The 72,089-nt window shown below is 47.8% G+C and overlaps 1 protein-coding gene across 1 annotated transcript; it reads left to right on the top strand.

Annotated features, from left to right (window-relative positions):
• The first annotated feature begins 43,743 nt into the window (after window positions 1-43,743).
• LOC132814200 (perforin-1-like) lies at window positions 43,744-64,922 on the top strand. Its single transcript, XM_060823415.1, has 2 exons — window positions 43,744-43,907; window positions 62,952-64,922. The coding sequence occupies exon 2, from the start codon at window positions 62,982-62,984 to the stop codon at window positions 64,704-64,706; it is 1,725 nt and encodes a 574-aa protein (XP_060679398.1). The 5' UTR covers window positions 43,744-43,907; window positions 62,952-62,981; the 3' UTR covers window positions 64,707-64,922.
• The last annotated feature ends 7,167 nt before the right edge of the window (window positions 64,923-72,089 follow it).

Here is a 72,089-nt window from a genome sequence, read left to right as displayed (position 1 = left end):
ATCTGTACACTGACTGGTATCTTTCAGTCCCCCCTCTCTCTCTCTCAGGGATATATCTGTACACTGACTGGTGTCTCTCAGTCTCCTTTCTCTCTTTCTCAGTCAGGTAACACTGCCTGATGCCTCTCAGTGACCCCTATCCCTCTATCAGGGAGATATCTGTATTCCGAATGGTGTCTCTCAGTGCCCCCTCTCTATCAGGGTGATATATGTATACTGACTGGTGTCTCTCATTCCCGCCCCCCCCCCCCCCCCCCCCCAGGGAAATATCTGTACACTGTCTGGTGTCTCTCAGTCCCCTCTCTCTGTCTCTCTCAAGAAGATATCTATGCACTGACTGGTATTTCTCTGTTCATTTCTCTCTCTATCTATCACTCTCTCTCTTTTTATCTATTTCATCTACCTATCTTTCTCTCTCCCTCTCTCTCAGGCAGAAAACTGAACCCTGACTGATGTCTCTCAATTCTCTCTCAGGGAGACATCTCTACACCGACTGGTGTGACCCAGGCCCTCCTCTCTCTCTCTCTCTCTCTCTCTCTCTCTCTCTCTCAGTGATATATCTGTACACCGCCTACTGTCTCTCCTTGCCCTCTCTCTCTGTCAGGGACATATCAGAACACTTGACTGGTGCCTCACAGTCAGTTAGATATATGTGCACTGACCGGTGTCTATCAGTCATCTCTGCATCTCCGACGAAGATATTTGCACACTCTTTTGGAACTTTCAGTGCGCTCTCACTCTATCATTGAGATGCCTACACACTGACTGATGTCTCTCAGTCACCTCCGCCCCCCTCCCTCACACACAGACACACTTAGATATCTGGACAGTGACTGGTGTCACTCAGTCCCCGATCTCTCTCTCTCAGGGAGAAATCTGATCACTGACTGGTGTCTCTCTCCCTTTCTCTCTCTCACTGACCTATATGAACAGTGACTGGTGTTTCTCAGTCCCTCTCCCTCTCTGTATCAGGGAGATATCTGTGCACTGACGGGTGTCTCTCTCTCTCTCTCTCTCTCTCCCTCTCTCTCTCTCTCTCTCTCTCTCTCTCTCTCAGGGAGATAACTGTTCACTGACTGGTGCCACTCAGTTCTCTCTCTCTTTCGCTTTCTTTTCCTCTCTCTCACTTTCTTTTCCACGCTCTCTCTCTCTCTCTCTCACTGAGATATATGTACACTGTCTGGTGTTACTCAGTCTCTCTCTCTCTTTCTCTCTCTAGGAGATATCTGTTCACTGGCTAGTGTCACTGAGTCCCCTCTCTCTCTCAGGGCGATATCTGTACACTGACTGGTGTGTTTCAGTCCACTCTCTCTATCCCTCTGGGAAATATTTGTGCGCAGATTGGTGTCTCTTATTCCTCTTCATCGCTATCTCTCAAACAGAGGTCCGTGCATTGACTGGTGTCTCTCAGGTCCCTCTCTCTCACTCTCTCAGGGAGATATCTGTACACTGACTGGTGTCTCTCAGTCCCCCCACTCTCTGCCTCCGGGAGATAACTCAACACTGACTGGTGTCTCTCAGTCCCCTCTCTCTCTGTCTCTAGGAGATATCTGTACACTGACTTGTGTTTCTCAGTACCCACCTCTCTCAGGCACTTATCTGTAAACTAACTGGTATCTCTCAGTCCACTCAATCACTCACTCAGGAAGAATGGTTACACTGAGTGGTATTTTTCAGTTCTCTTTCCCTCTCTCAGGGAGTACTTTTCTGCACTGACTGGTGTCAACCATTCCCCCAATCAATCTCTCTCTCTCTCTCTCTCTCTCTCTCTCTCTGTCTCTCTCTCTGTCTCTCTCTCTTTCTCTCTCTGGAAGATATGTGTTATCTGACTGGTATCTCTCAGATCGCCTCTCTCTCAAGGAAATATGTGTACATTGATTGGTGTCTCTGAGTTTCCTGTCTCTCTTGCAGGGAAATATCTTCACACTGACTGGTGTCACTCAGTCTCCTCTCTCTCTCTCTCTCTCTCTCAGGGAGATATCTGTACACTGACAAATCTCTCTCTGTCTCCTACCTCTCTCTGTCTGTGATGCAGATATCTGTAAAATGGCTGCTGTCTGTCAGTCCTCCATCTCTCAAAGAGTTATCTGAACACTAATTAGTGTCTCTCTGTCCCCTCTCTCTGTCTCTCTAGGGAGATATCTAAGATATCTATACACTGATGGGTGTTTCCCATTGCCTTCTTTCTCCCTAAGTGAGATAACTGAAGACTGAGTGCTGTCTCTCAGTGCCCTCTCTCTCACATGGAGACATCGCTACATTGATTGGTGTGACGTAGTCGCTCCTCTATATCCCAGGAAAATATCTTATACTGACTGCTGACTCTCATTCCCTCTCTCGCTCTCAGGGGAAATACCTGAACATTGACTGGTGTCTCTAAGTCCCCTCAGTCTCTCATAGAGATTTATGTGCACTCGCTGGTGCCGATCAGACACCTCTACTTCTTCCTCACCACCACCCCCCTCTCTGTCTGGGAGATATCTGCACATTGACGATGGCACAGTGTTTGGCACTGCTGCCTCACAGTGCCTGAAACCCGGGTTCAATTCCCGCCTCAGGCGACTGAGTTTGTACGTTCTCCCCATGTGTCTGTGTGGAGTTTCCTCCGGGTGCTCCAGTTTCCTCCCACAATCCAAAGATGTGCAGGTTAGGTGAATTGGCCATGCTAAATTGCCCGTAGTGTTAGGTAAGGGGTAAATTTAGGGGTATGGGTGGGTTGCGCTTCGGCGGGTCGGTGTGGACTTTTTGGGCCGAAGGGCCAGTTTCCACACTGTAATCTAATCTACTCTCTCTCTCTCTCTCTCTCTCTCTCTGGGAGGTATCTCAGCCCTGACTTGTATCTCTTAGTTCCCTCGATCATAGTCAGTTAGATATATGTACACGTACTGGCGTCTATCAGTCATCTCTGTATCTCTCAGTGAGATATTTGCACTTGGATCTTTCATTCCACTCTCTCCATCTCAACGAGATCTGTACACTTACTCGTGCCTCTCAGTCCCCTCTCTCTCTCTCATATGTACACTGACAGGCGTTTCTCAGTCTCCTCTCTCACAGGGAGATATCTGTACACTGACTGGTGTCTCTCAGTCCCCTCTCTCTCTCAGGGAGATATCTGTACACTGACTGGTGTCTCTCAGTCTCCTCTCTCTCTCTCTCTCTCTCAGGGAGATATCTGTACACTGACTGGTGTCTCTCATTCCCCTCTCTCTGTCTCTGGCAGATATCTGTACATTGACTTGTGTTTCTCAGTACCCACCTCTCTCAGGCACTTATCTGCACACTAACTGTTGTCTCTCAGTCCGCTCAATCACTCAGGGAGAAATCTGTACACTGACTGGTATCTCTCAGTCCCCTCTCTCTCTCTCTCAGGGAGATATCTGTACACTGACTGGTATCTCTCAGTCCCCTCTCTCTCTCTCTCTCTCAGGGAGATATCTGTACACTGACTGGTAACTCTCAGTCCCTTCTCTCTCTCTCAGGGAGATATCTGTACACTGACTGGTATCTTTCAGTCCCCCCTCTCTCTCTGAGGGAGATATCTGTACACTGACTGGTGTCTCTCAGTCTTCTCTCTCTCTCTCTCTCTCTCTCTCTCTCTTTCTCTCAGGAAGATATCTGTCCAATGACTGGTGTCTTTCAGACTGCACTCTCACTGTCTCATGGACATATCTGGACACTAACTGGTGTCTCTGAGACCTCTCTCTCTCTCTCTCTCTCTCTCTCTCTCCATCTCTATCTCTGTCAGGCAGACATCTGTACAATGACTGGTGTCACTCAGTCTCCTTTCTCTCTTTCTCAGTCAGGTAACACTGCCTGATGCCTCTCAGTAACCCCTCTCCCTCTATCAGGGAGATATCTGTACACCGAATGGTGTCTCTCAGTGCCCCCTCTCTCGCAGGGAGATATCTGTACACTGACTGGTGTCTCTCAGACCTCTCTCTCTCTCTCACAGGGAGGTATCTGTACACTGACTGGTGTCTCTCAGTCCCCTCTCTCTCTCAGGGATATATCTGTACACTGACTGGTGTCTCTCAGTCCCCTCTCTCTCTCTCTCAGGGATATATCTGTACACTGACTGGTGTCTCTCAGTCCTCTCTCTCTCTCTCTCTCTCTCAGGAAGATATCTGTCCAATGACTGGTGTCTTTCAGACTGCACTCTCACTGTCTCATGGACATATCTGGACACTAACTGGTGTCTCCGAGACCTCTCTCTCTTTCCATCTCTATCTCTGTCAGGCAGACATCTGTACAATGACTGTTGTCACTCAGTCTCCTTTCTCTCTTTCTCAGTCAGGTAACACTGCCTGATGCCTCTCAGTGACCGCTCTCCCTCTATCAGGAGATATCTGTACACCGAATGGTGTCTCTCAGTGCCCCCTCTCTCTCAGGGAGATATCTGTACACTGACTGGTGTCTCTCAGTCCACCCTCTCTCTCTCTCGCAGGGAGATATCTGTACACTGACTGCTGTCTCTCAGTCCCCTCTCTCTCTCAGGGAGATATCTGTACACTGACTGGTATCTTTCAGTCCCCCCTCTCTCTCTCAGGGATATATCTGTACACTGACTGGTGTCTCTCAGTCTCCTTTCTCTCTTTCTCAGTCAGGTAACACTGCCTGATGCCTCTCAGTGACCCCTCTCCCTCTATCAGGGAGATATCTGTACACCGAATGGTGTCTCTCAGTGCCCCCTCTCTATCAGGGTGATATATGTATACTGACTGGTGTCTCTCTCATTCCCCCCCCCCCTCTCTCAGGGAGATATCTGTACACTGACTGGTGTCTCTCAGTCCCCTCTCTCTCTCAGGGAGATATCTGTACACTGACTGGTGTCTCTCAGTCCCCTCTCTCTGTCTCTCTCAAGAAGATATCTATGCACTGACTGGTTTGTCTCTGTTCATTTCTCACTCTATCTATCACTCTCTCTCCTTCTATCTATTTCATCTATCTATCTTTCTCTCTCCCTCTCTCTCAGGCAGAAAACTGAACCCTGACTGATGTCTCTCAATTCTCTCTCAGGGAGACATCTCTACACCGACTGGTGTGACCCAGGCCCTCCTCTCTCTCTCTCTCTCTCTCTCTCTCTCTCTCAGTGATATATCTGTACACCGTCTACTGTCTCTCCTTGCCCTCTCTCTCTGTCAGGGACATATCAGAACACTTGACTGGTGTCTCTCAGTCAGTTAGATATATGTGCACTGACCGGTGTCTATCAGTCATCTCTGCATCTCCGACAAAGATATTTGCACACTCTTTTGGAACTTTCAGTCCGCTCTCGCTCTATCATTGAGATGCCTACACACTGACTGATGTCTCTCAGCCACCCCCGCCCCCCTCCCTCACACACAGACACACTTAGATATCTGGACAGTGACTGGTGTCACTCAGTCCCCGATCTCTCTCTCTCAGGGAGAAATCTGATCACTGACTGGTGTCTCTCTCCCTTTCTCTCTCTCACTGACCTATATGAACAGTGACTGGTGTTTCTCAGTCCCTCTCCCTCTCTGTATCAGGGAGATATCTGTGCACTGACTGGTGTCTCTCTCTCTCTCTCTCTCTCTCTCCCTCTCTCTCTCTCTCTCTCTCAGGGAGATAACTGTTCACCAACTGGTGCCACTCAGTTCTCTCTCTCTTTCGCTTTCTTTTCCTCTCTCTCACTTTCTCTTCCGCGCTCTCTCTCTCTCTCACTGGGATATATGTACACTGTCTGGTGTTACTCAGTCTCTCTCTCTCTTTCTCTCTCTAGGAGATATCTGTTCACTGGCTAGTGTCACTGAGTCTCCTCACTCTCTCAGGGTGATTTCTGTACACTGACTGCTGTCTTTCAGTCCACTCTCTCTATCCCTCTGGGAAATATTTGTGCGCAGATTGGTGTCTCTTATTCCTCTTCATCGCTATCTCTCAAACAGAGGTCCGTGCACTGACTGGCGTCACTCAGTTACCTCTGTTTCCATCTCTGGAGATTTCTGCACACTGACTGGTGTCTCTCAGCCCCCTCCCCCTCTCTCAGGGAGATACCTTCACACTGACTGGTGTCTCTCGGTCCCCCCTCTCTCTGTCTCCGGGAGATAACTGTACACTGACTGGTGTTTCTCAGTCACCTCTCTCTCTCTCTCGCTCTCTCTCAGGAGATATCTGCACATTGACTGGTATCGCTCAGACACCTCTCTTTCAGGGAGATATCTGTACACTGACTGGTGTCTCTCAGTCCCCTCTCTCTCAGGGAAATATCTGTACACTGACTGGTGTCTCTCAGCCCCCTCCCCCTCTCTCAGGGAGATACCTTCACACTGACTGATGTCTCTCGGTCCCCTCTCTCGCTGTCTCCAGGAGATAACTGTACACTGACTGGTGTCTCTCAGTCTCCTCTCTCTCTCAGGGAGATATCTGTACACTGACTGGTGTCTCTCAGTCTCCTCTCTCTCTCAGGGAGATATCTGTACACTGACTGGCGTCTCTCAGTCCCCTCTCTCTCTCAGGGAGATATCTGTACACTGACTGGTGTCTCTCAGTGCCACCTCTCTCTCTCTCTCAGGGAGATATCTGTACACTGACTGGTGTCTCTCAGTCCCCTCTCTCTCTCAGGGAGATATCTGTACACTGACTGGTGTCTCTCAGTCCACCCTCTCTCTCTCTCTTTCAGGGAGATATCTGTACACTGACTGGTGTCTCTCAGTCCCCTCTCTCTCAGGGAAATATCTGTACACTGACTGGTGTCTCTCAGCCCCCTCCCCCTCTCTCAGGGAGATACCTTCACACTGACTGATGTCTCTCAGTCCCCCCTCTCTCTGCCTCCGGGAGATAACTGTACACTGACTGGTGTCTCTCATTCCCCCCCCCCCCCCCCACCCCCCTCTCTCAGGGAGATATCTGTACACTGACTGGTGTCTCTCAGTCCCCTCTCTCTCTCAGCGAGATATCTGTACACTGACTGGTGTCTCTCAGTCTCCTCTCTCTCAGGGAGATATCTGTACACTGACTGGTGTCTCTCAGCCCCCTCCCCCTCTCTCAGGGCGATACCTTCACACTGACTGATGTCTCTCAGTCCCCCCTCTCTCTGTCTCCGGGAGATAACTGTACACTGACTGGTGTCTCTCATTCCCCCCCCCCCCTCTCTCAGGGAGATATCTGTACACTGACTGGTGTCTCTCAGTCCCCTCTCTCTCTCAGGGAGATACCTTCACACTGACTGATGTCTCTCGGTCCCCTCTCTCTCTGTCTCCGGGAGATAACTGTACACTGACTGGTGTCTCTCAGTCTCCTCTCTCTCAGGGAGATATCTGTACACTGACTGGTGTCTCTCAGTCCCCTCTCTCTCTCAGGGAGATATCTGTACACTGACTGGTGTCTCTCAGTCTCCTCTCTCTCTCAGGGAGATATCTGTACACTGACTGGCGTCTCTCAGTCCCCTCTCTCTCTCAGGGAGATATCTGTACACTGACTGGTGTCTCTCAGTCCCCTCTCTCTCTCAGGGAGATATCTGTACACTGACTGGTGTCTCTCAGTCTCCTCTCTCTCAGGGAGATATCTGTACACTGACTGGTGTCTCTCAGTCCCCTCTCTCTCTCAGGGAGATATCTGTACACTGACTGGTGTCTCTCAGTCTCCTCTCTCTCTCAGGGAGATATCTGTACACTGACTGGCGTCTCTCAGTCCCCTCTCTCTCTCAGGGAGATATCTGTACACAGACTGGTGTCTCTCAGTCCCCTCTCTCTCTCAGGGAGATATCTGTACACTGACTGGTGTCTCTCAGTCCCCTCTCTCTCTCAGGGAGATATCTGTACACTGACTGGTGTCTCTCAGTCCCCTCTCTCTCTCAGGGAGATATCTGTACACTGACTGGTGTCTCTCAGTCCACCCTCTCTCTCTCTCTCTCTCAGGGAGATATCTGTACACTGACTGGTGTCTCTCAGCCCCCTCCCCCTCTCTCAGGGAGATACCTTCACACTGACTGATGTCTCTCAGTCCCCCCTCTCTCTGCCTCCGGGAGATATCTGTACACTGACTGGTGTCTCTCAGTCCCCTCTCTCTCTCAGGGAGATATCTGTACACTGACTGGTGTCTCTCAGTCCCCTCTCTCTCTCAGGGAGATATCTGTACACTGACTGGTGTCTCTCAGTCCACCCTCTCTCTCTCTCTCTCAGGGAGATATCTGTACACTGACTGGTGTCTCTCAGTCCACCCTCTCTCTCTCTCTCTCAGGGAGATATCTGTACACTGACTGGTGCCTCTCAGCCCCCTCCCCCTCTCTCAGGGAGATACCTTCACACTGACTGATGTCTCTCAGTCCCCCCTCTCTCTCTCTCAGGGAGATATCTGTACACTGACTGGTGTCTCTCAGTCCCCTCTCTCTCTGTCTCTAGGAGATATCTGTACACTGACTGGTGTCTCTCAGTCCACCCTCTCTCTCTCTCTCTCAGGGAGATATCTGTACTCTGACTGGTGTCTCTCAGTCCACCCTCTCTCTCTCTCTCTCAGGGAGATATCTGTACACTGACTGGTGCCTCTCAGCCCCCTCCCCCTCTCTCAGGGAGATACCTTCACACTGACTGATGTCTCTCAGTCCCCCCTCTCTCTCTCTCAGGGAGATATCTGTACACTGACTGGTGTCTCTCAGTCCCCTCTCTCTCTGTCTCTAGGAGATATCTGTAAACTAACTGGTATCTCTCAGTCCACTCAATCACTCACTCAGGAAGAATGGTTACACTGAGTGGTATTTTTCAGTCATCTTTCCCTCCCTCAGGGAGTACTTTTCTGCACTGACTGGTGTCAACCATTCCCCCAATCAATCTCTCTCTCTCTCTCTCTCTCTCTCTCTCTCTCTGGAAGATATGTGTTATCTGACTGGTATCTCTCAGATCGCCTCTCTCTCTCAAGGAAATATGTGTACGTTGATTGGTGTCTCTGAGTTTCCTGTCTCTCTCGCAGGGAAATATCTTCACACTGACTGGTGTCACTCAGTCTCCTCTCTCTCTTTCTCAGTCAGATTACTCGACACTGATTGCTGTCTCTCATTCACCTTCTCTCTCTCTCAGGGAGATATCTGTACACTGACTGGTGTCTCTCTGACCCCTCTCTCTCTCAGGGAGATATCTGTACACTGACTGGTGTCACTCAGTCCCCTCTGTCTCTCTCAGGAAGATATCTGTACACTGACTGGTGTCTGTCAGTTCCCTCTCTCTGTCTCTAAGGGAGATATCTTACACTGACTGTTTTCTCTCAGTTCCCCCCCACCCGCCTCTCTCTCTCTCTCTCTGGGAGGTATCTAAGCCCTGACTTGTGTCTCTCAGTCTCCTCGATCACATACAGGGAGATATCTGTACACTGACTGGTGTCACTCAGTCCTCTCTCACTCTCTCAAGAATATATCTGATCGCTGACTGGTACCATTTAGTCCACCCTCTCTCTCTATCTCAGGGAGATATCTGCAAACTAACTGGTGTCTTTCAGTCCCCTTGTCTCTCTCAGGGAGATATCTGTACACTGACTGGTGTCTCTCAGTCACCTCCCTCTCTCTCAGGGAGATATCTGCACACTAACTGGTGTCACTTAGTTTACCATATCCCTCTGGAAGGGATGTATCTGTTCACTGACTGGCGTCACTCAGTGCCCTGTCTCTCAGGTAGATATCTGAACACTGGAAGGTGTCTCTCTGTCCCCCCTCTCTCTCTGTCAGGGAAATACCTCTGCACTGACTTGTGTCTCTCATTCCCTTCAATCACTGTCAGGGAGATATCTGTACATTGACTGGTGTCTATCAGTCCTGTCTCCATCTCTCAGGGAGATATCTGCACACTGACAGGCATCTGTCAGTCCATTCCCTCTCTCAGAGAGTTATCTAGACACTGACATTTGTCTCTCAGTCCCCTCTATCTCCCTCAAAGAGTTATCTGTACACTGACTTGTGTCTTTCAGTCCCCTCGATCACTGTCAGGGTGATATTTGTACACTGACTGGTGTGTATCAGTTCTGACTCCATCTCTCAGGGAGATATCTTTACACTGACCGGGGTCTCTCAGTCTCCTCTCACTCAGGGAGATATCTGTACACTGGCTGGTGTCTCTCAGTCCCCTCTCACTCAGGGAGATATCTTTACACTGACCAGGGTCTCTCAGTCTCCTCTCTCTCTCTCTCGGGGAGATATCTGTACACTGACTGGTGTCTCTCAGTCCCCTCTCTCTCTCTCAGGGAGATATCTGTACACTGACAGGTGTCTCTCAGTCCCCCCTCTCTCTCAGGGAGATATCTGTACACTGACTGGTGTCTCTCAGTCCCCTCTCTCTCTCGGGGACATATCTGTACACTTACTGGTGTCTCTGATTCCTGTCTCTCTCTCTTACTCTGTCAGATAACACTACACATAATCCTGTCTCTTAGTGAACTCTTACCTCTCTCTCTCTGTTAGATATTTGAACTATGGCAGCTGTTCTCTGTCCCCTTTCTCTGTCAGCTAGATATCTCTGCACTGACTTGTGTCTCTCAGTCCTGTCGATCACTGTCAGGGAGATAGTTTCCTGATGAAGGGCTTATGCTCGAAACGTCGAATTCTCTATTCCTGAGATGCTGCCTGGCCTGCTGTGCTTTGACCAGCAACACATTTGCAGCTGTGATCTCCAGCATCTGCAGACCTCATTTTTTACAGGGAGATAGCTGTTGACTGACTGGTGTCCATCAGTTCCTCCCCCACCCCCCACCCTACCCCCAATTCTCTCTCTCTCAGGGAGATATCTGTACGCTGACTGGTGACTCTCAGTCCCTTCTCTCTCTCTATCATGGAGATATCAGCACAGTGACTGGTGTCTATCAGTTCCTCCCTTCTCTCTCAGGAAGTTATCTGAGCGCTGACTGATGTCTCTCAGTTCCCTGTTTCTCTCTCTCAGGAAGATACCAGTACACGTATTGATGTCTATCAGAACCATCTTTCTCTTTCTCAGGATGATATATTTGCACAGACTGTTGTCTCCCAGTCACCTACTCTCTCTCTCTCTCTCTCTCTCTCTCTCTCTCTCTCTCAGGGAGATATCTGTACACTGACTGGTGTCTCTCAGACCTCTCTCTCTCTCTCTCTCACAGGGAGGTATCTGTACACTGACTGGTGTCTCTCAGTCCCTTCTCTCTGTCTCTCTCAAGAAGATATCTATGCACTGACTGGTATTTCTCTGTTCATTTCTCTCTCTATCTATCACTCTCTCTCTTTCTATCTATTTCATCTATCTATCTTTCTCTCTCCCTCTCTCTCAGGCAGAAAACTGAACCCTGACTGATGTCTCTCAATTCTCTCTCTCTCTCAGGGAGACATCTCTACACCGACTGGTGTGACCCAGGCCCTCCTCTCTCTCTCTCTCTCTCTCTCTCTCTCTCTCTGGAAGATATGTGTTATCTGACTCAGATCGCCTTTCTCTCTTTCAGGGAAATATGTGTACGTTGATTGGTGTCTCTGAGTTTCTTGTCTCTCTCGCAGGGAAATACCTTCACACTGACTGGTGTCTCTCAGTCCCCTATCTCTCTCAGGGAGATATCCGTACACTGACTGCTGTCTCTCATTCACCTTCTCTCTCTCTCAGGGAGATATCTGCACACTGACAGGCATCTGTCAGTCCATTCCCTCTCTCAGAGAGAGGTCTGGACACTGACGTTTGTCTCTCAGTCCCCTCTCTCTCCCTCAAAGAGTTATCTGTACACTGACTGTTGTCTCTCAATCCCCCCTCTCTCTCTCTCTCTCTCTCTCTCTCTCTCAGGGAGATATCTGTACACTGACTGCTGTCTCTCATTCACCTTCTCTCTCTCTCAGGGAGATATCTGTACACTGACTGGTGTCTGTCAGTTCCCTCTCTCTGTCTCTAAGGGAGATATCTGTACACTGACTGTTTTCTCTCAGTTCCCCCACCCCGTCTCTCTCTCTCTCTCTCTCTGGGAGGTATCTCAGCCCTGACTTGTGTTTCTCAGTCTCCTCGGTCACATACAGTTAGATATCTGTACACTGACTGGTGTCACTCAGTCCTCTCTCACTCCCTCAAGAATATATCTGATCGCTGACTGGTACCATTTAGTCCACTCTCTCTCTCTATCTCAGGGAGATATCTGCAAACTAACTGGTGTCTCTCAGTCCCCTTGTCTCTCTCAGGTAGATATCTGTGCACTGACTGGTGTCTCTCAGTCACCTCTCTCTCTCTCAGGGAGATATCTGTACACTGACTGGTGTCTTCGAGTAAAAAATGAGGTCTGCAGATGCTGGAGATCACAGCTGCAAATGTGTTGCTGGTCAAAGCACAGCAGGCCAGGCAGCATCTCAGGAATAGAGAATTCGACGTTTCGAGCATAAGCCCTTCATCAGGAATAAGAGAGAGAGAGCCAAGCAGGCTAAGATAAAAGGTAGGGAGGAGGGACTAGGGGGAGGGGCGATGGAGATGTGATAGGTGGAAGGAGGTCAAGGTGAGGGTGATAGGCCAGAGTGGGGTGGGGGCGGAGAGGTCAGGAAGAGGATTGCAGGTTAGGAGGGCGGTGCTGAGTTGAGGGAACCGACTGAGACAAGGTGGGGGGAGGGGAAATGAGGAAACTGGAGAAATCTGAGTCCATCCCTTGTGGTTGGAGGGTTCCCAGGCGGAAGATGAGGCGCTCCTCCTCCAGCCGTCGTGTAGTTGTGTTCTGCCGGTGGAGGAGTCCAAAGACCTGCATGTCCTCGGTGGAGTGGGAGGGAGAGTATCCCCCCACCAACCCAACCTCCACTCCCGGCACCTTCCCCTGCAACCGCAGGAAATGTAAAACTTGCGCCCACACCTCCACACTCACTTCCCTCCAAGGCCCCAAGGGATCCTTCCATATCCGCCACAAGTTCACCTGTACCTCCACACACATCATCTATTACATCCGCTGCACCCGATGTGGCCTCCTCTATATTGGGGAGACAGGCCGCTTACTTGCGGAACGCTTCAGAGAACACCTCCGGGCCGCCCGAACCAACCAACCCAATCACCCCGTGGCTCAACACTTTAACTCTCCCTCCCACTCCACCGAGGACATGCAGGTCCTTGGACTCCTCCACCGGCAGAATCCTGTCTCTTAGTGAACTCTTACCTCTCTCTCTCTGTTAGATATTTGTACTATGGCAGCTGTTCTCTGTCCCCTTTCTCTGTCAGGGAGATATCTCTGCACTGACTTGTGTCTCTCAGTCCTGTCGATTACTGTCAGGGAGATAGCTGTTGACTGACTGGTGTCCATCAGTTCCTCCCCCCCCCGACCCCAACCCACACCCCAAACCCAACCCCCAATTCTCTCTCTCTCTCAGGGAGATATACTGTCTGCATCTCTCGGGGAGATATCTGCACACTGACTGGGATCTTTCAGTCGATTCTGTCTCTCTCAGAGAGTTATCTGTACGCTGACTGGTGACTCTCAGTCCCTTCTCTCTCTCTATCATGGAGATATCAGCACAGTGACTGGTGTCTATCAGTTCCTCCCTTGTCTCTCAGGAAGTTATCTGAGCGCTGACTGATATCTCTCAGTTCCCTGTTTCTCTCTCTCAGGAAGATACCAGTACATGTATTGATGTCTATCAGAACCATCTCTCTCTTTCTCAGGTTGCTATATTTGCACAGACTTTTGTCTCCCAGTCACCTATTCTCTCTCTCTCTCTCTCTCGCTCTCTCTCTCTCTCTCTGTGTCAGCAAGGTATCTATACACTGACTGGGGCCACTCACGACACCCCCTCCCCTCCCCTCTGTCTGGGAGAGTTAAAAGCAATCGATCGATCTGTATGGAATATTCCCAGTGTCCCTCTTCCCCCAACCATCTGTGGGAGTGAATTCTCAGACTGACCACCCTCTGAGTGAAGAAATGTCTCCTTATTTCAGTCCAACCTCATCTCCTGAGACTACGTCCACCCCAGGGCCTTGGCTCGCCATTAAAACAGGGGACACGTACTCCCTGCGTCCAATCTGGCCCATCCATTACAATCATGTCCATTTGAATCAGGTCCCCCCCGTCTCATCCTGCTGACCAGCCCCAGGTGAACCAACCCCTCCCCATGGGACCATCCCGTGTCTGCGTGGGTTTCCTCCGGGTGGTCCGGTTTCCTCCCACAGTCCAAAGATGTGCGGGTCAGGTGTATTGGCCAGGCTATATTGCCTGTAGTGTTAGGTAAGGGGTAAATGTAGGGGTATGGGTGGGTGGCGGGTCGGTGTGGACTTGTTGGGCCGAAGGGCCTGTTTCCACACTGTAAGTAATCTAAAAAGTAATCTTGTCCTGGTACCAGCCTGGTCAATCCCTGCTGGACGCTGTCTGTGGGATTGAGATCCTCTCTCAAGTAGGGATATCAAAACCTCACACACTACTCCAGGAATAGTCTCACCAAGGCCCTGCGTTGCGATAATTAGATATTCCAGTTTCTGAACTCAAGTTCGCTTCCAATGAGGAAACACCAGTCACGGTATTGATATTTCCCACAGAGAGAGAGAGAGAGAGACAGAGAGAGAGAGAGAGAGGATTGAGACACATCGGTCACTGTATAGATATCTCCTCGAGAGAGACAGGGTCGAGGGGGAACTGCCTGAGCTCCTTAGGGTGGGGGAACAGAACATTTGACACAGGCAATTCATGCTGACACCAGATTCCCAACGTAACCCTGTCACACCAGCCCCTACTTGGCACTTATCCCCCCAAGCTTGCATATTCAAGCACTTTTATTTAGCTGCTCTAAATACAACCACATCCGCCACTTCCTGCAGACGTTGAGCTCACACACGGACCTACAAACAAAACGCCTGAACTTATTTTTAAATCTTTATCCACTCAACTCTAAACTATACCCGTACAAATCAACGTACGGGAATCTCCCTGACAAAAGGGGTTGGGGGGGTGGGGGGGGATTGAGCGACTCCAGTCAGTGTACAGATATCTCCCTGAGAGGCAGGGGACAGAGAGACACCAGTCAGTGTCCAGATATATCTCTGAGAGGGAGAGAGGGGACTGAGAGACATCAGTCAATGTAGAGATATCTCCCTGAGAGAGAGAGAGAGGGGATTGGGAGACACCAGTCAGTGTACAGATATCTTCGTGAGAGAGACGGGACTGAGAGACACCAGTTAGGGAACAGATATATCCCTGAGAGAGAGAGGGGGGACTGAGAGACACCAGTCAGTGTACAGATATCTTCCTGAGAGGCAGAGAGAGAGAGAGAGAGAGAGAGACAGAAACAGAGGACTGCAATAAGTCAGTCAGTGTACATATATCTCTCTGAGAGGGAGAGAGGGGCACTGAGAGACGCGAGTCAGTGTACAGATATTTACCTGAGAGAGAGGGTCTGAGAGACAGAAGTCAGTGGACAGATATCTCCCAGAGAGAGAGAGGGGACTGAGAGTCACCAGTCAGTGTACAGATATCTTCCTGAGAGAGAGAGGGGACTGAGAGACACCAGTCAGTGTACAGATATCTTCCTGAGAGAGAGAGGGGACTGAGAGACACCAGTCAGTGTACAGATATCTCCCTGAGAGAGGGGGGACAGAGAGACACCAGTCAGTGTACAAATATCTCCCTGAGAGAGAGAGGGGACTGAGAGTCACCAGTCAATGGACAGATATCTCCCTGAGAGAGAGGGGACTGAGAGTCACCAGTCAGTGTACAGATATCTCCCTGAGAGAGAGGGGACTGAGAGACACCAGTCAGTGTACAGATATCTCCCTGAGAGAGAGGGGACTGAGAGATATCAGTCAGTGTACAAATATCTCCCTGAGAGAGAGGGGACTGAGAGGCACCAGTCAGTGTACAGATATCTCCCTGACAGAGAGAGGAGGGACTGAGAGACACCAGTCAGTGTACAGATGTCTCCCTGAGAGAGAGGGGACAAGAGACACGAGTTAGGGCACAGATATATCCCTGAGAGAGAGGGGGGACTGAGAGACATCAGTCACTGTACAGACATCTCCCTGAGAGAGAGAGAGAGAGAGAGAGGGGACTGAGATACACCAGTTAGGGTAAGATAAATATCCCTGTGAGAGAGAGAAAGGGGACTGAGAGACACCATTCAGTGTACAGATTTCTCCCTGAGAGAGAGAGAGGTGGGGGAGACTGAGAGACACCAATCAGTGGACAGATATCTCCCTGAGAGGCAGAGAGAGAGAGAGAGAGAGAGAGACAGAAACAGAGGACTGCAATAAGTCAGTCAGTGTACATATATCTCTCTGAGAGGGAGAGAGGGGCACTGAGAGACGCGAGTCAGTGTACAGATATTTACCTGAGAGAGAGGGTCTGAGAGACAGAAGTCAGTGGACAGATATCTCCCTGTGAGAGAGAGGGGACTGAGAGACAGCAGTCAATGGACAGATATCTCCCAGAGAGAGAGAGGGGACTGAGAGTCACCAGTCAGTGTACAGATATCTTCCTGAGAGAGAGAGGGGACTGAGAGACACCAGTCAGTGTACAGATATCTTCCTGAGAGAGAGAGGGGACTGAGAGACACCAGTCAGTGTACAGATATCTCCCTGAGAGAGAGGGGACAGAGAGACACCAGTCAGTGTACAAATATCTCCCTGAGAGAGAGAGGGGACTGAGAGTCACCAGTCAATGGACAGATATCTCCCTGAGAGAGAGGGGACTGAGAGTCACCAGTCAGTGTACAGATATCTTCCTGAGAGAGAGAGGGGACTGAGAGACACCAGTCAGTGTACAGATATCTCCCTGAGAGAGAGGGGACTGAGAGACACCAGTCAGTGTACAGATATCTCCCTGAGAGAGAGGGGACTGAGAGACACCAGTCAGTGTACAAATATCTCCCTGAGAGAGAAGGGACTGAGAGACACCAGTTAGGGTACAGATATATCCCTGAGAGAGAGAGAGAGAGGGGGGACTGTGAGACGCCAGTTAGGGTACAGATTTATCCCTGAGAGAGAGAGAGACGACTGAAAGATACCAGTCAGTGTACAGATATCTCCCTGACAGAGAGAGGAGGGACTGAGAGACACCAGTCAGTGTACAGATGTCTCCCTGAGAGAGAGGGGACAAGAGACACGAGTTAGGGCACAGATATATCCCTGAGAGAGAGGGGGGACTGAGAGACATCAGTCACTGTACAGACATCTCCCTGAGAGAGAGAGAGAGAGAGAGAGGGGACTGAGATACACCAGTTAGGGTAAGATAAATATCCCTGTGAGAGAGAGAAAGGAGACTGAGAGACACCATTCAGTGTACAGATTTCTCCCTGAGAGGCAGAGAGAGAGAGGGAGAGAGACAGAAACAGAGGACTGCAATAAGTCAGTCAGTGTACATATATCTCTCTGAGAGGGAGAGAGGGGCACTGAGAGACGCGAGTCAGTGTACAGATATTTACCTGAGAGAGAGGGTCTGAGAGACAGAAGTCAGTGGACAGATATCTCCCTGTGAGAGAGAGGGGACTGAGAGACAGCAGTCAATGGACAGATATCTCCCAGAGAGAGAGAGGGGACTGAGAGTCACCAGTCAGTGTACAGATATCTTCCTGAGAGAGAGAGGGGACTGAGAGACACCAGTCAGTGTACAGATATCTTCCTGAGAGAGAGAGGGGACTGAGAGACACCAGTCAGTGTACAGATATCTTCCTGAGAGAGAGAGGGGACTGAGAGACACCAGTCAGTATACAGATATCTCCCTGAGAGAGAGAGAGAGGGGGGCTGAGAGACACCAGTCAGAGTACAGATATCTCCCTGACAGAGAGAGAGAGAGAGGGGATTGAGAAACACCAGTAAGTGTACAGATATCTCCGTGAGAGAGAGGGGACTGAGAGTCACCAGTTAGGGTACAGATTTATCCCTGAGAGAGAGAGAGAGGGGGGACTGAGAGACACCATTCAGTGTACAGATTTCTCCCTGAGAGAGAGAGGTGGGGGAGACTGAGAGACACCAATCAGTGGACAGATATCTCCCTGAGAGGCAGAGAGAGAGAGAGAGAGAGAGAGACAGAAACAGAGGACTGCAATAAGTCAGTCAGTGTACATATATCTCTCTGAGAGGGAGAGAGGGGCACTGAGAGACGCGAGTCAGTGTACAGATATTTACCTGAGAGAGAGGGTCTGAGAGACAGAAGTCAGTGGACAGATATCTCCCTGTGAGAGAGAGGGGACTGAGAGACAGCAGTCAATGGACAGATATCTCCCAGAGAGAGAGAGGGGACTGAGAGTCACCAGTCAGTGTACAGATATCTTCCTGAGAGAGAGAGGGGACTGAGAGACACCAGTCAGTGTACAGATATCTTCCTGAGAGAGAGAGGGGACTGAGAGACACCAGTCAGTGTACAGATATCTCCCTGAGAGAGAGGGGACAGAGAGACACCAGTCAGTGTACAAATATCTCCCTGAGAGAGAGAGGGGACTGAGAGTCACCAGTCAATGGACAGATATCTCCCTGAGAGAGAGGGGACTGAGAGTCACCAGTCAGTGTACAGATATCATCCTGAGAGAGAGAGGGGACTGAGAGACACCAGTCAGTGTACAGATATCTCCCTGAGAGAGAGGGGACTGAGAGACACCAGTCAGTGTACAGATATCTCCCTGAGAGAGAGGGGACTGAGAGACACCAGTCAGTGTACAAATATCTCCCTGAGAGAGAAGGGACTGAGAGACACCAGTTAGGGTACAGATATATCCCTGAGAGAGAGAGAGAGAGGGGGGACTGTGAGACGCCAGTTAGGGTACAGATTTATCCCTGAGAGAGAGAGAGACGACTGAAAGATACCAGTCAGTGTACAGATATCTCCCTGACAGAGAGAGGAGGGACTGAGAGACACCAGTCAGTGTACAGATGTCTCCCTGAGAGAGAGGGGACAAGAGACACGAGTTAGGGCACAGATATATCCCTGAGAGAGAGGGGGGACTGAGAGACATCAGTCACTGTACAGACATCTCCCTGAGAGAGAGAGAGAGAGAGAGAGGGGACTGAGATACACCAGTTAGGGTAAGATAAATATCCCTGTGAGAGAGAGAAAGGAGACTGAGAGACACCATTCAGTGTACAGATTTCTCCCTGAGAGGCAGAGAGAGAGAGAGAGAGAGACAGAAACAGAGGACTGCAATAAGTCAGTCAGTGTACATATATCTCTCTGAGAGGGAGAGAGGGGCACTGAGAGACGCGAGTCAGTGTACAGATATTTACCTGAGAGAGAGGGTCTGAGAGACAGAAGTCAGTGGACAGATATCTCCCTGTGAGAGAGAGGGGACTGAGAGACAGCAGTCAATGGACAGATATCTCCCAGAGAGAGAGAGGGGACTGAGAGTCACCAGTCAGTGTACAGATATCTTCCTGAGAGAGAGAGGGGACTGAGAGACACCAGTCAGTGTACAGATATCTTCCTGAGAGAGAGAGGGGACTGAGAGACACCAGTCAGTGTACAGATATCTTCCTGAGAGAGAGAGGGGACTGAGAGACACCAGTCAGTATACAGATATCTCCCTGAGAGAGAGAGAGAGAGGGGGGCTGAGAGACACCAGTCAGAGTACAGATATCTCCCTGACAGAGAGAGAGAGAGAGGGGATTGAGAAACACCAGTCAGTGTACAGATATCTCCGTGAGAGAGAGGGGACTGAGAGTCACCAGTTAGGGTACAGATTTATCCCTGAGAGAGAGAGAGAGGGGGGACTGAGAGACACCAGTTAGGGTAAGATAAATATCCCTGTGAGAGAGAGAAAGGGGACTGAGAGACACCATTCAGTGTACAGATTTCTCCCTGAGAGAGAGAGGTGGGGGAGACTGAGAGACACCAATCAGTGGACAGATATCTCCCTGAGAGGCAGAGAGAGAGAGAGAGAGAGAGAGAGAGACAGAAACAGAGGACTGCAATAAGTCAGTCAGTGTACATATATCTCTCTGAGAGGGAGAGAGGGGCACTGAGAGACGCGAGTCAGTGTACAGATATTTACCTGAGAGAGAGGGTCTGAGAGACAGAAGTCAGTGGACAGATATCTCCCTGTGAGAGAGAGGGGACTGAGAGACAGAAGTCAGTGGACAGATATCTCCCTGTGAGAGAGAGGGGACTGAGAGTCACCAGTCAGTGTACAGATATCTTCCTGAGAGAGAGAGGGGACTGAGAGACACCAGTCAGTGTACAGATATCTTCCTGAGAGAGAGAGGGGACTGAGAGACACCAGTCAGTGTACAGATATCTCCCTGAGAGAGAGGGGACAGAGAGACACCAGTCAGTGTACAAATATCTCCCTGAGAGAGAGAGGGGACTGAGAGTCACCAGTCAATGGACAGATATCTCCCTGAGAGAGAGGGGACTGAGAGTCACCAGTCAGTGTACAGATATCTTCCTGAGAGAGAGAGGGGACTGAGAGACACCAGTCAGTGTACAGATATCTCCCTGAGAGAGAGGGGACTGAGAGACACCAGTCAGTGTACAGATATCTCCCTGAGAGAGAGGGGACTGAGAGACACCAGTCAGTGTACAAATATCTCCCTGAGAGAGAGGGGACTGAGAGACACCAGTTAGGGTACAGATATATCCCTGAGAGAGAGAGAGAGGGGGGACTGTGAGACGCCAGTTAGGGTACAGATTTATCCCTGAGAGAGAGAGAGACGACTGAAAGATACCAGTCAGTGTACAGATATCTCCCTGACAGAGAGAGGAGGGACTGAGAGACACCAGTCAGTGTACAGATGTCTCCCTGAGAGAGAGGGGACAAGAGACACGAGTTAGGGCACAGATATATCCCTGAGAGAGAGGGGGGACTGAGAGACATCAGTCACTGTACAGACATCTCCCTGAGAGAGAGAGAGAGAGAGAGAGAGGGGACTGAGATACACCAGTTAGGGTAAGATAAATATCCCTGTGAGAGAGAGAAAGGGGACTGAGAGACACCATTCAGTGTACAGATTTCTCCCTGAGAGAGAGAAGTGGGGGAGACTGAGAGACACCAATCAGTGGACAGATATCTCCCTGAGAGTGAGGGGACTGAGAGACACCAGTCAGTATACAGATATCTCCCTGAGAGAGAGAGAGAGAGGGGGGCTGAGAGACACCAGTCAGAGTACAGATATCACCCTGAGAGAGAGAGAGAGAGAGGGGATTGAGAAACACCAGTCAGTGTACAGATATCTCCGTGAGAGAGAGGGGACTGAGAGTCACCAGTTAGGGTACAGATTTATCCCTGAGAGAGAGAGAGAGGGGGGACTGAGAGACGCCAGTTAGGGTACAGATTTATCCCTGAGAGAGAGGGGACATGAGACACGAGTTAGGGTACAGATATATCCCTGATAGACAGGGGGGACTGAGGGACATCAGTCACTGTACAGATATCTCCCTGAGAGAGAGAGAGAGAGGGGACTGAGAGACACCAGTCAGTGTACAGATATCTCCCTGAGGGGGGTCTGAGAGACACCAGTCTGTGTAACAGATATCATCCTGAGAGAGAGAGGGGATTGAGAGCCTCAGATCAGTGAACAGGTATCTCCCTGAGCGAGTGAGGGGAATGAGAGACTCCAGTCATTGTACAGATATCTCCCTAAGAGAGAGAAAGAGGGGACAGAGAGACACCACTCAGTGTACAGACGTCACTCTAAGAGAGAGAGGCAGGACTAAGAGACACCAGTCTGTGTACAGATATCTCGCTGCGAGAGAGGGGACTGAGAGACACCAGTCAGTGGACATATATCTCCCTGAGAGACAGGGGACAGAGAGACACCAGTCGGTGTACTGATATCTCCCTGAGAGAAAGGGGACTGAGAGACACCTGTCAGTGTACAGATATCTCTCTGAGAGAAGACGGGGGACTGAGAGACACCAGTCAGTATACAGATATCTCCCTGAGAGAGAGAGAGGGGGGACTGAGAGACACCAGTCAGAGTACAGATATCACCCTGAGAGAGAGAGAGAGAGAGAGAGGGGATTGAGAAACACCAGTCAGTGTACAGATATCTCTGTGAGAGAGAGGGGACTGAGAGTCACCAGTTAGGGTACAGATTTATCCCTGAGAGAGAGAGAGAGAGAGAGGGGGGACTGAGAGATGCCAGTTAGGGTACAGATTTATCCCTGAGAGAGAGGGACATGAGACACGAGTTAGGGTACAGATATCTCCCTGAGAGACGGGGGGACTGAGAGACATCAGTCACTCTACAGACATCTCCCTGAGAGAGAGAGAGAGGGGACTGAGATACACCAGTTAGGGTAAGATATATATCCCTGTGAGAGAGAGAAAGGTGACTGAGAGACACCAGTCAGTGTACAGATATCTCCCTGAGAGAGAGAGGGGATTGAGAGCCTCAGGTCAGTGAACAGGTATCTCCCTGAGCGAGTGAGGGGAATGAGAGACTCCAGTCATTGTACAGATATCTCCCTAAGAGAGAGAAAGAGGGGACAGAGAGACACCACTCAGTGTACAGACGTCACTCTAAGAGAGAGAGAGGCAGGACTAAGAGACACCAGTCTGTGTACAGATATCTCGCTGCGAGAGAGGGGACTGAGAGACACCAGTCAGTGGACAGATATCTCCCTGAGAGAAAGGGGACTGAGAAACACCTGTCAGTGTACAGATATCTCTCTGAGAGAAGACGGGGGACTGAGAGACACCAGTCAGTGTCCAGATATATCTGTGAGAGGGAGAGAGGGGACTGAGAAACACCAGTTAATGTAGAGATATCTCCCTGAGAGAGAGATAGAGAGAGAGGGGACTGAGAGACACCAGTCAGTGTGCAGATATCACCCTGAGAGGGAGAGAGAGAGGGGATTGGGAGACACCATCAGTGTACAGATATCTCCGTGAGAGAGAGGGGACTGAGAGACACCAGTCAGTGTACAGATAACTCCCTGAAAGAGAGGGGACTGAGAGACACCAGTCAGTGTACAGATATCTCCCTGAGAGGGAGAGAGAGAGAGAGATAGAGAGAAAGAGAGAGAGAGAGAGAGAGGACTGCAATACATCAGTCAGTGTACATATATCCCTCTGAGAGGGAGAGAGAGGAGGCACTGAGCGACGCTAGTCAGTGTACAGATATCTCCCTGTGAGAGAGAGGGGACTGAGAGACACCAGTCAGTGTACAAATATCTCCCTGAGAGAGAGGGGACTGAGAGGCACCAGTCAGTGTACAGATATCTCCCTGACAGAGAGAGGAGGGACTGAGAGACACCAGTCAGTGTACAGATGTCTCCCTGAGAGAGAGGGGACAAGAGACACGAGTTAGGGCACAGATATATCCCTGAGAGAGAGGGGGGACTGAGAGACATCAGTCACTGTACAGACATCTCCCTGAGAGAGAGAGAGAGAGAGAGAGGGGACTGAGATACACCAGTTAGGGTAAGATAAATATCCCTGTGAGAGAGAGAAAGGGGACTGAGAGACACCATTCAGTGTACAGATTTCTCCCTGAGAGAGAGAGGTGGGGGAGACTGAGAGACACCAATCAGTGGACAGATATCTCCCTGAGAGGCAGAGAGAGAGAGAGAGAGAGAGAGACAGAAACAGAGGACTGCAATAAGTCAGTCAGTGTACATATATCTCTCTGAGAGGGAGAGAGGGGCACTGAGAGACGCGAGTCAGTGTACAGATATTTACCTGAGAGAGAGGGTCTGAGAGACAGAAGTCAGTGGACAGATATCTCCCTGTGAGAGAGAGGGGACTGAGAGACAGCAGTCAATGGACAGATATCTCCCAGAGAGAGAGAGGGGACTGAGAGTCACCAGTCAGTGTACAGATATCTTCCTGAGAGAGAGAGGGGACTGAGAGACACCAGTCAGTGTACAGATATCTTCCTGAGAGAGAGAGGGGACTGAGAGACACCAGTCAGTGTACAGATATCTCCCTGAGAGAGAGGGGACAGAGAGACACCAGTCAGTGTACAAATATCTCCCTGAGAGAGAGAGGGGACTGAGAGTCACCAGTCAATGGACAGATATCTCCCTGAGAGAGAGGGGACTGAGAGTCACCAGTCAGTGTACAGATATCTTCCTGAGAGAGAGAGGGGACTGAGAGACACCAGTCAGTGTACAGATATCTCCCTGAGAGAGAGGGGACTGAGAGACACCAGTCAGTGTACAGATATCTCCCTGAGAGAGAGGGGACTGAGAGACACCAGTCAGTGTACAAATATCTCCCTGAGAGAGAAGGGACTGAGAGACACCAGTTAGGGTACAGATATATCCCTGAGAGAGAGAGAGAGAGGGGGGACTGTGAGACGCCAGTTAGGGTACAGATTTATCCCTGAGAGAGAGAGAGACGACTGAAAGATACCAGTCAGTGTACAGATATCTCCCTGACAGAGAGAGGAGGGACTGAGAGACACCAGTCAGTGTACAGATGTCTCCCTGAGAGAGAGGGGACAAGAGACACGAGTTAGGGCACAGATATATCCCTGAGAGAGAGGGGGGACTGAGAGACATCAGTCACTGTACAGACATCTCCCTGAGAGAGAGAGAGAGAGAGAGAGGGGACTGAGATACACCAGTTAGGGTAAGATAAATATCCCTGTGAGAGAGAGAAAGGAGACTGAGAGACACCATTCAGTGTACAGATTTCTCCCTGAGAGGCAGAGAGAGAGAGAGAGAGAGACAGAAACAGAGGACTGCAATAAGTCAGTCAGTGTACATATATCTCTCTGAGAGGGAGAGAGGGGCACTGAGAGACGCGAGTCAGTGTACAGATATTTACCTGAGAGAGAGGGTCTGAGAGACAGAAGTCAGTGGACAGATATCTCCCTGTGAGAGAGAGGGGACTGAGAGACAGCAGTCAATGGACAGATATCTCCCAGAGAGAGAGAGGGGACTGAGAGTCACCAGTCAGTGTACAGATATCTTCCTGAGAGAGAGAGGGGACTGAGAGACACCAGTCAGTGTACAGATATCTTCCTGAGAGAGAGAGGGGACTGAGAGACACCAGTCAGTGTACAGATATCTTCCTGAGAGAGAGAGGGGACTGAGAGACACCAGTCAGTGTACAGATATCTTCCTGAGAGAGAGAGGGGACTGAGAGACACCAGTCAGTATACAGATATCTCCCTGAGAGAGAGAGAGAGAGGGGGGCTGAGAGACACCAGTCAGAGTACAGATATCTCCCTGACAGAGAGAGAGAGAGAGGGGATTGAGAAACACCAGTCAGTGTACAGATATCTCCGTGAGAGAGAGGGGACTGAGAGTCACCAGTTAGGGTACAGATTTATCCCTGAGAGAGAGAGAGAGGGGGGACTGAGAGACACCAGTTAGGGTAAGATAAATATCCCTGTGAGAGAGAGAAAGGGGACTGAGAGACACCATTCAGTGTACAGATTTGTCCCTGAGAGAGAGAGGTGGGGGAGACTGAGAGACACCAATCAGTGGACAGATATCTCCCTGAGAGGCAGAGAGAGAGAGAGAGAGAGAGAGAGAGACAGAAACAGAGGACTGCAATAAGTCAGTCAGTGTACATATATCTCTCTGAGAGGGAGAGAGGGGCACTGAGAGACGCGAGTCAGTGTACAGATATTTACCTGAGAGAGAGGGTCTGAGAGACAGAAGTCAGTGGACAGATATCTCCCTGTGAGAGAGAGGGGACTGAGAGACAGAAGTCAGTGGACAGATATCTCCCTGTGAGAGAGAGGGGACTGAGAGTCACCAGTCAGTGTACAGATATCTTCCTGAGAGAGAGAGGGGACTGAGAGACACCAGTCAGTGTACAGATATCTTCCTGAGAGAGAGAGGGGACTGAGAGACACCAGTCAGTGTACAGATATCTCCCTGAGAGAGAGGGGACAGAGAGACACCAGTCAGTGTACAAATATCTCCCTGAGAGAGAGAGGGGACTGAGAGTCACCAGTCAATGGACAGATATCTCCCTGAGAGAGAGGGGACTGAGAGTCACCAGTCAGTGTACAGATATCTTCCTGAGAGAGAGAGGGGACTGAGAGACACCAGTCAGTGTACAGATATCTCCCTGAGAGAGAGGGGACTGAGAGACACCAGTCAGTGGACAGATATCTCCCTGAGAGGCAGAGAGAGAGAGAGAGAGAGAGAGACAGAAACAGAGGACTGCAATAAGTCAGTCAGTGTACATATATCTCTCTGAGAGGGAGAGAGGGGCACTGAGAGACGCGAGTCAGTGTACAGATATTTACCTGAGAGAGAGGGTCTGAGAGACAGAAGTCAGTGGACAGATATCTCCCTGTGAGAGAGAGGGGACTGAGAGACAGCAGTCAATGGACAGATATCTCCCAGAGAGAGAGAGGGGACTGAGAGTCACCAGTCAGTGTACAGATATCTTCCTGAGAGAGAGAGGGGACTGAGAGACACCAGTCAGTGTACAGATATCTTCCTGAGAGAGAGAGGGGACTGAGAGACACCAGTCAGTGTACAGATATCTCCCTGAGAGAGAGGGGACAGAGAGACACCAGTCAGTGTACAAATATCTCCCTGAGAGAGAGAGGGGACTGAGAGTCACCAGTCAATGGACAGATATCTCCCTGAGAGAGAGGGGACTGAGAGTCACCAGTCAGTGTACAGATATCTTCCTGAGAGAGAGAGGGGACTGAGAGACACCAGTCAGTGTACAGATATCTCCCTGAGAGAGAGGGGACTGAGAGACACCAGTCAGTGTACAGATATCTCCCTGAGAGAGAGGGGACTGAGAGACACCAGTCAGTGTACAAATATCTCCCTGAGAGAGAAGGGACTGAGAGACACCAGTTAGGGTACAGATATATCCCTGAGAGAGAGAGAGAGAGGGGGGACTGTGAGACGCCAGTTAGGGTACAGATTTATCCCTGAGAGAGAGAGAGACGACTGAAAGATACCAGTCAGTGTACAGATATCTCCCTGACAGAGAGAGGAGGGACTGAGAGACACCAGTCAGTGTACAGATGTCTCCCTGAGAGAGAGGGGACAAGAGACACGAGTTAGGGCACAGATATATCCCTGAGAGAGAGGGGGGACTGAGAGACATCAGTCACTGTACAGACATCTCCCTGAGAGAGAGAGAGAGAGAGAGAGGGGACTGAGATACACCAGTTAGGGTAAGATAAATATCCCTGTGAGAGAGAGAAAGGAGACTGAGAGACACCATTCAGTGTACAGATTTCTCCCTGAGAGGCAGAGAGAGAGAGAGAGAGAGACAGAAACAGAGGACTGCAATAAGTCAGTCAGTGTACATATATCTCTCTGAGAGGGAGAGAGGGGCACTGAGAGACGCGAGTCAGTGTACAGATATTTACCTGAGAGAGAGGGTCTGAGAGACAGAAGTCAGTGGACAGATATCTCCCTGTGAGAGAGAGGGGACTGAGAGACAGCAGTCAATGGACAGATATCTCCCAGAGAGAGAGAGGGGACTGAGAGTCACCAGTCAGTGTACAGATATCTTCCTGAGAGAGAGAGGGGACTGAGAGACACCAGTCAGTGTACAGATATCTTCCTGAGAGAGAGAGGGGACTGAGAGACACCAGTCAGTGTACAGATATCTTCCTGAGAGAGAGAGGGGACTGAGAGACACCAGTCAGTGTACAGATATCTTCCTGAGAGAGAGAGGGGACTGAGAGACACCAGTCAGTATACAGATATCTCCCTGAGAGAGAGAGAGAGAGGGGGGCTGAGAGACACCAGTCAGAGTACAGATATCTCCCTGACAGAGAGAGAGAGAGAGGGGATTGAGAAACACCAGTCAGTGTACAGATATCTCCGTGAGAGAGAGGGGACTGAGAGTCACCAGTTAGGGTACAGATTTATCCCTGAGAGAGAGAGAGAGGGGGACTGAGAGACACCAGTTAGGGTAAGATAAATATCCCTGTGAGAGAGAGAAAGGGGACTGAGAGACACCATTCAGTGTACAGATTTCTCCCTGAGAGAGAGAGGTGGGGGAGACTGAGAGACACCAATCAGTGGACAGATATCTCCCTGAGAGGCAGAGAGAGAGAGAGAGAGAGAGAGAGAGACAGAAACAGAGGACTGCAATAAGTCAGTCAGTGTACATATATCTCTCTGAGAGGGAGAGAGGGGCACTGAGAGACGCGAGTCAGTGTACAGATATTTACCTGAGAGAGAGGGTCTGAGAGACAGAAGTCAGTGGACAGATATCTCCCTGTGAGAGAGAGGGGACTGAGAGACAGAAGTCAGTGGACAGATATCTCCCTGTGAGAGAGAGGGGACTGAGAGTCACCAGTCAGTGTACAGATATCTTCCTGAGAGAGAGAGGGGACTGAGAGACACCAGTCAGTGTACAGATATCTTCCTGAGAGAGAGAGGGGACTGAGAGACACCAGTCAGTGTACAGATATCTCCCTGAGAGAGAGGGGACAGAGAGACACCAGTCAGTGTACAAATATCTCCCTGAGAGAGAGAGGGGACTGAGAGTCACCAGTCAATGGACAGATATCTCCCTGAGAGAGAGGGGACTGAGAGTCACCAGTCAGTGTACAGATATCTTCCTGAGAGAGAGAGGGGACTGAGAGACACCAGTCAGTGTACAGATATCTCCCTGAGAGAGAGGGGACTGAGAGACACCAGTCAGTGTACAGATATCTCCCTGAGAGAGAGGGGACTGAGAGACACCAGTCAGTGTACAAATATCTCCCTGAGAGAGAGGGGACTGAGAGACACCAGTTAGGGTACAGATATATCCCTGAGAGAGAGAGAGAGGGGGGACTGTGAGACGCCAGTTAGGGTACAGATTTATCCCTGAGAGAGAGAGAGACGACTGAAAGATACCAGTCAGTGTACAGATATCTCCCTGACAGAGAGAGGAGGGACTGAGAGACACCAGTCAGTGTACAGATGTCTCCCTGAGAGAGAGGGGACAAGAGACACGAGTTAGGGCACAGATATATCCCTGAGAGAGAGGGGGGACTGAGAGACATCAGTCACTGTACAGACATCTCCCTGAGAGAGAGAGAGAGAGAGAGAGAGAGGGGACTGAGATACACCAGTTAGGGTAAGATAAATATCCCTGTGAGAGAGAGAAAGGGGACTGAGAGACACCATTCAGTGTACAGATTTCTCCCTGAGAGAGAGAAGTGGGGGAGACTGAGAGACACCAATCAGTGGACAGATATCTCCCTGAGAGTGAGGGGACTGAGAGACACCAGTCAGTATACAGATATCTCCCTGAGAGAGAGAGAGAGAGGGGGGCTGAGAGACACCAGTCAGAGTACAGATATCACCCTGAGAGAGAGAGAGAGAGAGGGGATTGAGAAACACCAGTCAGTGTACAGATATCTCCGTGAGAGAGAGGGGACTGAGAGTCACCAGTTAGGGTACAGATTTATCCCTGAGAGAGAGAGAGAGGGGGGACTGAGAGACGCCAGTTAGGGTACAGATTTATCCCTGAGAGAGAGGGGACATGAGACACGAGTTAGGGTACAGATATATCCCTGATAGACAGGGGGGACTGAGGGACATCAGTCACTGTACAGATATCTCCCTGAGAGAGAGAGAGAGAGGGGACTGAGAGACACCAGTCAGTGTACAGATATCTCCCTGAGGGGGGTCTGAGAGACACCAGTCTGTGTAACAGATATCATCCTGAGAGAGAGAGGGGATTGAGAGCCTCAGATCAGTGAACAGGTATCTCCCTGAGCGAGTGAGGGGAATGAGAGACTCCAGTCATTGTACAGATATCTCCCTAAGAGAGAGAAAGAGGGGACAGAGAGACACCACTCAGTGTACAGACGTCACTCTAAGAGAGAGAGGCAGGACTAAGAGACACCAGTCTGTGTACAGATATCTCGCTGCGAGAGAGGGGACTGAGAGACACCAGTCAGTGGACATATATCTCCCTGAGAGACAGGGGACAGAGAGACACCAGTCGGTGTACTGATATCTCCCTGAGAGAAAGGGGACTGAGAGACACCTGTCAGTGTACAGATATCTCTCTGAGAGAAGACGGGGGACTGAGAGACACCAGTCAGTGTCCAGATATCTCCCAGAGAGAGAGAGGGGGGACTGAGAGACACCAGTCAGTGTGCAGATGTCTCTCTAAGAGAAGACGAGGGACCGAGAGACACCAGTCAGTGTCCAGATATATCTCTGAGAGGGAAAGAGTGGACTGAGAGACACCAGTCAGTGTCCAGATATCTCCATGAGAGAGAGAGAGCGGGGACTGAGAGACACCAGTCAGTGTACAGATATCTCCCTGAGAGTAAGGGGACTGAGAGACACCAGTCAGTATACAGATATCTCCCTGAGAGAGAGAGAGGGGGGACTGAGAGACACCAGTCAGAGTACAGATATCACCCTGAGAGAGAGAGAGAGAGAGAGGGGATTGAGAAACACCAGTCAGTGTACAGATATCTCTGTGAGAGAGAGGGGACTGAGAGTCACCAGTTAGGGTACAGATTTATCCCTGAGAGAGAGAGAGAGAGAGAGGGGGGACTGAGAGATGCCAGTTAGGGTACAGATTTATCCCTGAGAGAGAGGGACATGAGACACGAGTTAGGGTACAGATATCTCCCTGAGAGACGGGGGGACTGAGAGACATCAGTCACTCTACAGACATCTCCCTGAGAGAGAGAGAGAGGGGACTGAGATACACCAGTTAGGGTAAGATATATATCCCTGTGAGAGAGAGAAAGGTGACTGAGAGACACCAGTCAGTGTACAGATATCTCCCTGAGAGAGAGAGGGGATTGAGAGCCTCAGGTCAGTGAACAGGTATCTCCCTGAGCGAGTGAGGGGAATGAGAGACTCCAGTCATTGTACAGATATCTCCCTAAGAGAGAGAAAGAGGGGACAGAGAGACACCACTCAGTGTACAGACGTCACTCTAAGAGAGAGAGAGGCAGGACTAAGAGACACCAGTCTGTGTACAGATATCTCGCTGCGAGAGAGGGGACTGAGAGACACCAGTCAGTGGACAGATATCTCCCTGAGAGAAAGGGGACTGAGAAACACCTGTCAGTGTACAGATATCTCTCTGAGAGAAGACGGGGGACTGAGAGACACCAGTCAGTGTCCAGATATATCTGTGAGAGGGAGAGAGGGGACTGAGAAACACCAGTTAATGTAGAGATATCTCCCTGAGAGAGAGATAGAGAGAGAGGGGACTGAGAGACACCAGTCAGTGTGCAGATATCACCCTGAGAGGGAGAGAGAGAGGGGATTGGGAGACACCATCAGTGTACAGATATCTCCGTGAGAGAGAGGGGACTGAGAGACACCAGTCAGTGTACAGATAACTCCCTGAAAGAGAGGGGACTGAGAGACACCAGTCAGTGTACAGATATCTCCCTGAGAGGGAGAGAGAGAGAGAGATAGAGAGAAAGAGAGAGAGAGAGAGAGAGGACTGCAATACATCAGTCAGTGTACATATATCCCTCTGAGAGGGAGAGAGAGGAGGCACTGAGCGACGCTAGTCAGTGTACAGATATCTCCCTGTGAGAGAGAGGGGACTGAGAGACACCAGTCAGTGTACAAATATCTCCCTGAGAGAGAGGGGACTGAGAGACACCAGTCAGTGTGCAGATGTCTCTCTAAGAGAAGACGAGGGACCGAGAGACACCAGTCAGTGGACAGATATATATCTGAGAGGGAAAGAGTGGACTGAGAGACACCAGTCAGTGTACAGATATCTCCCTGAGAGAGAGAGAGCGGGGACTGAGAGACACCAGTCAGTGGACAGATATCTCCCTGAGAGAGAGAGAGGGGACTGAGAGACACCAGTCAGTATACAGATATCTCCCTGAGAGAGAGAGAGGGGGGACTGAGAGACACCAGTCAGTATACAGATATCTCCCTGAGAGAGAGAGAGGGGGGACTGAGAGACACCAGTCAGTGTACAGATATCACTCTGAGAGGGAGAGAGAAAGGGGATTGAGAGACACCAGTCAGTGTACAGATATCTCCCTGAGAGAGAGGGGACTGTGAGTCACCAGTTAGGGTACAGATATATCCCTGAGAGAGAGAGAGAGGACTGAAAGATACCAGTCAGTGTACAGATATCTCCCTGAGAGAGAGAGGACAAGAGACACGAGTTAGGGTACAGATATATCCCTGTGAGAGAGGGGGGACTGAGAGACACCAGTCAGTGTACAGATATCTCCCTGAGAGAGAAAGGTGACTGAGAGACACCAGTCAGTGAACAGATATCTCCCTGAGAGAGAGAGGGGACTGAGAGACACCAGTCAGTGTACAGATATCTCCCTGAGAGAGAGGGGACAAGAGACACCAGTTAGGGTACAGATATATCTCTGAGAGAGAGAGGGGACAGAGTGAAATCAGTCAGTGTACAGATATCTCCCTGAGAGAGAGAGAGAGAGAGAGAGAGAGAGAGAGAGAGAGAGAGAAGGGACTGAGAGACCCCAGTTAGGGTAAGATATACATCCTTGTGAGAGAGAGAGAAAGGGGACTGAGAGACACAAGTCAGTGTACAGATATATCTCTGAGAGAGAGGGGGTGCTGAGAGACACAAGTCAGTGTCCAGATATATCTCTGAGAGGGAGAGAGGGGACTGAGAGACACCAGTCAGTGTACAGATATCACCCTGACAGGGAGAGAGAGAGGGGATTGGGAGACACCAGTCAGTGTACAGATATCTCCGTGAGAGAGAGGGGACTGAGAGACACCAGTTAGGGTACAGATATATCCCTGAGAGAGAGAGGTGGGACTGGAAGACACCAGTCAGTGTACAGATATCTCCCTGACTGAGAGAGAGGGGACTGAGAGACACCAGTCAGTGTACAGATATCTCCCTGATAGAGAGAGGGAGAGGGAGAGAGGGGACTGAGAGACACCAGTTAGGGTAAGATATATATCCTTGTGAGAGAGAGAAAGGGGACTGAGAGACACCAGTCAGTGAACAGATATCTCCCTGAGAGAGATGGGGGGGGGGACTGGGAGACACCAGTCAGTGTACAGATATCTCCGTGAGAGAGAGAGACCGACTGAGAGACACCAGTCAGTGAACAGATATCTCCCTGAGAGAGAGAGACGGGGGACTGAGACACACCAGTCAGTGTACAGATATCTCCGTGAGAGAGAGACAGGGGACAGAGAGACACCAGTCAGTGTACAGATATCTCCGTGAGAGAGAGACAGGGGACAGAGAGACACCAGTCAGTGAACAGCTATCTCCCTGAGAGAGAGACGGGGGACTGAGAGACACCAGTCAGTATACAGATACCTCCCTGAGTGTGTGTGAGAGAGAGAGAGAGAGAGACCGGACACGAGTGATGAGATTCGCCAGTCAGTGTTCAGATATCTCCTTGAAGGAGAGAGGAGAACTCAGTGACACCAGTCAGTGAACAGTTGTCTGTCTGAGAGAGAGGATTGACAGGTAACTGCCCCAGAGCATACAAGTTTCATCGTGTCTGGGAACAGAATATATAGCCGAAAGATTCCAAACGTAAACCAGTCCCATCAGTTCCTGCCTGGCACATATCCCTCCACCCATGTCTCGTGAGGCACTTTTATTCAAACACATTTACTCGCGGTATCTGTAACCACATCCACCGCTTCCTCGGGACGTTGGACTCACACATGAACCAACCACGGTGTAAGCAACAATGCTGAAGTTATTTTTAAAGCCAGCACCTCTCAACTCCAAATTATACCCCAAAGTGCGAAACTCCCCACCCAAGCAAAAAGAAACAAGTCAGTCTACAGATATATGACACTTAGAGAGGGGGACGGGGGGACTGACAAACACCAGAGAGTGTCCAGATATCTCCATGAGAGTGAGGGGGGGCTGAGAGACACAAGTCAGTGTACAGATGTCTCTCTGAGAGAGAGAGAGAGAGAGAAAGAGTGGACTGGGACATACCAGCCAGTGTACAGATATCTCCATGAGAGAGAAAGAGAGATGGTACTGAGAGACACCAGTCAGTGTACAGATATCTCCCTGTGGGGGGACTGGGTGACACCAGTCAGTGTACAGATATCTCCCTGAGAGAGAGAGAGGGGACTGAGAGACACCAGTCGGTGTACAGGTATCTCCCTGAGAGAGAGAGAGGGGACTGAGAGACACCAGTCAGTGTACAGATATCTCCCTGAGAGAGTGAGGGGGACTGAGCGACACCAGTCAGTGTACTCATATCTCCCTGAGAGAGAGAGAGAGGGGTGAGAGACACCAGTCAGTGTATAGATGTCTCTCTGAGAGAGAGAGAGAGAGAGAGAGAGAGAGTGGACTGGGACATACCAGCCAGTGTACAGATATCTCCATGAGAGAGAAAGAGAGATGGTACTGAGAGACACCAGTCAGTGTACAGATATTTACCTGAGAGAGAGGGGTGACTGAGAGACACCAGTCAATGTACAGAAATCTCCCCGTGAGAGAGAGAGGGGGGAACTGAGAGACACCAGTCAGTGTACAGATAGCACTCTGAGAGAGAGAGAGAGGGGTCTGAGAGACACCAGTCAGTGTACAGATATCTTCCTGAGAGAGAGAGGGGACAGAGAGACACCAGTCAGTGTACAGATATCTCCCTGAGAGAGAGAGAGAGAGAGACACTGAGAGACGCCAGTCAGTGTACAGATATCTCCCTGAGAGAGAGAGAGAGGACTGAGAGACGCCAGTCAGTGTACAGATATCTCCCTGAGAGAGTGAGGGGGACTGAGATCCACCAGTCAGTGTACAGATATCTCCCTGTGAGAGAGAGAAGGGTCTGAGAGACACCAGTCAATGTACATATGTCTCTCTGAGAGAGAGAGAGTGTGGACTGAGGCACACCAGTCAGTGTACAGATATCTCCATGAGCGAGAGAGAGAGAGAGAGAGAGAGGACTGAGAGACATCAGTCAGTGTACAGATATCTCCCTGTGGGGGGACTGGGTGACACCAGTCAATGTACAGATATCTCCCTGAGAGAGAGAGAGAGAGGGGACTGAGAGACTCCAGTCAGTGTACAGATATGTCCCTGAGGGAGTGAGGGGACTGAGAGACGTCAGTCAGTGTACAGATATCTCCCTGAGAGAGAGGGGGGACTGAGGGACACCAGTCAGTGTACAGATATCTCCCTGAGAGAGAGGGGGGACTGAGAGACACCAGTCAGTGTACAGATATCTCCCTGAGAGAGAGAGAAGGGACTGAGAGACACCAGTCAGTGTACAGATATCTCCCTGAGAGAGAGAGGGGACTGAAAGACACCAGTCAGTGTACAGATATCTCCCTGAGAGAGAGAGTGGGGGGGACTGAGAGACACCAGTCAATGTACAGAAATCTCCCTGTGAAAGAGAGAAATGTCTGAGAGACACCAGTCAGTGTACAGATATCTCCCTGAGAGACAGGGGGACAGAGAGACACCAGTCGGTGCACTGATATATCTCTGAGAGGGAAAGAGGGGACTGAGAGACACCAGTCAATGTCGAGATATTTCCCTGAGAGAGAGAGAGAGAGAGGGGACTGAGAGACACCAGTCAGTGTACAGATACCACCCTGAGAGAGAGAGAGAGAGAGAGAGGGGACTGAGAGACACCAGTCAGTATACAGATATCTCTCTGAGAGAAGACGGGGGACTGAGAGACACCAGTCAGTGTCCAGATATATCTCTGAGAGGGAAAGGGGACTGAGAGACACCAGTCAGTGTACAGATATCACCCTGAGAGAGAGAGAGAGAGAGGGGATTGGGAGACAACAGTCAGTGTACAGATACCTCCGTGAGAGAGAGGGGACTGAGAGACACCAGTTAGGGAATAGATATATCCCTGAGAGAGAGAGGGAGGACTGAGAGACACCAGTCAGTGTACAGATGTCTCCCTGAGAGAGAGGGGACAAGAGACACGAGTTAGGGCACAGATATATCCCTGAGAGAGAGGGGGGACTGAGAGACATCAGTCACTGTACAGACATCTCCCTGAGAGAGAGAGAGAGAGAGAGAGGGGACTGAGATACACCAGTTAGGGTAAGATAAATATCCCTGTGAGAGAGAGAAAGGGGACTGAGAGACACCATTCAGTGTACAGATTTCTCCCTGAGAGAGAGAGGTGGGGGAGACTGAGAGACACCAATCAGTGGACAGATATCTCCCTGAGAGGCAGAGAGAGAGAGAGAGAGAGAGAGACAGAAACAGAGGACTGCAATAAGTCAGTCAGTGTACATATATCTCTCTGAGAGGGAGAGAGGGGCACTGAGAGACGCGAGTCAGTGTACAGATATTTACCTGAGAGAGAGGGTCTGAGAGACAGAAGTCAGTGGACAGATATCTCCCTGTGAGAGAGAGGGGACTGAGAGACAGCAGTCAATGGACAGATATCTCCCAGAGAGAGAGAGGGGACTGAGAGTCACCAGTCAGTGTACAGATATCTTCCTGAGAGAGAGAGGGGACTGAGAGACACCAGTCAGTGTACAGATATCTTCCTGAGAGAGAGAGGGGACTGAGAGACACCAGTCAGTGTACAGATATCTCCCTGAGAGAGAGGGGACAGAGAGACACCAGTCAGTGTACAAATATCTCCCTGAGAGAGAGAGGGGACTGAGAGTCACCAGTCAATGGACAGATATCTCCCTGAGAGAGAGGGGACTGAGAGTCACCAGTCAGTGTACAGATATCTTCCTGAGAGAGAGAGGGGACTGAGAGACACCAGTCAGTGTACAGATATCTCCCTGAGAGAGAGGGGACTGAGAGACACCAGTCAGTGTACAGATATCTCCCTGAGAGAGAGGGGACTGAGAGACACCAGTCAGTGTACAAATATCTCCCTGAGAGAGAAGGGACTGAGAGACACCAGTTAGGGTACAGATATATCCCTGAGAGAGAGAGAGAGAGGGGGGACTGTGAGACGCCAGTTAGGGTACAGATTTATCCCTGAGAGAGAGAGAGACGACTGAAAGATACCAGTCAGTGTACAGATATCTCCCTGACAGAGAGAGGAGGGACTGAGAGACACCAGTCAGTGTACAGATGTCTCCCTGAGAGAGAGGGGACAAGAGACACGAGTTAGGGCACAGATATATCCCTGAGAGAGAGGGGGGACTGAGAGACATCAGTCACTGTACAGACATCTCCCTGAGAGAGAGAGAGAGAGAGAGAGGGGACTGAGATACACCAGTTAGGGTAAGATAAATATCCCTGTGAGAGAGAGAAAGGAGACTGAGAGACACCATTCAGTGTACAGATTTCTCCCTGAGAGGCAGAGAGAGAGAGAGAGAGAGACAGAAACAGAGGACTGCAATAAGTCAGTCAGTGTACATATATCTCTCTGAGAGGGAGAGAGGGGCACTGAGAGACGCGAGTCAGTGTACAGATATTTACCTGAGAGAGAGGGTCTGAGAGACAGAAGTCAGTGGACAGATATCTCCCTGTGAGAGAGAGGGGACTGAGAGACAGCAGTCAATGGACAGATATCTCCCAGAGAGAGAGAGGGGACTGAGAGTCACCAGTCAGTGTACAGATATCTTCCTGAGAGAGAGAGGGGACTGAGAGACACCAGTCAGTGTACAGATATCTCCCTGAGAGAGAGAGGGGACTGAGCGACACCAGTCAGTGTACTCATATCTCCCTGAGAGAGAGAGAGAGGGGTGAGAGACACCAGTCAGTGTATAGATGTCTCTCTGAGAGAGAGAGAGAGAGAGAGAGAGAGAGTGGACTGGGACATACCAGCCAGTGTACAGATATCTCCATGAGAGAGAAAGAGAGATGGTACTGAGAGACACCAGTCAGTGTACAGATATTTACCTGAGAGAGAGGGGTGACTGAGAGACACAAGTCAATGGACAGAAATCTCCCCGTGAGAGAGAGAGGGGGGAACTGAGAGACACCAGTCAGTGTACAGATATCACCCTGAGAGAGAGAGAGAGAGAGGGGATTGGGAGACAACAGTCAGTGTACAGATACCTCCGTGAGAGAGAGGGGACTGAGAGACACCAGTTAGGGAACAGATATATCCCTGAGAGAGAGAGAGAGGACTGAGAGACGCCAGTCAGTGTACAGATATCTCCCTGAGAGAGTGAGGGGGACTGAGATCCACCAGTCAGTGTACAGATATCTCCCTGTGAGAGAGAGAAGGGTCTGAGAGACACCAGTCAATGTACATATGTCTCTCTGAGAGAGAGAGAGTGTGGACTGAGGCACACCAGTCAGTGTACAGATATCTCCATGAGCGAGAGAGAGAGAGAGAGAGAGAGGACTGAGAGACATCAGTCAGTGTACAGATATCTCCCTGTGGGGGGACTGGGTGACACCAGTCAATGTACAGATATCTCCCTGAGAGAGAGGGGACTGAAAGACACCAGTCAGTGTACAGATATCTCCCTGAGAGAGAGAGAGGGGGGGGTACTGAGAGACACCAGTCAATGTACAGAAATCTCCCTGTGAAAGAGAGAAATGTCTGAGAGACACCAGTCAGTGTACAGATATCTCCCTGAGAGACAGGGGGACAGAGAGACACCAGTCGGTGCACTGATATATCTCTGAGAGGGAAAGAGGGGACTGAGAGACACCAGTCAATGTCGAGATATTTCCCTGAGAGAGAGAGAGAGAGAGGGGACTGAGAGACACCAGTCAGTGTACAGATACCACCCTGAGAGAGAGAGAGAGAGGGGACTGGGAGACACCAGTCAGTGTACAGATATCTCCCTGAGAGAGAGAGAGGGGACTGAGAGACACCAGTCAGTGTACAGAGATCTCCCCGAGAGACAGGGGATGGAGAGACACCAGTCAGTGTCCAGATATATCTCTGAGAGGGGAAGGGGACTGAGAGACACCAGTCAGTGTACAGATATCACCCTGAGAGAGAGAGAGAGAGGGGATTGGGAGACAACAGTCAGTGTACAGATATCTCTGAGAGAGAGAGGGGACTGTGAGTGACCAGTTAGGGTACAGATATATCCCTGAGAGAGAGAGAGAGGACTGAAAGATACCAGTCAGTGTACAGATATCTCCCTGAGAGAGAGAAAGGGGACAAGAGACACCAGTTAAGGTACAGATATCTCCCTGAGAGAGAGAGAGAGAGAGAGAGAGACGGGACTGAGAGAGAGAGAGAGAGAAAGGGGACTGAGAGACACAAGTCAGTGTACAGATATATCTCTGAGAGAGAGAGAGGGGACTGAGAGACACCAGTCAGTGTACAGATATCTCCCTGAGAGAAGATGGGGGACTGAGAGACACCAGTCAGTGTCCAGATATATCTGTGAAAGGGAGAGAGGGGACTGAGAGACACCAGTCAATGTAGAGATATCACCCTGAGAGGGAGAGGGAGAGGGGATTGACCTGAGAGAGAGGGGTGATTGAGAGACACCAGTCAGTGTACAGATATCTCCCTGTGAAAGAGAGAATTGTCTGAGAGACACCAGTCAGTGTACAGATATCTCCCTGTGGGGAGACTGGGTTACACCAGTCAATGTACAGATATCTCCCTGAGAGAGAGAGAGAGGGGAGTGAGAGACACCAGTCAGTGTACAGATATCTCCCTGAAAGAGAGAGAGAGGGGACTGAGAGACACCAGTCAGTGTCCAGATATCTCCCTGAGAGAGAGAGAGAGGGGACTGAGAGACACCAGTCAGTGTACGGATATCTCCCTGAGAGTGAGTGAGGGAACTGAGAGACACGGGTCAGTGTGCAGAGAGTATGGGGTGGCCTGTGGTGACACCTGTCAGTGTACAGCTATCTCTCTGGCAGCGAGAGGCAACTGAAGGGCATTAGTTAGTTCTGAGGAGTCTTTCCAAGAGAGAGAGAGATGAAGTGAACTGCGGGACACGATCAGTGTACAGTTATCTCCCTGAGAGAAAACTGCCTGCTTGCACAAGTCAGTTTTCAGATATATTCCGGAAAGACAGAGAGATGGGATTGGGTGACACGCGTCTGTGTAGAAATATATCCCTGAGAGAAAGTAATGGGACTGACAGACATTAGTCAGTGTACAGAGATATCCCTGAGCGAGAGACAGTGAACTGAAAGTCACCAGTGTACAGATACCTCCCTGAGAGCGAGAAGGACAGGGTGTGGGTGGGAGGGAGGGACTGTGGAGATACCAGTCAGTGAAGAGATATCTACCTGAGAGAGAGAGGAGTCGGATGGATACCAGTCTGTGTCCAGATATTGCTTTGAAAGAGAGAGGCTACTGATGGAAAATTGTCAGTGTGCAGATATCCCGATAGCAGAGAGAGAGAGGGGTGGCCAAGAGACACGAGTCAGCGTGCAAATATCTCCCTGAGAGAGAGCGAGAGAGATCTCAAGGCAGAGAGAGAGAGAGAGAGAGGGAGGGAGAAAGCTATACAGATATCGTGCTGAGAGAGTGTGTGTGTGTGAGAGAGAAAGAGATAGTTAGAGAGAGAGATAGAGAGAGAGAAATGGAGAGATGTACAGATATCTTCTTGAGAGAGAGAGAGAGAGTTGACAGACAAACATCTGTCACTGTACAAATATATCTGAGAGAGAGGGGAGAGTCTGAGAGACAGGAATCAGTGTACAGATATCTCCCTGAGAGAGAGGGGACCGAGGCACCAGTCAGTGTACAGATATCTCCCTGAGACGGAGTGGGGACTGAGAGACACCAGTCAGTGTACAGATATCTCCCTGAGCGAGAGAGAGGAGACGGACAGACACAAGTCAGTGTACAGATATCTCCCTGAGAGAGAGAGGGGTCTGAGAGACACCAGTCAGTGTACAGATATCTCCCTGAGGGAGAGAGAGGAGATGGAGACACCAGTCAGTGTACAGATATCTCCCCGAGAGAGAGAGGACTGAGAGACACCAGTCAGTGTACAGATATCTCCCTGAGAGAGAGAGGGGACTGAGAGACACCAGTCAGTTTACAGATATCTCCCTGAGGGAGAGAGAGGGGACTGAGAGACACCAGTCAATGTACAGATATCTCCCTGAGAGAGAGAGGGGACTGAGAGACACCAGTCAGTTTACAGATATCTCCCTGAGGGAGAGAGAGGGGACTGAGAGACACCAGTCAGTGTACAGATATCTCCCTGAGGGAGAGAGAGGGGATGGAGACACCAGTCAATGTACAGATATCTCCCCGAGAGAGAGAGAGAGAGGACTGAGAGATGCCAGTCAGTGTACAGATATCTCCCTGAGAGAGAGAGGGGACTGAGAGACACCAGTCAGTGTACATGTATCTCACTGAGGGAGAGAGAAGTGACTGAGAGATGCCAGTCACTGTACAGATATCTCCCTGAGAGAGATTGGGGATACTGAGAGACACCAGTCAGTGTACAGATATCTCAATGAGAGAGGGAGAGTGACCTGAGAGACGCCAGTCAGTGTACAGATATCTCCCTGAGAGAGATAGGGGAGACTGAGAGACACCAGTCAGTGTAAAGATATCTCAATGAGAGAGGGAGAGGGGACTGAGAGACACCAGTCAGTGTACAGATATCACCCTGAGGGAGAGAGAGGGGACTGAGAGACACCAGCCAGTTTATACATATCTCTCAGAGAGACGGGGTATTTTAAGGATCCTCTTCAGTGTTCCTTGGGCATTTGTTTTTTTAATTTTGTGATGTGCCGCAGCTTAGCTTCTGGTTGCTGTTTTGTTTCAGCGAATTCGACACCTCTGAGCGATGCTTCGGTGCAGCTCTGATATTTCGTTGTGTTTCAGTTTATCAGTGCTTTATGAATTTGACGTGCAACACTCCCACTGTCAGAGCCCTGTGGTGTATACCTTCTTGCTATCCAGAGCTAATGGCAATTTTCCAATTGTGTGGCATCACATCCCATTCCTCCCCCCCAACTCAGCAGCAGCTGGGTGTACCGTCTGCAAGACTCACTGAGAATACTCAATGGAGATCCATAGACAACACCTTCCAAACTCCACGGCTACTTCCGTCTGGAAGGACAAGGGGCATCAGATGCAGGCGAATTCCAGCACCCCTGCAAATTCCACCTCCCAGCCCCTCACCGCCCCCCACTCAGTGATATATCGGCCATTCCCACAGTGTCGCTGGGTCAGAATCCTGGGATTCCCCTCCCTCAGGGGCATTGTGGGTCTACCCCACAACATGAAGACTGTTGCAGTTCAAGATGGTGGCTCAAGTGGGGCAACTAGGGATGGCGAAATAAATGCTGGGCCCAGACAGCGACAACCCCACAACAACACAATTAAACTCCACTTGTATTTCTTGATTGGTAGTGGGGGTTTGAGTCCATTGGGTCAGCATAGAGAGGGAGTGAATGGGAAGGGCTTTGGGTCCATTGGGTCAGTATAGAGTTGGAGTGAATGGGAAGGACTTTGAGTCCATTGGGTCAGTATAGAGTGGGAGTGAATGGGAAGGACTTTGAGTCCATTGGGTCAGTATAGAGTGGGAGTGAATGGGAAGGGCTTTGAGTCCATTGGGTCAGTATAGAGTGGGAGTGAATGGGAAGGACTTTGAGTCCATTGGGTCAGTATAGAGTGGGAGTGAATGGGAAGGGCTTTGAGTCCATTGGGTCAGTATAGAGTGGGAGTGAATGGGAAGGAGTTTGAGTCCATTGGGTCAGTATAGAGTGGGAGTGAATGGGAAGGACTTTGAGTCCATTGGGTCAGTATAGAGTGGGAGTGAATGGGAAGGAATTTGAGTCCATTGGGTCAGTATAGAGTGGGAGTGAATGGGAAGGACTTTGAGTCCATTGGGTCAGTATAGAGTGGGAGTGAATGGGAAGGACTTTGAGTCCATTGGGTCAGTATAGAGTGGGAGTGAATGGGAAGGAGTTTGAGTCCATTGGGTCAGTATAGAGTGGGAGTGAATGGGAAGGACTTTGAGTCCATTGGGTCAGTATAGAGTGGGAGTGAATGGGAAGGAGTTTGAGTCCATTGGGTCAGTATAGAGTGGGAGTGAATGGGAAGGACTTTGAGTCCATTGGGTCAGTATAGAGTGGGAGTGAATGGGAAGGAGTTTGAGTCCATTGGGTCAGTATAGAGTGGGAGTGAATGGGAAGGGTTTTGGGTCCATTGGGTCAGCATAGAGTTGGAGTGAATGGGAAGGACTTTGAGTCCATTGGGTCAGTATAGAATGGGAGTGAATGGGAAGGACTTTGAGTCCATTGGGTCAGTATAGAGTGGGAGTGAATGGGAAGGACTTTGAGTCCATTGGGTCAGTATAGAGTGGGAGTGAATGGGAAGGGGTTTGATGTCCACTGGGACAGTGTAGAGTGGGAGTGAATGGGAAGGAGATTTGATCCGTTGCAATTGCATAAACTATTGGGAAAGGGGGATTTGGGTGCATTGGGATGGTGTAACGTGGGAGTGATTGGGATCTGGCCCATCTTGGAATCTATCATGTGGGAGTGAATGGGAATGACTTTGGGTTAATTTGGACAGTGTCGAGCGGAATTAACTCAGAAGGCGTTTGGGAAACATTGGGATGACGGAGAGTGGGAGTGAACCGGAAGGGTTTTGTATCCATTGGGATGGTGTAGAGTGGGAATGAACGGGAAGGGGGGTCAGTGTCCATTGGGACAGTGTAGAGCGTGAGTCAATGGGAAGGAGTTTGGGTCCATTGCGATTGCATAGAGTGGGAGTGGGAAAGGAGGGGTTTGGGTGCATTGGGATGGGGTAAAGTGGGAGTGATTGGGAACTGACCCATTTTGGAGTCTGTCATGTGGAAGGAGTCTGGCTTCATTTGGACAGTGTAGAGCGGAAGTAAACGGGAAGGGTTTTGGGGAACATTGGGATGGTGGAGAGTGGGAATGAATGGGAAGTGTTTTGGATCCATTGGGATCAGTTTTTTCACAACTGAGACAACAATCCTTCCCATCCTCACAACTCTAGTGAGCTCTTCCTTGGCTCCCCACACACCTCTGCCCCCTATTGTTAGCAGATGGCAGTACAATCCAGTGGGCACGGTTTGGGAGATGAAAGGCGCGAGGCGGCTAGATTAAATATCGCAGGAGGGTTGCACAAGCCTTGTGCTGGACAGTGTGCTGGGAGTCAGTGACACTCTGTCGTCTGGCAGACCTCATTCTGTTGAGAAGTGACACTTGCTGTCACACCAGACCAAAGTGAAAGCATGCCGGCATGTGGTTTAGGCTGGGGCCCAGTGGGCCGTGTCAGACAACATAAAACACAGGCCTCCCTGCCCTCCGCACTCTCTCAGACACGGCTGGTGTGAGGTCGGAGGGTATCAACAGGAAACACTGCACTGAGGTACGTGCAAACAGAGCACTGAACAAAGGGATACAAAACTGAGGGCAAAAGTACCAGCAGCTCAGGACAGGTTTCAAGTTACAGAGAGAGAAAGCTGAGTATTTGGGATGGTGCTAAACAGGAGCACAGATACCCAGGACTGTGTTACAGACTGGAATCGATTTTAGGGGTTTGCAATAGTTTATGCATATAAAACAACAAAAACCTCGGAGTGGGTTACAGATTGGTATCTAATCAAAATGTTCAGGATGATTTATATACAGAATAACAGAAACCTGACAGTGATGTACAGACTGGACTCTAATCGAGGCGTTTGGGGTGGTTTATACAGAGAATAACAGATTCCTGGGAGTGAGTTACAGAGTGGAATCTAATTGAGGGGTTCAGATGGTTTATATAAAGAATATGAGATACCTGGGAGTGAGGTGCAGACACAGAATATAATCAAGGGTTTTGGGGTGGTTTTTGAGTATAATAGGTTAGATGCAGACTATCCAGGTATGACTTACAGACTGGAATCCATTTGAGGTGTTCAGGGTCTTTTATATGTCGATGAACAAATAGTTAATTGAGTTACAGATTGGAATCTAATCAAGGGGTTCAGGGTGGTTTATAACAAAAATAACAGATATCTGAAAGTGAGTTACAGATGGAATTGGTTGAGGCGTTCAGAGTAGTTTAAACATGGAACAACAGATACTCGGGAATGATGTACAGATTCAAATCTAATCCAATGATTTGTGATGTTATATGTATATAGAATAACAGATACCCAGGAGTGAGTTAAAGACAGGAAACTAATCGAGGGGTTCGGGGTAGATGATATGCAGAAAAAGAGATTGGCAGGAGTGAGTTATGGACCAGAATATAGTCCAGGGGCTAGGGATGGTTTATATATAGAATAACAGATACCCGGGAGTGAGTTAAGGACAGGAATCTAATCGAGGGGTTCGGTGCTGTTTCGATATAGAATAACAGATAGACAGGGGTTAGTTACAGACTTGACTTCAATCGAGGTATTTAGTGAGGTTTAATAACAGAATAAGAGATATCTAGGAGTGGGTTACATCCTGCAATCGATTTGAATTGCTCAGGGTGGTTTTTATATGGAACAACAGATACAAAGGAATGAGTTGCAGACTTCAATTCAAGTTTTCAGGATAGTTTTTGGATGAACAGGTATCCAGAAGGGAGTTCAAGACTGGAATTTAATCGAGGGATTCAGGGGGGTATCTGTACAGAATAACATACCCAGGAGGGAGTTACAGACTGGAATCTAATCCAGGGATTTGTGGTGTTTTATATATGGAATAACATATACTCGAGAGTGAGTTACAGATTGGAATCTAATTGAGGAGTTTGGTTTGGTTTACATACAGGAAAACAGATAACCAGTGATATAGAATCTGGAAACTAATCGTGGGTTCCAGGGTAGTTTTAACATGGAATAACAGATATCTGGGAATGCTCCATAGACTGCAAATCAAACCTGAGATTTGTGCTCTATTATATCTTGTATAACAGATACCCGGGAGTGCGCGACAGATTGGAATCTAAATGAAGGGTTCAGGGTGGCTTATATATACAATAACAGTTACCCAGGAGTAAGTTACAGACTTCAATCCATTTCAAGTTTTCAGGATTTTTTTGGATGGAAGGAGAGGGAGCCAGAGCGAGTAACAGACTGGAATTCAATCGAGGTGTTCAGTGTAGATTATATATAGAAAAACAGATTGGCGGGAGTGGTTTATAGACTGGAATGTAATCGAGGGGTTTGGGGTGGTTTTGATATGGAATAACACATATACTGGGGTTAGTTACAGCCTTGACTTCAATTAAGTTGTTCAGTGAGGTTTAATAATAGAATAAGAGATATCCAGGAGTGGGTTACAGCCTGCAATCGATTTGAATTGCTCAGGGTGGGTTTTATACAGAACAGCATATACAAAGGAATGAGTAAAAGACTTCAATTCAATTCAAGTTTTTTTTGGGTGGAAGAACAGGTATACAGGTGTAAGTTACAGACTGGATTCTAATTGAGCCATTCAGGGGGGTTTCTGCACAGAATAATGTACCCGGGAGTGAGTTACAGACTGGAATCTAATCGAGGGGTTCGGGGTGGTTTATATACAGAATAACAGATACCTGGGAGGGAGTTACAGACTGGAATGTAATCGAGGGGTTCGGGGTGGTTTATAAACAGAATAACAGATATCCCGGGAGGGAGTTACAAACTGGAATCTAATCGAGGGGTTCGGGGTGGTTTATATACAGAATAACACATACCCGGGAGGGAGTTACAGACCGGAATGTAATCGAGGGGTTTGAGGTGTTTTATATACAGAATAGCAGATACCTGGGAGGGAGTTACAGACTGGAATCTAATCGAGGGGTTCGAGATGGTTTATATACAGAATAACAGATACCTGGGACGGAGTTACAGACTGGAATCTAATCGAGGGGTTCAGGGTGGTTTATATACAGAATAACATATACCCGGGAGGGAGTTACAGACTGGAATCTAATCGAGGGGTTCGGGGTGGGTTATATACAGAATAACAGATACCTGGGAGGGAGTTACAGACTGGAATCTAATCGAGGGGTTCAGGGTCGTTTATATACAGAATAACACATATCTGGGAGGGAGTTACGGACCGGAATGTAATCGAGGGTTCGGGGTGGTTTATATACAGAATAACAGATACCCGGGAGGGAGTTACAGACTGGAAGCTAATCGAGGGGTTCAGGGTGGTTTATATACAGAATTACAGCTCCCCGGGAGGGAGTTGCAGACTGGAATCTAATCGAGGGGTTCAGGGTGGTTTATATACAGAATAACCGATACCCGGGAGGGAGTTACAGACAGGAATCTATTCGAGGGGTTCGGGGTGGTTTATATACAGAATAACAGATACTAGGGAGGGAGTTACAGACAGGAATCTAATCGAGAGGTTCAGGGAGGTTTATATACAGAATATCAGATACCCGGGAGGGAGTTACAAACTGGAATCTAATCGAGAGGTTCAGGGAGGTTTATATACAGAATATCAGATATCCGGGAGGGGGTTACAGACTGGAATCTAATCAAGGGGTTCAGGGAGGTTTATATAGCGAATAACAGATACCCGGGAGGAAGTTGCAGACAGGAATCTAATCGAGGGTTTCGGGGGAGGGGGTGTTATATACAGAATAACAGCTCGCCGGAAGGGAGTTACAGATTGGAATCTAATTGAGTGTTCAGGATGGTTTATATACAGAATAACAGATACCCAGGAGGGAGTTACAGACTGGAATCTAATCGACGGCTGCAAGGGTTTTCTTTAAATGCAGATTAACACATACACAGGTTGGGTTACAGACTATAATCTAATCGAAGTGTTTAGTGCAGTTAATGGAAAGAATAACAGACAGCTGGGAATTAGTTACAGCCTGGAATCTATTCGAAGGATTCAGGGTGGTTTTTCCCGTAGAACAAGATATACCCAGGTGTGAGTTACAAACTGGAATGTAACTGAGAGGTCCAAGGTGTTAGAATAAGGGATATCCAGTTATGAGTTACAGACTGAAATCCATTCGAGGGGTTCAGGGTGGATTACGTACAGAATAACACATGTCTGGGAATGAATTAGTGACTGGAATCAAGTCCCGGGTTTCCAGGGGGAACTATAGAATAATGCGGAACTGGTACTGAGCTACAGACCAGACCATAATTGAGTGTTCGGGGTTGTAGATTCCTGGGAGTGAGGTGCAGACTGGAAGCTAATCGAGGGTTTAAAATGGTTTGTATAAAGTATATGAGATACCTGGGAGTGAGTTGCAGATGGAATTTAATTGAGGCTTTCAGGTAGATTAAACATGGAATAACAGACACCCGGAAGTGATTTACAGACTGGCATCTAATCCAGGGATTTGTGGTGTTTTATATATGGAATAACAGATTCCCAACTGTGAGTTACAGACTGGAATCTAATTGAGGAGTTTGGTTTGGTATATATACAGAAAAATAGATAACCAGTAGTAATTCAGGAAATGCAATCTCATCGAGGATTCCAGGGTAGTTTGAACATGGAATAACAGGTATTTGGGAATACTCCACAGACTGCAAATCAAACGAAGGATTTGAGCTCTGTTATATGTTGTATAACAGATACCCGAGAGTGGGTGACAGATTGGAATCTAATCGAGGGCTTCTGGGTGGTTTATATATCCAATAACAGTTACCCAGGAGTGAGTTACAGACTGGAATTTAATCGAGGGGCTCAGGTTAGTTTATGTACAGAATAACACGTATGTGGGAGTGTGTTAACCACTGGAATCGAGTCAAGAGTTTCTGGGGTTTTTAAAGTATCGTAATAATAGGGGGCTGTGAGTGAGTTACAGACTTGAAACCAGTCGAGGGGTTCAGGTTGGTTTATGTGGAGAATTACAGGTACCCGGGAGGGAGTTACAGACTGGAATCTATTCGAAGGGTTTAATGTGGTTTATAGAAAGAATAGCAGACAGCCAGGATTTAGTTCCAGCCTGGACTCGAATCGAAGGGCGCAGGGTGTTTATGTAGAGAACAACATATTCCCGGGCGTGGGTTACAGACGGGAATGTATTCCCGAAGAAACCAAGGTGGTTCCAAAATCACATAAGAGATATCCAGAACTTATGTACAGGCTTAAATCCTTTCGAGGTGTTCAGGGCGGTTTGTGTACAGAATAACACATATCTGGGAATGAATTCCTGACTGGAATCGAGTCACAGGCTGCCGGTGACTCTCTTAAATATTAAGAGAGTAACGGAAGCGAACTGCCGACCAGAATCTAATTAAGGGTTCAGGGTAGGAGTGTGGTAGAGCCTGGAATCTAATCGAGGGTTTCAGGTGCTTTATATAAAGTATATGAGACACCTGGGAGTGCTGTGCAGACCCAGAACACAATTGAAGTTTTGTGGTGGTTTATATGTAGAATAAGAGAGTGAGTTACAGACTGAAATATACAGTCGAGGTGTTCAGAGTCGTTTATTTATTGAATAAAAGATTGTTGAGAGTTAGTTACAGACTGGAATCTAATCAAGGGGGTCAGGGTAGCTTGTAGAGAATAAGATCTCTTTACAAATAAGAAATTTAAATGAGGCTTTCAGGGTAGTTTTAACATGAAATAACAGATACCTGGCAGTGAGCTACAGATTGGAATCTAACTGAGGAGTATGGTTTGGTTTATACACGGAATAACAAATAACCGGTAGTGATTTTGAACCATGAATGTAATCGAGGGATTGAAGGTAGTATACATATGTAAAATTACACATACCCAGAAGTGCCTTACAGACTGGAATCTAAGTGAGGGGTTCCAGGGTAATGTTAACTTGGAATAACAGATATCTGGGAATGCTTCACAGACTGGAAGTCAATCCAGGGATTTGTGTTGTATTACATATAGAATAACAAATACCTGGGAGGGAGTTACAAATTGAGATCTAATCGGGGGCTTCGGGGTGGTTTATATATAGAATAACAAATGCCCCGGAGTGATTTACAGATGTAAATCCAATTCCGGTTTTCAGGATGGTTTTTTGAATAGAAGAGCAGATTTCCAGGAGTGAGGTACAGACTGGAATTTAATCGAGGGGTTCAGGTTGGTTTAAACATAAAATCACACATACCTGGGAGGGATTTACAGACTAACCTAATTGAGGGATTCAGTGCAGTTTAAAAATGGAATAACACACATCTGGGAATGATTTGCGGAATGGAATCTAATCCAGGGGTTTGTGGTGTTTTATATATGAAATAACAGATATTTTGGAGTGATTTACAGACTGGAATCTAATCGAGGGTAGTTTATGAATGGAATAACAGGTTCCTGGTACTGAGTTACAGCCTGGAATCGAATCGAAGGTTTTAGTGTGGCTTATGGAAAGAATAATAGACAGACAGTACTTAGTTACAGCCTGGAATCGAATCGAAGGATTCAGGGTGGTTTATCTATTGAACAATATATACCCGGATGTGTATTTCAGACTGAAATGTAATCACGGGGTCAAATGTAGCTTTGGTATCTAATAAGATGTGTCCAGAATTGAGTTACAGACTGAAATCCATTCGAGATTTTCAGGATGTGTTAGGTACAGAATAACACATATGTGGGTACGACGTACTGACTGGAATTGAGTTCGGTGCTTCCGGAGCAGTTGAAATGTAGAGAATAATAGGGAACTGGGAGTGAGCTACAGACCGGAATGTAATTGAGGGTTCGAGGTGGTATTTCCTGAGTGTGTGGTACAGACTGGTGTCCAATGGAGAGGTTCAGATGATTTATTTAAAGACTATGAGATACCTGGGAGTGATGTGCAGACCTGGAATACAATCGATGGTGTTATGGTGGTTTATATGCAGAATGAGAGATACCCATGAGTGAGTTACAGACTGGAATCCAGTCAAGATGTTCAGGGTCGTTTATTCACAGTATAATAGGAAGCTGAGAGTTAGTTACAGCCTGGATTCTCATTAAGGGGTTCAGAGTGATTGAGGGAGAAAATAACAGATACCCAGTATTGATTTGCAGAGTGGAATTTAATCCAGGGATTTGAGGTGTTTTGTTTATAGAATTACAGATACCCGGGAGTGAGTTTTATACCAGTTGCGAATTGAGGGATTTGGGTTGGATCATATGCAGAATAACCAATAACCAGTAGTGATTCATAAACTGGAATCTAATCGAAAGGTTCAAGGTACATATACATAGATATAAAATTACGCACAACCAGGAATGCCTTCTATACTGGAATCTCATAGAGGGGTTCAGGGCAGTTTTGACATGAAATAACAGGCATCGAGGATTGCTTCACAGCCTGGAAATCAGTCCAGGGATTTGTGCAGTATTATGCCTCTAAAAAAAGATACCTAGGATTGAGTTACAGACTGGAATCTAATCGAGGGAATTGGGGTGGTTTAGATATAGAATAACAGTCGGCCAGGAGTGAGTTACAGACGTCAATCCAATTCAAGTTTTCAGGATTTTGTTTTTGGAGGGAAGAACAGGTATCGAGTTACAGACTGGAATTTAATCGAGGGGTTCAGGTTGGTGTTTGTACAGAATAACATAAATGTGGGAGTGTGTTACCCAGTGGAATCGATCAATAGTTTCAGGGTGGTTTATGTGTCGAACAATAAGGGTCTGGGAGTGGGTTACAGACTGGTATCAGATCGAGGGTTTCAGTGTGGTTGTAACATAAAATCACACGTACCTGGGAGTGATTTACAGACTAATCCAAATGAGGAATTCAGGGCAGTTGAAAAAAAAACTAATAACAGATATCTGGGAATGATTTACAGAGCGGAATCTAATCCAGGGGTTTGTGGTGTTTATATATAGAATAACAGACACCTTGGAGTGAGTTACAGACTGAAATCGAATTCAAAGTATTAGTGTGATCTATGTACAGAATAGCAGTTAGCCAGGATTTAGTTACAGCCTGGAATTGAATAGAGGGTTTCAGGGTGTGTTTATGTACCTGAGAGTGAGTTACAAACTGGAATCTAATTGAAGGCTTCAGAGTGGTTCATGTCCAGAATAACAGAACACCAGGATTTATTTACAACCTGGAATCGAACCGAAGAATTCAGGGTGGATTATGTATGGAATAAAAGATGCCTGGGAGACAGTTGCAGACTTAACTCTAGTCGAGGTGTACAGCATGGTTTATGTGTAGAACAACACGTGAAAGGGCATGAGTTACAGACAGAAATTTAATCCAGACTTTCGTGGTGTTTGATATATAGAGAAAACACATACCTGAGAGGAAATTACAAACTGGAATTTAATTCAGGGATGCAAAATGATTTATACAAGGAATAACAGGTACTCAGTAATGAGTTACAGAATGGAATTACTTGAAAAATTCAAAATGGAATAACAGATACCAGGGAGTGATTAACAGACTGGAGTCTAATCCAAGGATTTATGATGATTTCTGTATTCAACAAAGTATACCTCGGAGTGAGTTATAGACTGGAATACAATGAAGGTTATGGAATAAATTATATTTCTGATAAGAGAGAAATGCTATTGAGTTACAGTTTGGAATCTAATGGAGGATTTCAGGGGAATATTATACAGAGAGTAATGGATAAAAAGGAGTGAGTTACAGACAGGAATTTAATTTAGCATTTCATGATGATATGAATATAGAATAACAGATACCCAGGAGTGACGTAGAGTCAAGCGGTTCGGGGTGGTTTATATACAGAATAACAGATACCTGGGAGGGAGTTACAGACTGGAATCTAATCGAGGGGTTCAGGGTGGTTTATATACAGAATAACAGCTAACTGGGACGGAGTTACAGACTGGAATCTAACGAAGGGTTCAGGGTGGTTTATATACAGAATAACAGATACCTGGGAGGGAGTTACAGACTGGAATCTAATTGAGGAGTTCAGGGTTATTTATATACAGAATAACAGATACCCGGGAGGGAGTTACAGACTGGAATCTAATTGAGGAGTTCAGGGTTATTTATATACAGAATAACAGATACCCGGGAGGGAGTTACAGACTGGAATCTAATTGAGGGTTTCAGGGTGGTTTATATACAGAATAACAGATAAACGGGAGGGGGGTTACAGACAGGAATGTAATTGAGGGGTTCAGTGTGGTTTATATACAGAATAACAGATACCCAGGAGGGAGTTACAGACTGGAATCTAATCGAGGGGTTCGAGGTGGTTTATATACAGACAAACAGATATCCAGGAGTGCGGTATAGAATGGAATGTAATCGAGGCTATTGGGATGGTTTACATTCAGAATAACAGCCACCCGGGAAATAAGTTATAGATTGGAATCTCATCGAAGGGTTTATATGCAGACCAACAGATTCCTGGGAAGGGGATGCTGTCTGGAATGTAATCGATGTGTTCAAGATGGTTTGTATTTAGGATAACACGTACCTTTTGTGTGTTACAAACTGGAATCTAATCGAGGAGTTCAGGGTGGTTTATATACAGAATAACAGATCCCTGGGAGGGAGTTACAGACTGGAATCTAATCGAGGGGTTCAGGGTGGTTTATATACAGAATAACAGATCCCTGGGAGGGAGTTACAGACTGGAATCTAATCGAGGGGTTCGGGGTGGTTTATATACAGAATAACAGATACCCGGGAGGGAGTTACAGACTGGAATCTAATCGAGGGGTTCAGGGTGGTTTATATCCAGAATAACAGATACCCAGGAGGGAGTTACAGACTGGAATCTAATCGAGGGGTTCAGGGTGGTTATATACAGAATAACAGATACCTGGGAGGGAGTTACAGACTGGAATCTAATCGAAGGATTCGCGGTGGTTTATATAGAGAATAACAGCTCCCCGGGAGGGAGTTACAGACTGGAATCTAATCGAGGGGTTCAGGAAGATTTATATCCACAGTAACAGTTCCCCGGGAGGGAGTTACACATTGGAATCTAATCGAGGGTTTCAGGGTGGTTTATACATAGAATAACAGATACCCAGGGGGGGAATTACAGACTGGAATCTAATTGAGGAGTTCAGGGTGGTTTATACACAGTATAGCACAGACCCGGGAGGAAGCTACTGACTGGAATCTAATCGAGGGGTTCGGTGTGGTTTACATACAGAATAACAGATACCCGGGAGGGAGTTACAGACTGGAATCTAATCGAGGGGTTCGGGGTGGTTTATATACAGAAGAACAGATCCCCGGGAGGGAGTGACAGACTGGAATCTAATCGAGGAGAATGTGATGGTTTCCATCTAAGGAACAGGTTCACGGAAGAGAGTTACAGACTGGAAATTGATTGAGGCGTTTGTTGCAATTTAAACATAGAATAACAGACATCTAGAAATAAGTTACAGGCTGGAATCTAATCCAGCCGTTTGGGGTGCTTTATGTGTGGAATCAAAGATCCCCAGGAACGAGGTGCAGACAGTAATCAAATCGAGGCGTTTGGGCGGTTAAGACATTAAATAACACATACGTGGGAGTGAGTTACTGACTGGAATCTAATGTAGGTGTTTATGGTGTTTTATGTACAGAATATCAGATATCCAGGAGTGAGTTACAGGCACATATCTAATGTTGGTGTTTAGGGTGCTGTTTGTCTAGAATATGGGTTATCCAGGAATGTGTTCCAGGCTGGAATCTGATCGAGGGGTTCAGGGTGTTTGCAATACAGATTAAGAGATATCCAGATCGGAATCCATTTGAAGTGTCCAGGGTGGTTTATGTACAGAATAACACATATCTGGGAGTGAGATACTGCCTGGTAACAAGTGAAGGCTTACAGGATAGTTTATACATGGAATAATAGATGCACAGGGATGAGGGACAGACTAGAATCTAGTCGAGGGATTCAGATGGTTTCTCTATAAAATATGAGATACCTGGGAGTGAGGTAGAGACTGGCATATAATCGAAGGTTTTTTTGGTGGCTTATGTGTTGAACAATAGATAACCAGGGGAGAGTAACAGTCTGGAATCTGGTCGAGGTGTTCAGGGTCAAATATGTATCGAATAACAGGTTTCTAAGAGTGAGTTACAGACTGAACTCTAATTGAGGGATTCATGGTGGTCTATATTAAGAACGAGTTGCAGACTGGAATATAATTCAGGCGTTGATTCTGATTTAAGCAATTGGATATGAGATACTTGGGAGTTATTTTCAGAAAGGAATCTAATCCTGGGATGAATGATGATTTTTGTATCGAATAACAGATACCTGGGATGGAGATACAGAACGGATTAAATTTGAAGTATTCAGTTTGGTTTTATATATACAATAACAGATCCCAGGTATGAATTACCCCCTGAAATCCACAAGGGGTTCAGGGCGGTTTGTATTCGAATAACAGGGAGGTCGGAGTGCGTTCCAGACTGGAATCTAATCGAGAGGTTTGGAGTGGTTATCATAGATAACAACTGATACCCGGGAGGGAGTTACAAACCGGAGTATAAGTGAGGGTTTTGGGGTGGTTTATATGCAGAACAATAAGTATCTGGGAGTGAGGTATTGACTGGGATTGAATTGAGGTTTTTGTGTAGAATAACACGGATCTGTGTGTGAGTTCCAGGCTGGAATCAACTCAACGGGATCAGGGTGGTTTAAATATAAAATCTCACATACCTGGGAGTGAGTTTCAGCCTGGAATATAATTGAGGGGTTCAGGGTAGTTTAACATGGAATAACAGTTAGCTGGGAATGACTTACAGCTCGACTCTAATCCAGGGGATTATGGTATTTTATGCATGCAATAACAGATACCTGGGAGTGAGGTTGAGATTGGAATCTAATCGAGGGGTTCGGGGTGATTTATATATAGAATAACACACAGACAGGAGTGAGTTACAGTCTGGAATCTGTCCGAGGCGTTCAGGATGGTTAATAGACAGAATAGCACATACCTGAGACAGAGAATGGACTGGAATCTTATCTACTTTAAATATACAATAACAAATACCTGAGAGCCGGTTACAAACTTGAATCTAATCGAGGGGTGCAAGGTGATTTATATACAAAATAACTGATAACCGGGAGAGGGTTACAAACTGGAAACAAATCGACAGGTTTGTGGCGGTTTATATACAGAATAACAGATGCCCGGAGTGCATTAATGACTGCAATCTCATCGAGAAGTCCCAGGTGATTTATATATAGAACAAAGATACCCAGGAGGGAGTTACAAGCTGGGGATCTAATCGAAGGAATTTTATACAGACAAACAGATATCCAGGAGTGCAGTATAGAATGGAATATAATCGAGGCTATTGGGGTGGTTTACATTCAGAATAACAGCCACCCGGGAAATAAGTTACAGATTGGAGTCTCATCGATGGGTTTATATGCAGACTGACAGATTCCTGGGAAGGGGATGCTGTCTGGAATGTAATCGATGTGTTCAAGATGGTTTGTATTTAGAATAACACGTACCTTTTGTGTGTTACAGACTGGAATCTAATCGAGGGGTTTGGGGTGGTTTATATACAGAATAACAGATCCCCAGGAGGGAGTTACAGACTGGAACCTAATCGAGGGGTTCGGGGTGGTTTATATACAGAATAACAGATCCCCAGGAGGGAGTTACAGACTGGAACCTAATCGAGGGGTTCGGGGTGGTTTATATACAGAATAACAGATACCTGGATGTGCGTTTTAGACTGGAATCAAATCGAGGGGTTCAGGTGGTTTATATACAGAATAACAGATACCTGGATGTGCTTTATAGATGGAATCGAATCGAGGGGTTCAGGTGGTTTGCATACAAATTCACATTTATTTGGGACGGAGTCACAGATGGCAATCGATTTGAGCAGGTCAAGATCCTCTATACAGAGAATATCAGCTATGCAGGATTAACTTTCAGACTGGAATTTCACTGAGGTCCTCCAGATGATTAAAAAATTGAGTAACATATACCTGGGAGGTTTTTTTTCCAGAATGAAATCTAATGGTGGGATTTAGGTTGACTTCGTTATCGAATAACAGATACTTGGAATAGTCTAGGCGTTCGGTGTAACGAATAACAGTTACCCAGGAGTGAGTTAAAGATGGTTATCTAATTGAGGGGTTCAGCATGATATTTAAATGGAATCACGTGGGAGTGAGGTACAGACTAGAATGCAATCGAGGGATTCAGGGTGGTTTCATTGTAGAATAACAGATACCTGGGAGTGTGTCATAAACTGGAATCTAATTGAGGGGTTCAGCATGGTTCATACATAGAATAACAGATACCTGGGAGTGAGTTCCAGACTGGAAACTAATCGAGGGGTTCAGGGTGGTTTGTATACAGAATAACAGATACCCAGCACCGAGTTACTGACTGGAATCTAATCGTGGAGTTCAGGGTGGCTTATACACAGAATAACAGATACCCGGGAGGGAGTTACAGACTGGAATCTAATCGAGGAGTTCAGGGTGGTTTATATACAGAATAATAGATACCCGGGAGGGAGTTACAGACTGGAATCTAATCGAGGAGTTCAGGGTGGTTTATATACAGAATAACAGCTCCCCGGGAGGGAGTTACAGACTGGAATCTAATCGATGGGTTCGGGGTGGTTTATATACAGAATAACAGATACCCAGGAGGGAGTTACAGACTGGAATCAATCGAGGGGTTCGGGGTGGTTTTTATTTAGAATTACAGATACCCGGGAGGGAGTTACAGACTGGAATCTAATCGAAGGGTTCAGGGTGGTTTATATACAGAATAACAGATACCCGGAATTGGTAACATATTGAGCCACCAATTGACTGGTTCAGGCTTGTTTACACACAGAATAACTGAGACCAAGGAATGAGTTCCAAAACTTGGATCCAATCAAAGTGGTCAGGTTTGCTCATATATAGAATAACCGATACCTGGGTGGGAGTTAAAGACTGAAGTCCAATCGAGGAGTTTGGGGTATTTCATATATGAAGTAACACAGACCTGGGAGTGAATTACGAACTGGAATCTTACTGAGGCTTTCAAGATGATATCTTACAGAATTACAGATACCCAGGAAGGTGTTGCAGACTGGAAACTAATTGACGTATTCACAATGGGATAACAGATGCCGGGGAGATTTTATTTTAATGCTTGGAATCTAATTCTGGGATTTATGATGATTTAATTATCTAATAATAGTTACCTGGGAGTGAGATACAGACTGGGATGCAAATGAGGGGTCTTGTGGTGGTTTTCAATCGGAATAAGAGCTCCCTGGGAGTGCTGTACAGACTGGAATCTCATTTGGGGATTTGGTATGGTTTATATATCGAGTAACGGGTACCTGGGAGTGAGTTACAGACTGGAATCTAATTGAGGTGTTCGGTGTAGTTCCAGTGTATCATGAGATAATGGAGACCTGGGAACGACTTATAGACTGGAATCTGACTCAGGGGTTTGGGGTGTTTTAGCTATAGAATGACAGATATCCGGGACTAAGTCACAGATTGAAAGCTAATCGAGGGTTTCAGTGTGGTTTATATACTGAATAGCAGATACCTAGTTTTTAGTTACAGTTTGGAATCTTATTGGGTGAGTCAGGGTGGTTTCCACATGGAATAACAGATAGGCGGGACTGAGTGAAGCAACTAGAATATGTTCGTGGTGTTCAGGGTGGTTGATATACAGAATAACAGATGTCTGAGAAAGAGCCAGAGACTGGAATCTAATCGAGGGGTAGAAGGTGTTTGATATATAAAATAACAGACTGATTTACAGACTGGAATCTAATTTTGAGAGATTTGGAGCAGTTTGTAAATCAATAGCAGATACCTGGGTTGGGGCGGGTGGGGGGTTAGTGTTAAGTTACAGACTGTTATCTATTCAAGGTTTTCAAGGTGGTTTATGTACGGATTCTTGGGAATGAGGTACCGACTGGAACCTAATTGAGGTTATCAGGGTGGGTTACATGTAGAATAATAGATAACCCAGCAGTGAGTTACTGACTTGAATCTCATCGAGGGTGTTATATGTACAAAATAATGGGGACCCAGGATTGAGCTACAGATTGGAATCTAGTCGAGGATTTCAGAGTGCTTTATGCACAGAATAACACACATCTGGGAGTGAGGTACCCACTGGAATCAAGTCAAGGGGTTCAGGGTGGCTTACAACAGGGAGTGAAGTACAGTCTAGACTCTATTCGAAGGCTAGTACAATTTTTAGACAGAATAACAGATATGTGGCAGTGAGTAACAGATTGGAATCTATTCAAGAAGTTCAGCGTGGTTTATATATAGAATAACACATAATCAGATGTGCGTTACAGACTGGAATCCAGTTGAGACGTACCGGATGGTATACATAGAGAATAACAGGTATTGAATCTAATCGAGGGGTGTAGGATGATTTATACACAGAATAACAGATTGGAATAGACTGGAATCTAATGAAGTGTTTCAGGATCGTTTATGAACAGAATACCAGACACCCGGAAATGAGTTACAAAAAGTAATCTAATTGAGGGATACGGGGTGGTTTATATGTAGAATAACAGTTACCCTGGAGTAAGTTGCAGAACAGAATCTAACCGAGGTGTTCCGGGTGGTTTATATATAGAATAATAAATACCCGGGAGTGAGCTACAGACTGGATTGTAATCTAGATGTTCCACACAGAATAACAGACAGCCGAGATTGCGTTACAGACTGGAATCTATTCGAATAACAGATGCGCAGGAGGGTGTTACAGACTGGCATCTAATTGATGCGTTCAGGACGGTTCACGTGTAGGTATTTGAGAGTGAGCTGCCAACTGGAATCCAGTGGCGCGGTTCAGGTTTGTTTCTGTATAGAATAACAGATACCCAGGAGTGAGTACAGACTAGAATCTACTCGGCTGTTCAGATGGTTTACGCAAAAAATAACAGGTACCCCAGACTAGAATCTCATCGAATGTTTCGGGATGGTGTCTGTTTTGAATAATAGATATCTGGGTGTGAGTTACAGACTTGAATCTAATCTGTGTGTTCAGGGTGGTTTATTGAGGTGTTCAGTGTACGTGAACATGGAATAACAGATATCTGGGAATGATTTTCAAATTTCCAAGGATTTGTGATGTTTTGTACACGTATAGAATAACCCATAATTGGGAATGTGGTACAGACTGGAATCTATTTGAGGAGTGTGGAGTGATTTATGTCGAATATATTAGATACCTTCGAGTGGGTTACAGACTGGAATGTAATCAGAGGGCTCAGTTACATGGAATTACAGCTTCCAAGAATTTAGTTACAGGCTGGAATCTCATCGAGGACAGCAAGGTGATTTGTACATAGAATAACAGAAGTGTTTTGTAGACTGGAATCTTATCGATGTGTTTGGGTGGTTTATATATGAAATAACAGATACCCAGGAGAGAGTTACAGACTGGAATCAAGTCGAGGTGTACAGGGTGGTTCATATGTAAAATATCAGATACCTTAGTATGAGTTACTGACTGGAACCTAACCTAGAAGTTCAGGATGGTTTATACAGGGAATAACAGTCAAATGGGAGAGGGTTACAGAGTGAATGTAATCAAGTGTATCAGCATTGTTTCGAGAGAGAATAACAGATAGCTGGGAATTGAGTTACAGTTCTGAATCCAATCGAGGGGTTTAAGGTGGTTAGGAGAGAGAAAAGCGGATATTTGGGAGTGAGTTACAAACTGAAATCGGATTGAGGTGTTCAGGGTAGTCGACATAAGGAATAACAGATCCCCAGGATTGAGGTGCAGACTGGAATCAAATGAAGGGTTGCAGGATCGTTTATAAAGAGAATGCCAGATACCCTGAAGTGAGTTACATAACAGAGTTATTGGAGGCGTTCAGGGTGTTTTCTAAGCAGAGTAACAGGTAACCCACACTAAGTTACAGACTCGAATCCAATTGAGGTGTTTAAGATGGTTTCTGGAAACTATTCGAGGTACTCAATGTGGTTTATATGTAGAATACCAGATACACTGGAGTGAGATACATATTGGAAATTAATCCTGTGAAGTGTAATAATTTAGGAATCTAGACGAGGGGCTCAATTTGTTTTATGAATAGAATAACAGATACCTGGAATGAGTGGAATTTAATTTATACTCTCGGGGTCGTTTAAACTTGGAATAACAAATTCATGGGAATACGCTACAGGGTGGAATCTAATCCAGGAGTCTGTAGTGTTCTATATATGGGTACCCAGGAGTGAGTTACAGACTGGAATCAAATCGAGGGATTCTGTGTGCCTTATACTGAGGAGAACAGATACCGGGGAGTGAGTTACAGCCTGGCATCAATTGCAGGGTTTCGCATTTTTTTATGTACATAATAACAGATGACCAACAATGAGTTACAGGCTGGAAGCTAATCGAGATGTACAGGCCTGGTATTTAAATCGAGAATCACTGGTGTCCAGAAGTGAATTACAGACTGGAATCTGATTGTGGTTTGCAGGGTGGTTTATGTACAGAATAACAGATGTCTGGGAGTGAGTTACCCAATGGAATCTTGTCAAGAGGTTCAGGGTGGTTTGTACACAGAATAACAGGTACCCAGGACAGTGTTGCAGACTGGAATCTAATCATGCGTGGGTTACGCTTCGGCGGGTCGGTATGGACTTGTTGGGCCGAAGGGCCTGTTTCCACACTGTAAGTAATCTAATCTAAAAAAAACTTTCAGATCTAGTGCGCAGGTCTTCACCAACAGTTTAAAAGAATATTCTGCTGTGAAGTCTTACAAATCCGTCAAATTAAGCAAATTAAAAACCCATTGAAGAAACTCACTATCATTCATCATGGCAAGCACACACACATTTTCAATCCCCATTTCGGGTCAGAGAATGCACTTTTACAGCTCATAAAATGGCATAATAAGCAAATGTCATAATTACTAGTTACCTAAGATAGCAAAGAAGACTTTCAATCACACAGAACATGGCATAATACCTCTCTCGGCTCATGAATATGTGAAATTAAGTGAACAGTTGGTGAATCTATCAAATTAAGAAGACAGATGCCCATCACCCACTTAAGAGATCAAACTTCTTGAACAGTTCATAAATCTGTCAAGCTGAGCAAGGGGAAAGTCAAAACTCACTCGAGATTGGAGACTGATTTCAAGTTCTTGTAAATCTGTTGAATTTCACAAGCAGAAATTTACTGCCCACTAAAACTAGCACACAGATCTTGAAATCTCAAAATTTGCCAAATTGAGCAACCAGGATTTCAACAGCCGTTTATGATTCCACCCCCTCTTTTAATAGCTCTGGCATAGGTGAAATGAAGTGGCCAGTCGCTTGTAAGATGGCATTCTAGTCGTATCAATTTACCCACGTTTCAGATTTAGCAAAAAAAAATGACTGACACACTTAAAATGCCATATTTATTGACAGCTCATAGGTCTATAACATTAAGTAAATATGTACATCAAATTCCATTTAAGAAGCATGCAATTACTCACTTTGGTAAGAGTAACAAGAAGATGGAGTACTGGGTTAATGGTTGGATACTCGGTAGTGTGGATGAGCAGAGGGATCTTGGTGTCCATGTACACAGATCTCTGAAAGTTGCCACCCAGGTATATAGTGCTGTGAGGAAGGCATATGGCGTACTGGCTTTTTTTGGTACAGGAATTGAGTTCCGGAGTCCTGAGGTCATGTTGCAGTTGTATAAGACTCTGGTGCGGACGCATCTGGAGTATTGTGTGCTAGGTCGCCATACTGTAGGAAGGATGTGGAGGCACTGGAACGGGTGCAGAGGAGGTTTACCAGGATGTTGCCTGGTATGGTAGGAAGATCGTATGAGGAAAGGCTGAGGCACTTGGGGCTGTTTTCATTGGAGAAGAGAAGGTTTAGGGGTGACTTGATAGAGGTGTACAAGATGGTTAGGGGTTTAGATAGGGTTGACCATGAGAACCTTTTTCCACGTATGGAGTCAGCTATTACGAGGGGGCATAGCTTTAAATTAAGGGGTGCTAGGTATAGGGCAGATGTTAGGGGTAGATTCTTTACTCAGCGAGTCGTGAGTTCATGGAATGCCCTGCCAGTAGCAGTGGTGGACTCAGCCTCTTTATGGACATTTAAACGGGCATTGGATAGGCATATGGAGGATAGTGGGCTAGTGGAGGTTAGGTGGGCTTGGGTTGGCGCAACATCGAGGGCCGAAGGGCCTGTACTGCGCTGTATTTTTCTATGTTCTATGTTCTAGCTCACACATCCATCATGTTTAGGATCTATGCTCACACTGCATTGAAGTCAGGATAATGCACTTAATAGGTCATCAGTCTGGCAGATGTATCATTCGTCACACACTTAATAGAGAAAAAAAAATCTCTTAACAGTTCATACATATGCCAAATTAAGCCAGCAGAACTTCGACAGCCATATCCCACCTGTCTCAATAGCCTCTTAAACATGACAAATAAAGAAAACAGATTTTCCAAATTTACGTACGACAGCATTTTACAACACTTAATATTGGCTCACAAATGTGTCACGTTAACAAACAGATCTTCAACAACCACTGAAGGAATCATGCTGCTCATAAATCTGTCAAATTAAGATGTTCACTGTTCCTCTTGTAGATTTGCTGTTGGACCCACCAGCGGAGCGAAATGCGACATTGGAATTCACAACTGGGCACCCTTCTCTTTCTCTGCCTGTTCTTCCGGGGTGCCCTGAGCGCCTGCACCATCAGTATCACCGAGGAGTGCCGCAACGCCGGTTTTGTGCCGGGGGCGCAGGTGGCGGGGCAGGGCTACGACGTGGTGACCCTGCAGCCCAAGGGGGCCTTCGTCATCGACGTGAACACCTGGCGCACGGCCAACGGGAGCTGCACCCTCTGCGACAACGACCTGCTCAGCGACGTGCGCCAGCGGCTGCCCGTCTCGCTGGTGGACTGGCGCACCCTGAGTTCCTGCCGGCGCTCGGTCTCCAGCCGGCTTTACCGATCGGCCGCCAAGTTGGCAGAGTCCACCAGCTCCTCCATCACCAACGACTGGCACGCGGACCTCTCTGTGCGCACGCCCGACGTCAGTGCCAAAGTGGTGCTGGCTGGATCCCATTCCAAGATGGTGGAATTTGGCACCAGCCGCTCCCAGAGCGATCACTACAGTTTCGCCAGTCACCAGTTCCAATGCCTCTACTACCAGTATCGGGTGAAGGAAAAACCGCTCCTGTCTCCCGATTTCCAACACTCTATCTCCAAGCTCCCAATCAGCTCTGTTGGTCACGACAAGGCCCACTATCAGAAGCTGGTGGCGACCTACGGTACCCACTACCTCAAGTCAGTGGAGCTGGGCGGGCGCTACAAGGACGTGACGGCTATTCGGACGTGTGAGGCAGCATCTGAGGGCTACACCGCCGAGGAGGTGAAGGACTGCCTGTCGGTGGAGGCCAGTGTCACGGTGGGCCTGACCACCACGGTTTCACCGGGCTACAAGCGATGCCAGGAGAAGGCACGGTCCATGAAACACCACGACAACTTCCACGAGGCCTTCAGCGACCGGGAGACAGAGGTGATGGGGGGCCGGGCCCGGCAAGGGGCGGACCTCTTGTTCTCCGGGAACGGCATGGCCTTCGCCCGCTGGACGGACAGCTTGCTCGCCTCCCCGGGCCTTGTGCGCTACGCCCTGGCGCCGCTCCACCACCTGCTGCCCACTGGCGACCTCAGGCAGAAGAACCTCCGGCGCTACATCAGCGAATACATTATGGACAACGCCCTCTCCCAGAAATGCGGGGCAGACCACCAGTGCCCTCACGGGTCCTACCGTGACCCGCGCCAATCCTGCTCCTGCCTGTGCCGCGAGGACAGCCGTGTGGACCGGAACTGCTGCTCCAAGGAGAAGGGGCTGGGCCACCTAGTGGTCAACATCCGGGAGGGCCGCGACCTCTGGGGGGACGTTTTCTCAGCCACCGATGGCTACGTGGTGGTCAGGTACGGCCAGGCGCAGGCCAGGACCAAAGTGATCACAAACAACAACAACCCCAGATGGAACACCAAGCTGGACCTTGGCCAGGTCAAGGCCGAGAGCGGGCACAAGCTGACGATCGAGGTCTGGGACCAGAACGCCATCAAAAGCAATGACCTCCTGGGCAAGTGCCAGGTCAGACTGACCTCCGGCACCCACAGCGAGGCCTGTTACCTCAAGTACGGCAAGGTGACCTACGCCTACACTTTCACCTGCGGCCCCCACCTGGGCGGTGCCACCTGCCAGGATTACACGCCCGGTCCTGGCAGTGTGCCCTTCACCTCTGCCCTGGGTGGGACCAACCGCACCCTCCTTCTCAACACACGCGTCCGTAACACCCGCTCCAAATCGCCATTCCCCGTGATCTAATTCCCCTGACCTTTACCTCTGACAGTGTCTTTGCCGGACTGTATCCCGGCTATTACACTTGCAGCATTGTAAGCCCTGTACAACGTGGGAAGCTCTATGCTATTACACCGAAACGCTTTGAAGGCTTTTTTTCCAAACGTGCAAGCAGCTCAGTGCACAAGAAGATGCATTTGTATAATCTTACACATTCTCAATAAATCTAACTCTGTGCATTTAGCCTGTTCCATGTGATCTGTCTGCACGGGCACACTCGGTCAGCGAGCTTGTGGAGTGTTGCGGGGCTCTACCATAACGGGCATTGGGGGTAGGGGTAAAAGCAAAAGGTGTCCTGGCACAATTACACTTAAAACAAAAGGCGACTGCAAGACATTGGTTACAACGGAGGAATTTGAGCACAGGACGAATTAAGCTGTGATATATTGGTGCAGCGGCTGGCCAAGGATCAACTTAACTTCCTCACGAACATAGTAATATCTAGGAAAAAGATACATTGGGGAAAATGGGCAGATGCTTGCATGCATAGTGATTGTATAGAGTGGGAGTGAAAGGGAAGGTGTTTCAGTGCATTACATTAACAAAGAGCAGGAGTGAGCCGGGAGGGGATTTGCTCCCTTGACTTTGTGTGGGATGGGGGTGAACGTGAAGGGAGATGGGTCCATTTGGAATCGGTAGACTGGGGTTGGAAGGGGAGTGGCTTCAGACCATGAGGTTTGAGAAGTGTGGGAGTATTCTGGAAGGAGTTGGAATCCGTTGGGATTAGTGCAGCGTAGGTGTGAATGGGAAGGGGTTTGAATTCGTTGGGATTGTGTAGACCAACAGCAAAGAGGAAGGGGGATTGGGTCTATTGGGATCGTGTAGAATAAGAATGCACGGGAAGGAGTTTGGGTTAATTGCGATGATGTAGAATTGGAGTGAGCAGGAAGTGGTTTGGGTCCATTGGAATTACGTAGAATTGGAATGAATCAGGAATGGGTTTGGGTCGATTGGGATTGTGCAGAGTGAATGAGAACGGGAAAAGAACAACAGCCAAGGTTGCTGGAATAGCTCAGCAGATCTGGCAGCACATGTAAGAAGACATCAGAGTTCACACTTTGGGTCCAGCGATCCTTCCTCAGAACTGGAAGTCGTTTGTGTCCATTGGGTAGGAGTGAACGGGAAGGGGTTTTGGTCAGACGGGATTGTATAAAGTGGGTGTGAGTGGGAAGTGTTTCGGCTCCTTGGTGATTGTGTCGACTGGGCGTGAATTGAAAGGGGATTGGGTGCATTGGTGTTGTGCAGGATGGGAGAGACTTGGAGCGTAACCTGCTCTACTTTGGCTTGTGGGACGAAACTGGAGCGCCCGGAGGAAACCCACACCGACACGGAGAGAATGTGCAATCTCCATACAGACAGTGGCCCAAGACTGGAACCGAACCTGGGTTCCTGTTGCTGTGAGGCAGCCGTGCTAACCACTGAGTCTACGTCGTGTAGAAAGGCCCCATTTCGCTGTACTTGGTCCATACCCTTCTCAACCTTTCCTGGCCTTTTATTTGTCCAAATGCCTTTCAACTAGTATTGATGAACCCACCTCAACCACTTCCGCTAGCAGCACCTATGTTAAACAAAAATGCCCCTCGGGCTCCCTTTTACTCCTCCCTCTCTAACTTTAAACTGATGCCCACACGTCCTCGAATCCCCAACCCCCCGGGGGAAAAGACGGAGTACATTCACCCTACCCATACCTCTCATGATACTATATACTTCGATAAGATTCCCGCTTAGTGTCTTGTGCTCTAAAGAACAAATAAAGTCCTAGCTGGCCCACCCTCTCTCGATAAAAGTCCTGGCAACATCCTTGTAAATTTCTTCGGCATTCTTTCCAGTTTAATAAGACCCCTCCTACAGCAAGGTGAACAAACCTGAACACAATATTCCAAGAGCTGCCTCACCAACCTCCCATACAATTGCAAGATAACTCCCCAACTCGGCACTGAATGTCCTGACTGAAAACGGCCAATGTGCCAAAAGCCTTATTCAATGCCCTGTCTATCAACGAATCCACCTTCAGAAAACTGTGCACCTGAACTTAAACGTCCCTCTGTTCCACGACACTAGGCAAGGCCCTGCCATGCACCACGAAGCTCCGAGCTTGATTTGACTTCCCAAAATGCAAGACCTCACAACTTATTGAAATTAAATTGCATTTGCCATTGCTCGGCCCACTTCCCCAGCTGATCGGGATCCTGGCGGAATTTCTGACGACATTCCTCACTGCCCATGTGACCGCCTATTTTCATGTCATCCGCAAAGTTCCTAATCATACCTCGTACATTCTCCAGCCAATAACTGACAGCGATAACAAAACAGCAATGGGCCCCAGCACTGACCCCTGAGGCAATCCACTGGTCGCAGGGCTCCAATGTGACAAGCATCCATCCACTATTCCCATCTGCTTCCTACCATCAAGCCAATTATGTGTCCAATTTGCCAATTCCACCTGGCTTCTCTGCAATCTAACCTTCCAGAGCAGCCTACCATGTGGAACATTTTCAGAGGTATTACTGAAATCCGGATGGGCTACTTCTACTTGTTCCTACTATTTAAATTGTCAAGAACACTTAAAGTGCCTGTAACTAGCTAAGCTAACACCAAGAGGCGTCATTAACCAACTTTTCACTGCAGTCATTTGAGTGCGCGTGACAATTAAGGCTATTCTGTCTGACTGTTTCAAATATCTTGTATCAAAATTTTGCTTTAAAACCCGCAGGAAAGCATCTGTGTGACCATTTGCGTGACCCGCACCATGTGCAATTTAGAACATAGAACATTACCGCACAGTTCAGGCCCTTCGTCCCTCGATGTCTTGTCGACCTGGCAGACCAGTCTGAAGCCCATCTAACTTACACTATTCCGTTTTCATCCGAATGTCGATCTAATGCTGTTAAAGTTGGCGAGTTGACTAGTGTTGCAGGCAGGCCGTTCCAGGTCACTACTATTCTCTGAGTAAATAAACTACCTCTGACATCTGTCCTATATCTATCATCCCTCAATTTAAAGCTATGTCCCCTCGTACAAGCCATCACCATCTGAGGGAAAAGGCTCTCACTTTACACTCTATCTAATCCTCTGATTATCTCATACGTCTCAATGGTCACCTCTCAACCTTCTTCTCTCCAACAAAAGCAGCCTCAAGTCTTTGCTCTTAAGACTTTCACTCCATACCAGACAACATCCCAATAAATCTCCTCTGGACCCTTTCCAAAACTTCCACATATTTCCCATAATGCAGTGACCAGGAGTGTATGCAATACTCCAAGTGTGGCCGCACCAGAGTTTTGTACAGCTGCAGCATAACATCATGGCTCCGAAACATTATCCCTCTACTCATAAAAACTAACCCACTGTATGTCACTTTCACAACCCTGTCCTCCTGGGTGGCAAATTGCAGGGATCCATGCACACAGATCTCTCTGCTCACCCAAACCACCAAGGAACTTACCATGAGCCCAGTCCTCTGTATTCCTGTTGCTCCATCTCATTTGTAATTGAAACTTCTTGTTTGAGAAGCGAGTTTGCTCTCTGAGTGGGAAGTTACATTTTCAGACGGTTCATCACCATACTAGGTAACGTCATCAGTGAGCCTCCGGTGAGGTATCACGAGTATCCTGACGTACAGATGAGGAAGGACACCACGTCGATTGGGACAACACATCGATCCTCGGACAAGCCAAACAGAGACAAGTGTGAGAATTCCTAGAAGCATGGCATTCCAACCGGAGCTCTATCAGCAAACACATCGACTCGGACCCTGTTTACCACAGCACTGGGAAACACAGCAGGAAATGACTTCGCCACAGGAACCGTGATCACCACAGGAAACGACATCACCAACCGAAGGATCTCTAAACACGAAAATAGGAAGTGGACCATCACACCAGTGCTTCATCTGATGAACGTTACCTCGTATGGTGACAGAACATCGGAAAACGAACCTTCCAGCTCAACGGGCAAAGGTACATCCAGATCTTCAGACCTTTCAGCGTCCCCAGCACCTCCTCCTCAGTGCACACCACGACATTCACCTCATCCCCCCCCCCCCCGTTTCTCTGGAAATTCTGGTGGGCTGCTACCACTCTGAAAATTGGTGCAAAGTACCTGTGCACTTCCTCTGCTATTTATTTGTTCCCTATCAATACTTTTCCAGCCTCATTTTCCAGAGGTCCAAGTTTGACCTTTCAGTGTTGAGCTAAAAGCACTTGCATTCTTCTGAAATCTTCCGAGCTAGCTGACCCTCTTAGTTCATCTGCTCTCCCTGTATTTCCTTCCTCTCTGCTGATTTTTGAATTCTTCCCAATCTCCGACCCCCTCCTAATCTTTATCACAGATTCTTCCTTTTGTCTTCGATGATGTCCCTGACTTCCCCTGGCAGCGATGGTTGCCTTATCCTTCCCCCCTTCGTATGCTTCGTCTTCCTCGGGATGAATTTTTCTTGCGCCGCCTGACCATGGGGATGGCACGGTGGCACAGGAGGAAGCCATTTGGCCCATTGAAACTTCTCTGGCATTCACTGCCTTTCTCTCTCACAGCATCCCTTCAAGGGGGTCGGTGTGAATGTGTTGGGCCCGAATGGGCTGTAGGGATTCTATGACAAGGCCAAGAGAACATGCTGACCCCCCAAAACCCACCCTATACTTGAGAACACTGTTAGCAAACTGCCAACCTCACTCAGAGACTCCAGCAGGATAGTTGCCTGGTGCCCTCAGATAATTCAGTCTATCCCTTTCAACAGTGACTCTCCCACAGTCCTCGAGACTGGCTCTGGTTTAAACTATATTGAGGGAGGAAATTTGTTGGAGGGAGAGAGAGAGAGAGAGAGAGAGAAAGATAACCAGGGTTGTGTTGGTCCAATGGTCTGAGGACTGGCGGATGGAGATAAATTTCGATAAATGTGAGGTGTTGCATTTTGGAAATGCAAATCTGGGAAGGATGTATACACTTAATGGTGCGTGTTGCTGAACAAAGATACCTTGAAGTGCAGATTTGTAGTTCCTTGAAAGTGGAATCGCTGGTAGATATGATTGTGAAAAACGCGTTTTAGTATGCTTTCATTTGTTGGTCACAGCACTGAGTATCGGATTTGGGAAGTCATGTTGCGGCCGGACAGGAGATTGGTTAGAGCACTTGTGGAGCTTTGTGTGCAATTCTGTTCTCCCTGCTGCAGGAAGGACGTTGTGAATCTTGAAAGAGTTCAGAAAAGATTTGCAAAGTTGCAGCCAGGGATGGAGGGTTTGAGTTATAGGGAGAGGCTGAATAGCCTGGTGCTCTGTACACTGGAGTGCCGGAGGCAGAGGGATAATCTTACAAAATCCTGAGAGGGTAAATGGACAAAGTAATATTCCCGCGGTGGGGGGAGTGCAGCACTAAAGGGTCTAGATTTAGAATGAGGGGAAAGGTTTAGAGGGGACCTGAGGGGTAACGTTTATACACAGAGGGTGGTGCGTGCATAGAATGTGCTGCCAGAGGAAGTGATGGAGGCTGGTACAATTACACATTGTAGAAGGCATCGATGGGGACATGAATAGGAAGAGTTCAGAGGCATATGGGCTAAATGCTGGCAAAAGGAACTAGATTAATTTACAACATCTAACCGACATGGACAAATTGGACTGGAGTTTCTGTTCCAATGCTGTAGAGCACTATTACTTCATAATTCTCAGTGATTGCCAATGACGTTTTGTCTCCACTCAGCCCGATTGTGTTGTGGGGAGCTTCTCTCAAAATGCCATCTCTGAGTGTCAATGAGAACGTCAACTACGACAATAGTGAGGATCTAAGCTACGGATGCGTAGGCAGAGGAGCGAGTGGAATGTGAGACCAATTTATCAAAATGTCACAACAACGGATATTTTCCAGGATATAGATGCTTCCGACAGGACAGGGAGAGAATTAAAAACTGGGGAGGAGTTGTTTGCTGATCAGGGATAATACCACGGGTGTGTTAATAGAGGACACGAAGGAGGGCTTGAGTCTTGAGGCATTATGGGTGGAACTGAGAAATACGAAGGGCGCAGTTGCATTGTTGGGGCTGGATTACAGGCCTCCCAACAAGTGAGGGTGAGATAGAAAAATAAATAGGTAAACAGTTTATGAAAATATGTACAGGCAATAGGCTGGTGGTGAACAGAGATTTTTATTTTCCCTACATTGACTGGGATACACTTAGCTTCAGAGGTCTGGATAGGACAGAATTCGTAGGAAGCTTTTCGGAGACTTTTCCAGAGTGGTGTGTCAATAGGCTGACGAGGGAATGGGCCGGATTGGGCCATGTGTTTGGGGAATGAGCCAGGCCAGGTGGTAGACGTTGCAGTGGGGGATTCCTTTGGGAACAGTGACCACAGTTCTGTAAGTTTTAGAATACTCGTAGACAAAGATGGGGGTTGTCTTAAGCCAAGAGTACTAAACTATGCTGAGGCCAATGGTATCAAAATGAGGCAGGAGCTGGGAAATATGGATTCGACACAGCTCTTTGAAAAGATGTGTGGAAGGCTTTCAATGATACGTTAAATATAGTGTAGGAAAAGCATGTCCCGTTATAAGGAAAGGATAGGCACGGCAAGATTCGTGAACCGTGGATGACAAGAGAAACCGTGTGACTAGCCAAGAGGAAAAGGAAAGCGTACATCAAGTCCAGGCAGCTCAAAACAGAACAGGCCCTGGAGGAATATCGGCAGAGTTGGACCAGTCTTAAACAAGGAATCAAGCGGGCTCAAAGGGGCAGGAAATTGCTTCCATTCGCAGAAATAAGGAAAATCGCAAAGCCTTTTATTCTTATGTAAGAGCCAAGCGGGTAACGAGAGAAAGAATGTTCCACTAAAGGATAAGGAAGGAAGGCTGTGTGTCGAACCTGAGAAAATAGGTGAGATTCGGAATGATTACTTTGCATCAGGGTTCACTGAGGAGAGGGGCATGATGACTATTGCGATTGGAGATAGAAGTTTGATTAGTCTGGATCACATTGACGTGAGTAGGGGGTATGTGTTGGGTCAGCGGGAGGATATTGAGGTGGACACATCTGCAGGACCGGATGGGATCTATCCCAAGTTGCTGAGGGAGGCGAGAGAGGAAATAGCTGTGACCCTGACAGACATCTTTGTGGCATCCTTAAACATAGGTGAGGTCATGGAGGACTGGAGGGTTGCTCATGTTGTCCACCTGTACAAGAAGGGTAGTAGGGATATTCTGGGTAACTACAGACCAGTGAGCCTGACGTCAGTGGTGGGAAAGTTGCTGGCGAAAGTACTGAGGGATAAAACCTATGTATATATGGGAAAGAATGAGCTTATCAGTAATAGGCAGTATGGTTTTGTGCGGGGGAGATCATGCCTTACCAATTTAATAGAGTTC

This window comes from Hemiscyllium ocellatum, unplaced genomic scaffold (genome assembly GCF_020745735.1).
Source record: "Hemiscyllium ocellatum isolate sHemOce1 unplaced genomic scaffold, sHemOce1.pat.X.cur. scaffold_734_pat_ctg1, whole genome shotgun sequence".
Taxonomy (NCBI): domain Eukaryota; kingdom Metazoa; phylum Chordata; class Chondrichthyes; order Orectolobiformes; family Hemiscylliidae; genus Hemiscyllium; species Hemiscyllium ocellatum.
Note: the sequence above shows the minus strand (reverse complement) of the source record. Positions and strands in the feature narration are given on the sequence as shown.

Bases quoted from the DNA above. Each gene is read 5' to 3' on its own strand.
- LOC132814200 (XM_060823415.1), top strand. From the start codon at position 62,982: ATGCGACATTGGAATTCACAACTGGGCACCCTTCTCTTTCTCTGCCTG.